Genomic DNA, 72,089 nt, shown 5'->3' on the forward strand with positions numbered 1-72,089 from the left:
TGGTAAACTAAACGTTAGATTGTAGTCCATCACGGGAGCAAGCTTGAAGCAGTGGCTACTCTACAACACACACAGGGACCATGGGGAACAAAAGTAGCCACCCTCCAGAAGGAAGGACAGTGTCAGCACACTTCAGAGATGATTTGATGGTCTACAACTGAGTGATACACAAATAAGATACAGTTTTGTTAATACAGTAGTTAAGGTACTTGAATGCATTTTTGAGATTTAGCTCCTGATTTCAGTGTCACTTAAAGAACTGTCCAATGCATTTTTAAAACCCGGACGGATAGTGGTAAACCATCTTCGAAGAAGAAATGTAGTCAGAAAAAAAATCTTGAATGATCGTGATCGGAGATCATTTAAATGTTTTGTGGAATCAAATCGTAAAAAATGAACAGTAGAATTCACTGCTATGTTTAATAGTTAAAGTAAAACCATTTCCAAACTCACAATGCAAAGAGAACCATAGGAATTGGGACTAAACAGCTGTGTAGCCTTTAAGCTGGCCATACACCTATAGTTTTTTGATTGGGATTTTTCATGCATAGACCAATGATGATTTCAATAATCATTTGTTAGCAATACTATCTCACCAAATTTTGTCGATCGAAAGAACGGATTTTCGTTTGCACATGTGCAGTGTTCTTGCTGCGATTTTTTTCGTACGAAAACGCCACTAATCTATCGATTTTCGTACGATTCGAAAAAAGCTTTCCAGCCTGAGCGATTGAGGAAATTCGGCCAGGAGTACAGTAATTAAAATAGTTGGTGTCCCATCAACTGATCGATTATTGTTCGAAAGACCATTCCGAACGAAAATCGATAGGTTTATTGGCACCTTAAGAAAGTCACTTATCAGTGAGGCTAATCAGAAGAAAAGGCTTCGATTTGCTAGGGAGCATGAAGAACAATGGAAAAAAGTCATGTCCTATGATGAGTCCAGACTTACCCTGTACCAGAGTGATGGGCGCATCGGAGTATGAAGAGAGGCGGATGAAGTGATGTAACCATCATGCCTAGTGCCTACTGTACAGGCCTGTGGGGGCAGTGCTATGATCTGGGGTTGCAATTGGTGAGGATACTCTCCGCACACCTTTCAGCAGTCCCGGCCAATAAGCAAAGATGGTGCTTGTAGTAACTCCACGGATGGCACCGTGCAAAATACACAATTGAAAGAATAGGTCACCAGCACTCCAAGTATTTAAAATGAATAAGTCCTTTTTATTGGACAATAGTGTCACAAAGATCAAAAAGAGCTGACGTTTCGGGGCCGTGCAGGGTCCCTTCCTCAAGGCAAGAGATGTGACCGGTCACAAATGATATGGGGTTGCTTAATTTGGTCAGGTCTAGCTTCAGCAACATTATGCTCCCAAAAATGAGGTCAGCTGCCTACCTGAATATACTGAATGACCAGGTTTTTCCATCAATGGAGTTTTTCTTCACATTGGGCATATTGCAGGATGACAATGCCAGGATTCATCGGGTTCATATTGTGAAAGAGTGGTACAGGGAGCACCAGACATCATTTTCACACATAGATTGGCTACCACGGAGTCCAGACCTTAACCCCATTGAGAATCTTTGGGATGTGCTGGAGAAGACTTTACGCAACGATCTGACTCTCCCATCATCACTACAAGATCTTGGTGAAAAGGATGGAAATAAATGTTGTGACATGGCATAAGCTTATCAAAATGATGCCACGGTGAATGCATGCCATAATCAATGCTAAAGGCGGTCCAACGAAATGTGACTTTTTTTGGCCAGGCAGTGTATATTGTCACTTGAATGTGTATTTTTAACAGATCTGTGCAGTGATCCAGCATGAAACTTTGCTTCTGTGCAGGAGCTTCCTGTAATAAAGATCAGTCACTGCTGCTCTCTCTTTATGTGTGTAGATAATGTATCAGCTCCCTCCTGTAGTTTTCTGCAGGCAGCCTATAGTGGGTGGGACATGCTGGGTCCCTTCCACAACTCTGCTCTATGCACAGGCTATGTTATTGCTACTTTTACAAGGTAATAACTGGGTTGTTAAAAGCATTTGTTGCACACAATGAGGAATATGAATTGTTGATGTTTTTGGGCCTGAAGTGCTTTAATATTTAAAACCAAATTTTTTAAAATAAAATACCTTCTATGACATCAGGAGTAAACCCATATTTGATCTTTTTTTCAGAAATATCACTATCTATTCAGGGGTATTATATAGTTACATAGTTGTCACGGTTAAATAAAGATACAGGTCCATTGAGTCCAACCTTTGGGTTTTGTGTGCGTGTCTGTTTGTGTTTGTTACTAAGATATCTCTATCTGTATATCTTGTGCGCTGAAAAAACTATCTAGATAGTTCTGGAATGATTCCATACTCTTAGCTGATACCACTGTCTGTGGAAGGGAGTTCCACAATTTTGCAGCTCTCACAGTAAAGAATCTCCTTTGCGATTTAACATGAAACCTTTTCTCTGCCAGTTTCAGGTGGCGGTCTCGTGTATTCTGGACTGAACGGACAGTAAACAGTTTATTACTGACTATCCCATCACCATTAAACATTTTGTACAATAATATCATGTCCCCTCTCAGTCTCCTCTTTTCAAGTGTGATCAAGTTTAACGCTTGCAGTCTTTCCTCATAGTTTAGGTCCTCTGACCACTTTATTAGCTTTGTCACCCTTCTCTGGACTCTCTCTCCGGCTCAAGGACATCCTTTCTCTGGATCGGTGACCAAAACTGAACCACATACTCAAGATGTGGCCAGACCAGTGTTTTGTATAGAGGCAGAATTATGGATTTGTCTTTACAGTACATTCCCTTTTTTATACATGATAGTACTCTGCTCGCCTTATTGGTTGTTGCCTGGCTTTGCATGCTGTTACTAAGGCGACAGTCCACTGGGACTCCAAAATCTTTTTCCGCCTCTGATTCCCCCGGTGGGATGCCCATTATTGAGTAGCTCACTTTCATATTTTTAACTCCAAAATGCAAAACCTTACACATCTCAATATTAAACATCTGCCTTGTAGATGCCCACCCCCTATTTTATCCAGGTCCTTCTGTAATATTTCTATGTCTTCTGTCAAGTTTACTACCCTAGAAATGTTGGTATTGTCAGCAAGAATTGTAATATTGCTATTAAGAGCAGTCCCAATATCATTAATAAACAGGTTGAACAGCAATGACCGAACAGAACTTTGTGGCACGCAACTGTCAACCGAGGACCACTTGGAAAATGAGCCATGCATTGATACTCTCTAGACACGTTCACTTAGCAAGATCTCTATCCAAGTGCACACCATTTCATCAATGCCCAAAGATTGAAGCTTGTCAATTATACGTTAATGAGGTACCGTGTCAAATGGTTTTGCAAAATCAAAGTACACTGCGTCCACTGAGTTTCCTCTGTCTAGGTTGCCACTCACCTCCTCATAGAAAGCTAAATGGTTGGTTTGACACGTCTTTCCTGAAGCCATGTTGGTTGTCACTTATTCAGGAATACAGTCTCTTATCATACCCTCAAATAACTTGCATACAATGGATGTTAAGCTGACCGGTCTATAAGTCTCAGGTACGCTTCTCAAACCTTTTTAAAATATTAGTACAGTTGCTTTACGCCAGTCAGCTGGTACCTCCCCCAGTCAGTATGGAGTCCCTAAAGATTGGGAACAATGGCCTCGCTATTATCATACTTAGATTTTGAAGTACCCTCGGGTGCAAATTATCTGGGGATTTATTCACATTAAGTATTTCTAGTCCGCAGCAAACCCTAGCTTTGTCAACCACAGTAGTATTTTCCTCCCAGTGCTACCCAGATTCGTGTTGTGTTCATTAAACCCGTCGCTTTCCCCAGTAAATACTGTGGAGAAGAATGCATTTAACACTTCGGCTATCCCTGACATCTGTAATGAACCTCTCATTCTCATTCTTTATGGGACCCACCTGTTTTTTTCTTACCTTTTTATTGTTTATGTATAGGAAGAATTTTTTTATTTGCTTTGGCAATTAATTTTTTGTATTCCATTTTAGCTGCCCGGATTGAACTTTTGCATTTTCTATTGCATTCCTTGTAGTTCTGGAAGGCCAGTGCTGTCCCTTCCATCTTATATTTTTGAAATGCCAGTTTCTTCTTATTGATTAGTGGTTTTACCTGCAGATTCACTCCCTCAACCAGATTCATTTTATTTTGCTGCCCAATGGTATGCATTGGCTAATGCTATTATTTAGTATATCCTTAAAACAACTTCACTGTGTATTGTGAAGCAATAGACTCTGTGACTTCCACGTGCAATCACTGCTGTGCTTAGCCTTCCATACACACCGCACTCACTGGATCGGACTGACCATATGATTATAAATGGTCTCAAGTAGCTTAATATGAAGGGTAGATGAATCATGCCACCTCCACTTCTCCGTTCTTTTTATTCTCCTGCCCTCCTTGGTTAATAGGGGGACACTTCTCTCCACCTTTATCACATTCTCTATCCGTCTACTTCCAGCCTGTACCTTCCACCGCTATCACCCTTCGGGATCAATGTCTGCTCTCATTCATTGCATCCACAAAGCTCTCCATTTTCTGCAGTTTAGATTTTCTGGACAAGCAGCTGGTAATGTCATTGCTTTTCCTCAGCTCTATAATCCTGTGGAAGATGACAGGGATGGGTTCTGTTGTAACCAACTTTATCATTTTCTAAGCTTGACACGTATGTATTATCTGGATAATCCTCAGAGACATGGACTGAATATACAACATTTTTGGTGCCACCTAGGACGGTAAAGTGAAAGTGGAGTCCGAGTTTTTGAAAAAATCCCTTTTATGTAGTGAGTGCTGCCTTCTTCCTGACCATCACTTTCATCAACTTCTTTAAGGCTGTTATCTCGTGGCATGTCTCTAGGTAGCCATTTTATAAGTAGTTTATTGAATGTTATTAAATTATTTGGGTTATTAAAGGGTCTCTATGGTCAAAAACTCAAACTAAATATGTAATTCTGTATTGAATTTCCATAAGTTCTATCCCACTCCTAATAACCATATTGATCTAGAAGTTTGTAAACTTAGTTATTGAAGATGCCCATAGGATATACTTCCTCAGTACGTGCATACATTGCACTCAGCCCTGTGAATATGCACTTCCTTGTGTCACCCCTCCAACTTTACCTGCCGTCTGAACTACAGCTCAACGTCTGAACAATGTAACATCATAATTGCTTGCTGGAAGCAATGCATGATGGGATATGTAGAGTTGAGCAATGGAGATTGCATTACATCAAGCAGCAGGGAAAGAGATGCAAAGCACACTGGGAATCCAGGAAATTGTTGAAAGTGATGGACAGGCGGAATAAAAAAACGGATTTTTTTAAAGTAAGCTTCGATTGTATTATCAAAAACAACTCCAGTATGTATTCCTATTACAATGCTGATTTTATACCAGGATAGGAAACGCTGGAACTTTACAACCCCTTTAAATGTCCATCCATGTTTCATAAAAAAGGTAAGAATGCTATCTCTTGAAATGTTAACAATAAATGTCTTTTTACCAGTCCACTCACCCAGTCAGCTTTTTATTCCACTATCTTTTCACTAAAGTTAGAAGTCAAAGTTTTGACTTATTTGCGATTGAAGTAACAAACTATTTAGGAAAGTTAAAGAGCTTATCCATGGCCATCCTTAATTTAGGTATTGATTTACCTCTCATTCCAAGATAATGAGGGCATCCTGCAATGGAAAGATTAGCAGTTTTGCAATTTCTTTTAACTGTCAATATAGTGATTTTACATCTGGTGATTTCCATGCCTGCAAACTGGAGGATGTCATGTCTTGTTTTTAAATAAAATAATCCACACATAAAAGGTTTCCAGAAGAGTAGGCCTATATAAAAGAAAACTAATTGTAAAATCAGAAAAGAATGTTCTATTGATAAATAAATGTGCACCATGCACATTTTGCAGCCCATCTGGAGCCTGCATAGGTAGCAGACTGAAATGGAGGCATAGAAGAGTGTATCTCCCAGAAGTTCAGTAGGACAGAAGGCAGTCGTGTGGCTCTCCTTTGATTCGCTTCACTGAACTGCTTCTCTGTCATGTTACAGACTTGCCTATAAAAATCATATTTACTTTCTGAAATGCGTATTCTGCTGGGACAACCAGACCGCTGATGACACTGTAATACATTTGTTCAGTGTCTTGGAAAAGTTTAGTTACCTTTTATTTAAAATTCAAGTATTATTTATATTGATTGGTGAATTAACCTATAGGCAGTGCAGGTCCACATGTACTCTGATATGCAATTAAAACATTACATAGCCTGGCCTGGATCAGTTCTATGGGCAGAAGATAATGGGTTGTTAACCCAAAATTATCCTTTCATGTTATATCAAAAATGTTTACAATGATGAGAATGTAATCAGCAAATCATGTATGAGAGATGTATGCTCTTTATGGTTTCCTCATTCATCTAATCCGTAGGACCCAAATGGACAAGTCTGAATTTTTGTCCCAGTGGGTGGTCATGACCATTTAGTATGCCTTAGCTGAGCAGGTCTTAACAAGGCATAAAAGCCGAGCTCCCATGATGCAGTAGGTGCTTCTCCATATGATACATAAGCGGTCATTCAGTATCATGATGTGGAGTGGAGTGGAGGAAAAAAAATCTTTTTTTTACACCTGCTCTGATATTCTGTTCTCTATTGCCCCTAGAGCACTCACTATACCCTTTGTAGTTTTTTTTTTAATATTAAGATGTGGAAGTGACCCTCCAAATTAATGTCTACCAAAACAGTTACTTTTAAGTTATGGCAACTGTCAAGGTTGCCAATGTGCTGATTTTAGTTCTCAACCGAACTTGCAAGCCCTCAAATGGTTGGTGTCACAGCTAATCACAAGTGCAGCACCATGGGATCACCAATCCAGGTAGAGGATAAGATGGCACCTTCCGTGGCTGTAAAGGAATGGAGGGGGTAGCTCCATTTTTAAAGCTCAGTGGGTGCAGTTAAAGCTTCAGATTCCTGGAAACTCCGGTCTTTTTTTTCCAGGATACTCAATAACATAATAGCTACCGTGTTTCCCTGAAAGTAAGACCTACCCCGATAGTAAGACCGAGCGCTATCTTCAGTGATTTCTGTAATATAAGACCTACCCCGAAAATAAGACCTAGTTCGGTGGTAGGTTTTATATTGCAAGAATATATACATCCACATATTATTGGCCATTTTGTCTAGTTCCTCTGTCTGAGAAAGGTCCGGGGATTTATTCTATATCTGAACAGATTATTAGATGCAAATGCTTTCTGTTTGGAATCATTAGAAACTATCATCTCTATTGTCAGACTTTCTCCTTTTTTATACTGTACATCTATATTTCTATGTATCTTGTTAATTCATATTAGTAGAAGTTCCAAAGATTTGCCATATTATTACACACTTTGAATACTCTTAAGGCCCGTTACAACTCCTACAACTTGTTCAAAGATTTTGAGGTTATTGGTCTCTTTGATTCATCCCTCTGGGGTCAGAATCAATCACTACCTAGATGACCCACATTCAGAATCATGACTTTCTCAGTCTCTTAAGTATTAGAAATTCTCAAGAGATTTGATCCCTTCATGAAATTCAAGCTTAGTACAACATTATCAACGACTGTTATATTCAGGAATAAAATTTGATTGGGGGTTGGTAACCATTTTAGATCACAAGTTTACCTTTCTCATCTGGAAATCCAAGTAGGTCTTCTATTTACAGGCTCCTCAATATATGAAGTTTCTGGAATCTATCCTTGTCATTACACAATATCTTAAAAAGGTATCATTAGTAGGGATGCACCAATACAATATTTTCCAGACCGAGTACCTTTTCCTCAAGGATTCGCCGATACCAATCGACACTTTTTTTAGTCTCATGTGACAGTTTTTCTAAAACAATACAGACTAATGATTTTAGGACAGTGGTGGAGAACCAGGGCCGAGTCCCAGTTGCAAACACTGTTCTCCAATAGTTCTGCCACAGACTCCAAGCTGTAGAGGAACTACAAATCTCAGCAATACATTATACAACAATGCAGAATACTACCAACTATAGAGCTCTACAAATCCCCAAAAAACATTATACAGCAATGCAGAATAATACCATCTAGAGAGGACTACAAATCCCAGTGATACATTATTCAGTACTGCTGAATGGCAACCGGCTATAGAGGACTACAAATCCCAGCAATGCATTATACATCAATGCAGAATAATATGAAGCTACATACTCTGTGCTGCTCCGGACTGCCGGCTTGATGTCTCCAGTGGAGGATCTCAGGTGACTGTGCAGGGTCTATGGTGGGCTCTCAGTTGGCTGAGTAGGGTCTATGGTGGGCTGTGCAAAATGTATGGTGGGAACAGTGTGGTCTATGGTGGGCTGCGCGGGCTCTAAAGGTGGCTCTGCGGGGGGTCTATGGTGGGCTGTGCGGTCTCACCGGTGATCCCGGTTGGTATCACGGGTGGTGTGAAGGACATTTGTGGTCAGCTCTGTAAACAGGCACAGCCTTCCTGTGAAGCATGGCGCCTGTTTACAGAGCCAGCTTCAGTTTAAAAATGTAAAGTGCTGGTATGAGTACTCATGGAAATGCCCAGTATTGGTGCATCACTCTCTAATCATTAGTTTGTGAAAGGAAAAGGAGAGCTTTCATCAAAAATATATTCCTTATCTGGTGGACACATCTACATCAATGCAGGACCCTAGAGAATGAATCACAGTCAGCAACCATTTCAGTCTTCTGGGCGTGGGAGCACTGAGGCAAGAGTCAATGGTCGCCTCTAGTTCCTTACTTCTCTTCAAATGGCCTGGAGCTGTTCTTCCGGCCTTGTGGACCTTCTATCTATCCCTCCATGAGAGAAAGGTTTGAGTCCTGTAAGTAACCTGTGATAAGAGAAATATGGGGGCTGTAATTTGCTTTTGAAAATCCTATATCTCTGGCTTCAACACTTTCCAAGTCACTAAAGCAAGTAAGTAGTAAGGTCACAAATCCTAATCCTCATACTTGCTTCAATGATGCAGAATGTACTAGTGTGTCTCTAGATTATTATTATACAGGATTTATATAGCACCAACAGTTTAAGCAGCGCTTTACAATATAAGGAAGACATTACAATCACAATACAATTCAAGACAAGATGGTAAGGAGGGCCCTGCCCGTGAGATCAGCATGATAGCCAGGGAACTAGAATTTTCAGGAGAACTCAACAATAGCAGCCTCCATACTTCATCAGTACAGGTTCCTTTGAAGAGACACTAGCAGAAGTGTCCCCGTTTACATGGCTTTTTTGTTGAACAAAGCCATTCATCACCAGCTCAATGCTGGTGATGAATGACTTTGTTAATCATGACAACATGATCACATTTATGTCATGCCAATTTTCACCTAAGCATTCCATGTGGTGACATTTTCAGTGAAGGTGAAACTGTTAATTTTTTTAAGAAATCAAGTTTGGCAAAATCGCCCCACTTATCCTTCATATAAAACACATTTTGAACCCCTCTATATGTTCGTTATGTGCTCCTATTCACACAGCATACTGAAAAAGAACTTTGAATTTATTTTTTTCACAGTGGTCTGCCCTCATAGAAATACTTGGGACTGAAATTTGAGGATTGTGTTTATCTGATAAGTTTTATTAACATACAATGGGTAAGCCACCTTAGGCCGCTCCTAACATTTCAAAGAAAGAAAAGCTAGATACCATTTTAACCCTTAAAACCCTAACCCATGTAAAAACAATTTAAAGTGCAAGAAGCATTTAAAACATTTTTTTTAGCTTATGCTATGTGAATGGGAACATGCAACAAATATAAAATAGGCGTTATCCTAGTGGAAATACACTTTAAGACACCTAGGCATACAAGGCATTAAGATTAATACATTATTTACGGTGTACTAAACTATGAATTTCATTTACATATCTACATTGATATGAAGTACAACTCTGCATCCATAAAACCACAAAAATAGTGTTAATATACTGTATTTGTGCATCATCTGTACATAAATACATACACACATAGACTGCCAGTTAGGCTGCCTGTTTGAAATTTTTATTTGAAACAATCTGAAGCATACATACAATCCCCAGAGGATTAAACAAATGTGAGGATGTTCTCATAACAGAAAATCCACGAGGAGTCTACTCTGTACATTATTCTAATATGCACATTGTTATAAAAGAGGGTAGAAATACTCGGATCTGTTTGTATCAAAAACACAAGAAGACGAGAATAAAATTCCTAAACTCGTAAAGGTGACAAGATAAATAGCAATTATTTCTGTTTTTTGTTAAATTATATAACCATTGTTTAAAGCAAGTAAAAGAGGAAAACTTGGCTCAGCATAAAAATAGGTACATATTGCAAATTCTAAATCTAATTGCCCTTGTACCCAAAGGGCGTTTTTGACACGGCATGCGGTACTTTGAGACTGTACTAAATTCACTCATGCAGACCAATGTACCCTGGCATGGTCAAAAGACCCTTGGGGATGGGGCTTTTATGCTAAAGTTAGATGCAGTACAACTTAGCAGCAAGTCTGGTTTTGTATCAAATGTAATGTCGACCTTTGGAGAACACATTCACAAAAACGTATATAAAATCTGTAACGCTTGCACGTATTTGTAACTTTCCACAGCATCCCCTGCCTTTATGTTTTAGACAAAAAGCTAGATGTAATTAGCAATCATGCTGTTCTGATTTACAAGTGTCAATATCGTTTACATATATATCTGTGACTAATGCAATTATTTCACACAATGCAGCTGGCATTATTCCAGTCATCCATTAAAGTGCACCTATCACTTTACTGGAAATATCTCTTGGTATTCAGTAAAGTGGCAGATTAACTTGGACCAAACCCATTCAGGCTGGGTTCACACCTAGGCGTACGGAATATGCGCGTTTTTACCGCGATTTGCGGTAAAAGAAACGCGCGTTTCCGAGGGCTATCCGTCTGTATCCTAATGGATACGCGCGGCAAATACGCCCCAAAGACGCTCCTGTACTTCTTTGGGCGTAGGGCGTTTTGCAGCGCGTTCCTACGCGCTGTAAAACGCCCAGGTGGGAACCATGCCCATAGGCAATCATTGCTTTTCACATGTTAAGCGTTTTACAGCGCGTAGGAACGTGCTGTAAAACACCCAGGTGTGAACCAGGCCTAAATCTCAATAATCCTAAGCCTCTAAAAGGGCAGTTTCAACTCTGTTTTCTGACTCTCTCCCATCTAACAATTGTCATCCTCCATTCTGTAAGCAAATGGCAATCACAGCACTTGACCAAGTACACCGTTATGTTAGAACACAGGACTTAGAAATCGGTGTAATTACAAAGATGCGATAAGTGATTAGTTTATTAATTAGTCACAAAAATAGCTACTTGTACCACATGTGGGAGATCAGTAAGCTTTAAAATGTGCAGGTTTTATCAGATGGAATTTTTTTTTACCACAATGGGACATCTGCGTGAACAATTTTGATTTGTTTCCTGGTCTGAACCTGTCTCACAACATCTGTATTGTATTTGTATTGTTTTCTTGGTGTTACTCAACCCTTTCAACCTTAAAAATGTACAATATAAGCATCTCTGTAAAAGTGCATTTCATTTAAGTCAGGATTTTAAATTGGAATACATACGGTGATCTTTAACTTTGTAAAAAACAGGAATTGCAGGGGTGAACACTAACAAGGTCTGAAGCGGGATTCTGGTTGCTGGGGGCCCCAGTCTTACATGAGGGCTATTGGAGTAAGTGTTACTCCTCTATAGAGGCATGTTCATTTCCCAACCCAAGAACATTTTCATGTGTATTTATGTTGTGAGTTGAGAAATTATTAAATCAAATACCATACCGAACATTTCTGCTAAAATAATGATGTATTTATTACATAAATATGGATATAAATGATACCAAGGTCACAAGTACATGTGAGATGGAAAAATAAAAGCAGTTTGTGAATGAGGAAGTATATACCTCTACCTATAAGATAGAGAATATATACACACACAAATAGATTTACTATATACACGCTCATGCATGTATGTACACACACACACACACACACACACACACACACACACACACACACACACAAAAACAAATCTATGTATAAAATATATATGACCAGTGGAACAGCGCCTTAAAAAAACCTTTTTGTGAAAGTATATTTATTTATATTTATACATAGTCAATATGACTACATTTAAATAAATACAATAAAAACAATCTTTAATAAGTCATTAGAACATTGAAATCTGGGAGAGAATGGGCTACTCTACAATGTCATCAAAATACTTCGCTAGGGGACCCTTCCTAGAGGGACAAGATGGAGTCAGCAGCGACACATTGCAAACAGTGATACAGTATATAATGGAAAGGCAAATGTTGCATATAGTTGCAAAGAAACACAAGAGGAGCAACACAAATCCTAGTTCCAGATTTTAACATTTAAATGATGCAGGAAGAATAATGGAATTCTTTTATCACAAATAGACCAGTTCTCACACTGTACATGTTCACTATCAGTCACGTACTCATGCTCTCTCCTCTGTAGATCAGACATTTGGATAGCCTCAGAAGAGGATCTCAAACTTAATGTTATAGGAGGCTTCTAAAGCAGATCAATAAGATACAGAAATAAAACAATTTTCATATTGTGTTGATATAGTGAAAATGTTACAAGAAAAAAATAAGCCTTTAACCTCAACGGCAATTTTTCCTCATAACATAAGACAATATTTGTAGCCGCTGTGATTATAAAACATCAGATATATTACATTTGCTCAATGATTTGTCAACAAAGAAATACTATCAATAAAAAGAAAATCTGGCTTGATCTTTGCACTTTGTAACCGGGTTAGCTCATACAACTGTGCAATCATCAGCAATTGAACAACTCCAGCTCTCTCATAGTGCAAACACATTTTATGGATCATGAACACAAATCTCTGGAAGCTGGACTGCACCTTCAATGCTCTGATGGATGGTGGGTCCACTTAGCAGGGCTATGTAAAGAACAGAGTTTGTAGTGTCAGCACAGGTGAACTCTGCAACATTGGTCAGTTCTATTATAGGTAAGTACAAAGAGAAACCAGTGTTGCCTCTATGGGGCCATGTGGCTCAGAGGACTTCTCTAATACACCACCGGTGGTGGTGAGTGATTGGCTCTAGGCATGGACATTATGGGGGCTCATGTATAGACGAACGAGCATGTACTTCTATTTGGTTTAAAATATTTAAGCAACAGCTATAATTTTGTAGGCACTCTAAATACCTGGCTCCTGGGTCTTGTCCTATTTTGAACTAAGCACCTCTAAACCAGGGCGCATCCTTTGTTACAACAGAGCCATTTTGACCAAATATTATGAATAATAAGAGTTTGATTATATTTGATAAGATTTATACAGTAATCCATCCAAGTCATTTTCACAGTTTAATTCAAGGCAGTTCATTACGTAAGGCCTTGTACAAATTATAATAATACATTAGCTGTTTTATATGATCAGTGAAATTAGTTCTTTTAATCCCATCAATTCAAAATAAGTTTTCGATTATTCCTTGCAAAAACAGCAGAGTTCAGGAGATAGCTGCTACAGAAATTGTTTGTAAGTAATAAAGAAATCAGCCTTGCCTTCCATTGATTTTGTGGATATTCCCTGAGAAATTGTACAAACTGGTAAATATAAAGCTCTTAATGGGACAATATGTAAAACACAAAAGGGGTCTATTTATAAATGCTTTTCTACGAGATTCACACAGTTCTCCCCTATTGTCAAATACATTGACACATTCTATGTAGAATTACAGTATCAAAGTTATACAAAAAATGAATAGCGACAAAGCAAATAGTCACTTGGGATGAAAAGGTATCTGAAAGGGTAGCAAAACATGACTTCCTAAAATGTTTTACAATACCCTTAATAGCAGGAGTTAATGGATTCAATTGGCTTGATTCATCAATTTGCTATAGTACTTCAAGGGAATGTATAGATTTCCAATGATTTTTATTTTTTTACATAAAGAGATTAGCTTGTTATGCAAACTCTTTAAAAAATGATTCTATGTTTAATTTACAATGTTGTATGAACTTATGGGCAGTCATACTTGTACAGTACATATACAAGCTCTACGTCTTCTGTTGCAGTGCTACCAAGTGGTGGAGTTTTTTTCCCTGCTGCTGCTCATAACGCAAGTCTATGAGTCAGGTGACTCCTTGAAAAACACACCTTCAGCTCGGATATCTCATCTTCAATGTTGCTAAAGCTTGTACTGAGAAAAATGCAGCTTGCATTGCTAGCTTATTTCTGAAAATGCAACTTCCCTGGTTATATTTGGCCTTTATGCTGACCCAAATCCAGAAAGCCGCTAGTAAAATCTGAAAAACAAAAAGGGCAGATCTTTTGCTCTATTTCATCTTTGAATCTGTTAGGATCAGTGGATGAAAGTATTGAAGGCTTTGGCTCAGCGTAACTAGCATTTTGAAAATTGAACGCACACCAATGGTAACCTATCTTTTAGTAAGGGTTTTAATTCAGACACGTGATACAAAGTAAGGGCTTGTGTAGATGAGCGTTTGTTTTTGGATCCTGACCTGCGTTTGTGAAGTGCCTTAGAAGGGTTTGGAATACAGCTTTTAAATGCTGAGTAGTGTTCACAGTATTAATTGCTGAATTTGCTTTGTTTCACCTTTTAGTAAATGCAGAATGTCCTAGACTGCTGCATCTGTACCACTCCCTTCTTCCCCCAATAAAGGTGAATGTAAACAAAAACTAGGCAAAAACAACTCAAAGTGATCTCATATGCAAGCCATTTCTCCCTAATAGTACTTAAAAACGTGCCGTTTGAATTGCTTCGGAGTCTTGATGCTCATATACACAAATCCCAATAGCTCCGTCCACTTGCTAATCTGCAAATCTGGTCATAGTGTTTTTGTTATGTTAACCGATGCATACTGACGATGTTAAAGTCTATGTAAAGGCAAAAGGCAAGATTTAGTTTTTTTTAGTTTTGGGTATAGTAAATCTCTAAATAAAAAACATGAAGAGCAAGTTTGTAAGGTAAACACTACAGTAGCAGCTCAATGCATGTGCTCACTAAGGAAATTCTATACTTTCCCTTTCAGACCTGCAATACTTTAGCATGGTTTACATGCATTCACAGCTTGACAAATCAGAGCCAACAGTTTTCGTTTTTAGGCGCTTAAAAACCTTTGGGTAACTAAAGGAGTGACAAGACTTTTGACGGCTATCATCCTGATTTTATGCAGACTGACAATTTTCTTGAATTTGGTTTGGCAAGTTAAAAAACAAAAACAAGTCTCACTGAGGTAGCAGAAGCCTGTGTGGCCAAATCAGGAGTAATAGGAGCTATGCAGCACCACTGCCAAGGTACCAATCTGCAGCAATCATTAAAAAACAAAAATGATGTTCCTTTGGTTGGACCACATGAATTGCTGAAAGCGAATTAGATGCATTGGCTTTGAGTTACTAAAGGAGTAGAGCATGTTTACTTTGCAAGTTGAGTTTTCATTTAGCTTAGTGAACTAGGGGAAGGGAAGTGAAAATCCTTTAAAGGAGAACTCCATGAAAACGTTTTCTTATCCCTTGTAGTATGTGTACTCCCACACTGCAAGGGTTAAGCGCTCATTTTTGTCTAGGTTCAAAAATAATAAAGTTATACTCACCCGCAGCTCCGGGCCCATCAGCCTCTTCTCTGCTGTAGCATTGGGAATCACCCTCAGTGTCCTTATGTCTATACACAGTGAGGGGAATTTATCAAAACTGGAGCAGACAGAATCTGGAGCCGCTGTACAGGGCAACCAATCAGCTTTTCTCTTCCGTTTGTTCAGTTAAGATTTGATGATGAAATATATCAGCTGATTGGTTGCCATATCCAGCTGCTCCAGATTTTGTCTGCTCCAGTTAAGGCCGCGATGATTTAGGAGACCTTAGACCGCAGCAGCGGAGTGGGAGAGAGGCCCTAGGGACCGGTCTAAGAACAAGTCGGCTCATAGCATCGGGTGAGTATAATGTTTTTCTTTTTTTAACCTAGACAAAAATGAGCAGTTAACCCTTGCAGTGTGGGAGAAGCCCTACTACGAGCATTAAGAAAAAATGTCATGGAGTTCTTCTATAAAAAGGATCAGGAGTAGGGGAAATGAAAACAATTTTTGCTTGCTCCTGATGACATATTTGAAGTCAGCACAGCTTCATCTCATTCACTAAGCCAAGTGAAAATTCACTTTCCAAAGTGTGCATGCTTCACTCTTTTACTAAAGCAACCCTAATGAGTAACTACTTCATTAGCACTTTTTGTGTCATGCTAATACATAACTAAACATCAAAGATGATCTAAAATTAAGGGGTAGCATACCTTTAGAATGATTTGCTTTAGGTTTCAGCATATTTGCAAACCTTACATACACAAACAATGCTGCCTGACCACATTTCCAGCAAGCATTAAAGCGGACCTTTACCCATATCTTTAAAAGAACAGCAAACACACCTTTAGAAATGTTTAGCAATGACAATCTACAAACACATACTTCTAGATAATTGCAGGCTTTGTATTCTTTGCATACCTTATGTCTCTTTTCTTTCACAGTCTGACAGTGGCCATGTTTACTAAGGGCAGATTACTAGCTCTCCTTAAACTTCCTGGAATTCTGACATGTGACCATGCACATCATGTCAAAGGAGGAAAATGCCTTTCCCTGAGATCTCGTGAGATTACAGATGAGATTTCCCAGCAATGCTCTGCTGATGACAAGGCAATCCCAGTGTGCATTGCTTTGCCAAACTGAGGGCATTTTGCCCTTTCAAAGCAGGAAGTGAATGCTCTGCAAGTGTAAGCATTTCAAAATAACAGCATTTTACACCCGAGATGTCTATGTTATTATTAATCATTATACATAGAGAGATGCATTGGTAGAATTTGATTTTTGAGTGTAAAGGTCTGCTTTAAGAAAATGTTTGCATACTATAGGACAGGGCTCAAAATTTCCACTCGCCAGCTCGCATTTGGCGAGTGGAAATAAAGAGAGGGCGAGTGGAAATTCAGTCAGGCACGCGGTCACGGATCGCGTACCTGACTATGAGAGCAGCCGCTTCTTGCCGTCCTGTCCTGGCTCCGTTACTTTCGATCGATCACCGGAGCTCTGACAGTTCTGAGCCCCGTTCGCAAGGATGGATTAGTAAGGTCTGCAGACCTTACTGCAGAGAACGGAGCTCAGAACTGCAGAGCTCCGGCCGAAAAGGAACGGAGCCAAAATTTTGAGCCCTGCTATAGGATATAGAACAGATTATTAAAAGTGCAGGTATTTGGTATACTATTAAGTTTAGAAATGGGGCATATGCTACACAGGCAATTCTTCAAACACTGCATATATAAAAAAAATTAAACCCATAATACAGTATAAATACAATAGGTGAATCTGCTACAGAGGTCTCGGGGACCTACAATAAATTACAAATAACTACATTTCTGCATAAGCACCAACATAGTAAGACAAACTTACTTCTGCTTATTCCCAAGTCCTTTGGCTGGTTGTAGGGGCAACGGTCAGTAATTCAGCAGTGCAACCGAAGAATGGCTTATGAAGCAGAGCCCAATCAACTACACTGAGGTGCTAACAGTTGTATACATCAGTACATAAGTACCACCGTTCAGCTAATAAGTCTTGGTATTACAGAAGAAGAGATTTGAATATCATCGCTTAGTTCACAGCTATCGGTCACTCATCTTAAGCCTTCCTAAAAATGGTCAGAACAGAATGGAAATAAACTGTCACCATTTTAGTTTACATTTTAGGGGGAACTAAAAAAGAAAAGTCAAAATGATAAACTTTTTCAAATGCTGATTAAATCACTTACAATGGATACTGCTACTTGATGCTTAAAAGTTTGTTTCCTGCAGAATCAGCCGGTCCCCTGAGCACTGACCCTGATATCCTGTTTTAGGGTGGCTCCTATATCTTGCAGCGTCCTATGGAGCCACCCTTGTGTGTGCTAGTAAGCTATGTGTGTCTCCTTCTCCAAGCTAGTAGATGGGTGGCTGTTGTAGTCTGCTTTTTCCATTGTGATCTTGTACGGGACAGAAAGTTCAGGGAAGCTGAGCTAAGAGAGCTGGAAGCAGCTGTTCAGAAACATGACTAAGCACTTGGGCAAAAAGTTCAAGAAATACTTTGCCGGGCATATTTGTTTGATCTGGATTCAATATTGAAAAAGTTTGAGAGTTTAATACCACTTTAAATGTTATTTAGTTATTGGATGCGCTGCTTTGTATTGAATATTATATAACGTTTTTGTAGAAATATAACCATTACACACAATTTTGTTTAATCTAGCATTTAATCCTGCCCCTAACCTTTCCTTGGATAGAGTAAGCTGTACTTAGCAGCTGTAAAATGCTGTACAGCATGCACTGCTGTACTCTTGCATCTGGCCTATCAGCTGCTCTTCTGAACTCTGATCTTGTTCCAGAGACCGTGCCAGCTTCTGCAGGAAAGCCGAGCACAGCAGCATTTCTTTATTACTACCTGTGGGAACTTGCATACACCCGCTGCTCTAGGTAGTTCTCCCTAGTGTTGTCTAGTGAAACCAAAGCTGCTACTGACCTGTAGAAATGTATCCTGTATTGTACTATATACCATGTTTAACTCTGTATGCCACAAGTTATAATGAATTGATACCAGTTCCTGATAGGCACAGAATCTCATTAACCACTGCATCATTTAAATGAAAAAGTCTGTCCAGAAGGAAAATAAACCAGTTGAAAGGTCCAGCTTTCAGGTCTATAAATGTCATGACAGCACACATATCTCTAATAAGGTAGAAGGAATATATGAGAGCAGTGAATATAATGATGTGGGTATACTGAATAGTGAACGCTGTAACTGGAAAAAGAAAACTTACATTTCTCACTTTCCCTTATTTTTTGTTTTTCTGCTGTCCACTCATATTGCTGGGCATTGTTGGTCCGTACAATGGACAAGTATATCCTAAATGAACGGCTAACAGTCCACATAAACAAACACAGTACCTTATATCTTATTTTCTATCTTTTTAATTTAAAATCAACATTCCTCCCAGTTTCTCAGTAAAAAAAATTTGTTTCATTATTTTACTCATTAACATCCGTTTTGCTTTTGCTTCAAAACTTTGATTTTGCTGTTGAAGTCCAGTATTTATCAGGCCACAGGGGATCCTGCCTTCTGTCTGTTATCCGTACTCTCTTTGTGAGTCCGCACATGGGCAGTGTGCGCCCTCTCCAGATCAAAGGTTAAATTGCACTGGACACACTCCCATGTTCCTCCATGCTCTGACTTTAAACTTGAAATCTGCTTCTCTGATGTTTTTGGGTGAGTACTGGGAGGTCTTGCATCCTCTTCCTTCTCCTCATCCTCCTTCACCTTGTGGACAATGAAAAGGTGTCTATTGAGTGATATCTGGGAAGTGTAACATAAACCACAATGCACACACTGGTATGATGAGCTGTCACTCTTGTGCTGAGGTATGTGCTCAAGAAAGTCTGTACTGCTGTCTGCCGTGAAGCCACACTTTGCACATTTGTACATGGACTTCATTTTCTTAGCGTCTGGGCCTTTTTTTGCTTCAGGGTCTTCGAGTTCTTTCTTAATAGCTTTCTTGGACCTCGATGACTGGAATGCAGAAGATATTGAAATAAAATGACAAACATGTTTATAAAATGTCCATATTTCCTGACACCATGAAACAGTGATTGGAGTGCTGGTTATATTTAGATTCATCACAACAGCTTAGTTGAATTAGGTGTAGAAAAGAGGACTAAAAATCAAAAAGTAAAAACATTCTCAGACATAGCAAGTTATCTCGAAGTTGAATTTCATCATTCACTATTTCCTAAGTCTGAATTAAATAGAAAGCAAAGCTCAAAGTCAGTAAATTAACACCAAACACCCCAACTGCTGAGGCCACTATTACACATAAGCATGGGTACACATAAACATAAGTACACGGTGCTGGCCCTGAGGCATGCTGAACGAGGGGCAACTGTATTTTACTTTGGACTGGTCTCTGTACCCCTACTGAAACAGGACTTTATGAATGTTTCTGATCACATTGATGCATTTTGTGAGTATAATACTGTCTTCTGTTGGGTTTCATAATAACACGTTCACATAGATCGGGCGTTTCGTGTTTTTGCACTATTACACGTGTACCAACTTCAGATCATGACGTTAGCACTTTGGTCTCCCCCTCCATCCCTATGACTCACTACTACTAGAGCACTACTAGAGCCAACAAGTAGGCATAGGAATGGGCAAACCAACGCTTCAGTTATCCTCAAAGTTGTCTGGGAACCCTAAAACCAGAGCACCCTTATGCAAGTACTGACCAGCTCATTAAGTTGAAAGAATATGCAGGCACCTATAAAGTCACTGCAGTTAACAGCAGGCGATTTACTAACTTTCAACTCCCATTAGTTTTCCTAAACTAGAAAAGATTCTTAGAATATTTTTGAGCAAAATAAACATAGTATACCTGGCCTCCACTATTTTTGCCTCCACTTTGCAATGCTGAGTCTGTTACTGGAGAAGAGGACACCTGGGTAAGTTCAGGGTTTTTGATGCCATGCATTAAAATGATGTGATTAGCAAACAAAGACGGCTTGGCAAAAGTAGGCTTCTCTGTGCAGTAACTGGAACACACAAGAAAATACAGCGAAACAAACTTTCATTAAAAAAGCAAACCATTTTAGTCTACAGAAAACTTTGTAAGCTAAAGACATAACCACACAGTCTAGGCAATCTACATTTCCATTCTTACATGTGACAACAGATTTTTCATAGAAATTTCCTAATAATAAAAGTCCTGGCTTCAAACATGTTCTGAGAAGGAGAGCCAAGCAGCATTTAGTGGTGTGTGGAACCTACTTGCATACACTTGTTCTACCAGTCTGAAGTCCAGGATCAAGGATTCATAGATCCCAAAGGGCTTGTTCACACCATAAACAGCGGTCAGTTGGTGGAATGCACTGTATCGCATCCTGGCCGCCTTCCTGCGCTCAGGGGCGTGGCGGTGCATTGAAGTCAATGGCACAGCAGCTACTTCCCCCGTCCACCATAACACGTGGCAAAACAATGCCTGCATTCCGGTCCAGTGTGATCTGAAAAATGCTGCAAGCACTATCTTTTCAGATTGCACTGGACCGGACCGCAGGCATTGTTTTGCCACGCGTTCGGGTGGGGGCGATCGCACTTGCGGGTGGGGGGCGTAGTTGCGGTGCCATTTACTTCAATGCACCGCCACTCCCCCTCCCGACCCTGAACACAGGAAGCTGGCTGGGATGCGATACAGTGCGTGTCAGCAGCTGACCGTTCTGGAACGCACTGTTTATGGTGTGAACCAGTCCTTAAACTGCATTAGCCTAAGGGACCTGAAGGTGCTTAGAAAAGTACTAAAAATTAGAGGAACATAACTGTGAAAGCACTAGAACCACACTTGCTTAAAAGGAGAACTATGAGGCGAGTGAAAATCACTCAAAGTTCGAGCCGACGTGTGACAAACTGTCATACGTCGGCTCAATAGATCAGGAAGTGAGCGAACACATACCGTCGCTCGCTCACTTCTCGATCCTGTCCCTGTCCTGTCCTGTCTTTGGGTAACGGGAGGGCGCTAGTTTGTGTCCTCCCGTGACCCTGGGGAGAACTATGGGGAAAAGCCCTGACCCCATACATAGTTCTCCTTTAAAGTTTGCCAGCAGGAAGGTTTTTTTTTAGAAGAGAAGAAAAAAAAAGTTTTATTTGTGAGGCTATACGTTTTTTTGTACATGGAAACTGGTATTTGACTATAGGTCTAACCACTATTGTGGTTACATTTTATATGAATGCTATACAAAAGGCAGCTAGTGGCTGCAAGGGATTGTAAACAGAACACTAGTACTATGTCAAGACATGCGACACCCAAAAAATATACAGTATTTCCTAGTACTGACAGTATGTCCACTGAGATATTACCAGCAGGTGTACTCTTTCTTTGTGTCATGGTCGTTTTTAACATGTCGTCGCAAGCTGGGTGTAGAGTTGAAGGAACGCTCACATTGTCGACATGGATATTTTTTCATATTCTGCAAAATATTGAGTTTTGAGATATTTGGAAAACAAAAAGTTCTGCAACATGAATTATTTATCAGCATGTATTGCTATAACTTTTAGCAGGGGGAGAAGGCAAATTAAGTTATGTTTCATAGCAAAACTCCATTTTGTATCATTGTCTGTCCTACTATTTTGGCAACTGAATGGAACCAATAACAAGGTGACATGGTACATTAGCAATTTAGGTTTTTCTTTAGTATAAGGGGAGCAACCATACCTTCCCATGACTTTTCTTCATGTGGAACACATAAGTCTCTCGATCGAGAATACACTCAGAACACTCTGGACATGTCCAGCCCGCAAGCTTCTGCTGCGACTCTGCAGACTCGCTGCCTCTCTTATTAGTGGAGGAATTACCCACAGTTTTCCCTGTGGGTTTTGACGTTGAAGTGGAGTCGTCATTCTTCTCTGATGCAGCATCTGGCTTTTTCTGGGTGGTCGATTCTTCAGGCAATTTAGGAATGCCATGGACACTCTTAACAGAAAAAACAAAATACAATATTTGGTAAAAAACTAAAATATAAAACAGGAATACTAAAGAATATATTTGTTATCTGGAAACTGATGCCTGTCTAAAATAAGAGTGCCAAACAGAATACTCAATTTGTTCTGTGATATAATGTGATAGTGGAGGTTATATTACAAGCAAATATATATATAGAAGGGCGGGGATTTGGTAGAAACAACTATGTTGTACTACTCTGTGGAGCACCTGAACACAGAACAACAAAGGACAAGAAGAAATGTAACAGAGCAAAAGCTCTGCTCCTCACACACCATTGGCTGGTTTCACTTGATTGTAAAATAGTAATGCCATGGGGCAACTCTGCTTGATACAGAGGTGACTTAAAGTGCACATATCCTGAGGAGAGCATAAGGCTACCATTGCTGGCATGTGTTTATGAAAAAGCTACCGCATGGCCTTCTCTCATTGCAATATTTTCTGACAGAAAACAAATATGTAAAATGAGTGTCAGAAAATGTTGCCATCTTTAGATTTGTTCTGGATCAGCGATTCAAAAAGTCAATGATTCAGAACAGAATGAGGATAGCAATGGCAGGCTCCGTGATTCTCTTGTGGCAGGTGTACTTTAAAGGAAACCTAAGCATGAAAGTGACAAGAAGGCTGCCATTGTTGACCTTTCTTTCTGAAAATACCTACTGCCTGTTCTTACCATATAAATCAGGGGTAGTGAATTAAAATTCAAGGAGGTCCAGTGACCAAAAAAAGTTTGAAATCACGGTCCGCACAGAACAGTCAGTCACTCAGTCCATGTCGGCACCGCGGTTCACCATTTAAGCTGCATTCACACCAGCAGCAGGGACTGCAATGCAGTGCTGCTGGTGTGTGTTCCCAGGCATGATCAGCGCATCACTTATTTTTTTATTAGAGCTTTATTGAAATGTCCCACATGACATTTCATTCAATAAAGTGACATTAACGTCTAATTCCGCCTTACATGGTCTGTCCCCATCAGATTGCCCCCTTATTTTTGTATTTAATGTACAGGGGCACTCCTATGGCAACTAATATAAGTGGACACTCCTATGGCAGCAACTAAATGTAAGGGGTCAGCTAATGTAAGGTTGCACTCTGATGACGACAACGAATAAGTAATTGTCCCCATCAGAGTGCCCCCTTCCACTGGTTTTCCTTAGAGTGCCCCTTTAAAAATGCTGCTGTCACCTAAATCCTGGAGCCTGATGAGCTGGGAGAGGGGGTCAGTGCTGAGAGGCCAGGATTGAAGGAGCAAGGAGGCGGGGATGGGAGGAGCCAGGAGGTGGGGCAGACTTTGGGCTGCAAGGAAGGACAGAAGATTATACTCTTCCGTCGTCCTTTAATACTGTGCGGGACCAAAGTGAAGTCATTTGCTGCTAGGAACACTGCGGTCCTAGCAGCCTATGAGTGAGGAGGAAAGGGGACCTGCAGTGAGTTATGGCTGGCTGTGTCAGTCCTTTAGGCCACTGCCTGCCATTTAGGGACCTCTGATATAAATAAATAATAGTTGCATGTCATCAACAACTGGATCTATACATTTTTAAAAACCATATAGAAAACGGAAGGTAAAAGCATAACGTTCCTGTTCATGCTATTCCCTTATGGCTCACCTTGAGGTGCTGCACTAGCAGCTGTTTCTGCATATATGCCAGCTGGCATTCGGTACACTTGAACACACTCACTAGAAGAGAGTTTGTATTCTGGTAGAAATGCTGGTGCAAAAGCCTCTTCTTATTGAATACAGTTTCACAAGAACACTTATAGATTATCCTGTGGTACAAGAAAAAGAACTCATTTTAGCACACACTATGAACAATAAGAAAATAGGAAATTACACTGCTGAATTGTAAAATTATAGAAATAGATATCCTGAGTCTTAAACACGTCACAGTTTCTCTGGTAATGATCTGAGCACTGGAATGTTCCATTTCCATCATACCATAGGACCCCAGCTGTGACTGTGCTAACAAAATCGATTAGAAATGGACTGACATCTGTGACTGGTTATCATTTATCCAGGCCATGGTATATATCTAAGTAGTATGGTACATATCAAAGTAGTAGTTCGTTACATTCAACTGGGCTTGTTCTGTAATGTTAAAGATGTCTTGCTGCTTCAAACAGCTTCTTGTAATGCGTGCCAGAACTTTACGTGACCTTAATCCAGCCACAATGGAATGTGTCAAAGCACATGTTGAATGTCAAAGAACATGACTGGTGGTGTGTCCTTGTTCTTGGGATGATCAACATCTGCCTTGACACATTCGATTGTGGTTGGATTGAGGTGACCAAGTTGCCCATGTGGCTATAAATGTTGGGTATGTTCATGACTAGGGCTCCAACAACTAATCGACATAATAGATTATAATCTATTGAAAAAGTTGTCAACTTTTTCAATCATCGATTAATCGGCTTCCGATTGGTTGGCCCTGTTCACGGCTCCACACACGCTGCGCGGCACACCTCCTCCCCATCTCACGTTCGCCGCTGCCAGATACGCCCGCATCCACGCCGTGGAATACCACCAGCTATAGAGGAGTACAACAAATCCCAGGAATAGTACATTATACAGCGGTGCAATGCCAAATATCACTAGCTATAATGTACTATTGCTGGGATTTGTTGTATTCCTCTATACCTGGTGGTATTCTGCATTGTGCTGTATAATGTACTATTGCTGGGTTTTGTAGTCCTCTATAGCCGGTGCCATTCATTGCTGTATAATTTTACACTTTTCATTCGCTATATTGCACACCACACTTTTGTTTTCTCTTTTACTTCCACCGCTCCAAGCTTGCTCCTGTGATGGACTACACTCTCAATACAAACTAGTAGTCCCATCACTGGAGCCATTTTTTATACGATTAACCGATCGAACTCAATATTCGGCTAACTAATCGATTTTGAAAATAATCGTTAGCTGCAGCTCTATTCATGACACTCATTAGAACCTAAGAAGTGGCTTGGATAAGCAGTGAAACATCTTCAAAATTACAGAACAGGTTCAGTTGGATGTGGCTAACTACAAGCTGAACAGACATTTCAATTTGATGGAAAAAGGTTTTCATGCAACCTGTTCTCCCAAGATCACCCTCTGCAATCTTGTGTACTGCACTCTCAAAATCTCCAGAACTGATGAGCAGCTATACATTAGTTGCTGCCCCTTGTTCCCACATAATCTCAGTCATGGCCACACAGGGGACTGTGGATACAAACCATGACACACAGCAGTGAGCTACAGTTAAAAGGAGAACTATGAGGGGAGTGCTTTTCACTCACCTCATAGTTCTAGCCGACCTGTGACAATGAGACTGTCACAGGTCGGCTCAGTAGATCGGGAGGTGAGCGAACACTTACTGGCGTTCGCTCGCCTATCAATCCTGTCACGGCTCTCTGCCGTGACAGGGGAGGGGCTGGATTTCCCCCTCCCCGCTCCAATCCTCCAGCACTGACTGGCGGAACGGACGGGGGAGGCGGTGGGTACAGCTGGCTCTGCCTCTAGATAGGCAGAGCCAGCTGTCAGTCACGCAGCTGGGCGGATCCCGGCACAATTGTCGGGATCAGCTTCAGCGTCTCAGTATACCGCGAGCAGCAGCTCGCGGTATACTGCGGCGTCTCAGTATACCGCGAGCTGCAGCTCGCGGTATACTGAGCCTAGGATGACGGGTGTCCTCCCGTTACCCTAAGGAGCACTATGGGGAAAAGCCTTAACCCCATAGTTCTCCTTTAATATTGTTTACACTTCTGTACAACTGTGTAGTTGCTTGCCTGTGTCACTACACAACATGCAGCCAATGGACAGCACAAATACCTCACATAACCTAAAAACCTAACTGCTACTAATGTAGACTGAATCATATAGTACATGCTACATCTAAGGTAAATAATGAAATGGTAAGTGGTTGATTGACAACTTTGAGCACAAATAGAGAACAAATCGTTTAAAAACATAAAACAACATACTGTGCATTTTTGTGGCTGGCAGTGGGATGTTGGGCAGTGATGTGAGCAGTCGTGCTTTCTGTGCTCTTGAAGGCCATGGGGCAGAAGGAGCACTTGTGGAAAACCTCGCAATGTTTGTCCTGGATGTGAGCCTTCAGCATTCCCAGGGACATGAATACCACCCCACAGTGGATGCACCTGTTGAAACATTTGACATCAATGAGCAACAAACAATATTCCAGTTTTCTGTAAATGCATTCCTAAGGCAAATAACACTTTTTACAATTCTCTCTAGTGGAATAACCGCAGCATTTTATGCAAACATGCAGTTTTCATGAGATGGGTCTTATCAGTGCGGGCCTCCCATAACTGCATCTTCCAAATGGCTCGATCCTGATGAACAAATACTGGCATAAATTTGCTGAAGTCATTAGTAAAATGCAGCCTAGGGAAGCAGCATACTATACAAAGTGATGGTAGACGATGATCAGCACTTCACTTTGAAACACATGTGGATACAGTTTAAATAAGTAAAAGGGTATAATAACAAAATAGGACTCTTTCAGGTTATTTTGTATTTGTTAAAAGCTGAACGTAAAAGTTATGTCAACCTTTGACAATATAATACTGTCTTTCCAACATTGGCTTTTTTTTCTTTTTGATATACAGGCGGTCCCCGGGTTACATACAAGTTAGGGACTTTAGGTTTGTACTTAAGTTGAATTTGTATGCAAATCGGGACAGGTACATTTTTTAAGTGAAACTCCAGCCAAAAACACATTATTTAGTTTTGGATAGCATAGGGAAGGGTCACGTTTGTTTTGCTGTCTGTTCCCCTTGTTCAGAAGATTATAATATAATTAAAAAAATGTTTTATTTAAAAATGACACCAAAAATGTTTTTTTCTAGTTTTCATTTCATTTTCACTTTAACTTTTTTTATTTGTTTGCATTTTTAATTATTTAACTTTTTTTTTACATGTCTTTGTCTTTTTAATTAATTTTTATAAACTTTTTTTTTCTTCATAATTTTTATGCTGGGAGCCATACCCAGCCTGCTATTGGATATTGTACAATGCAATAGACAATAGCAAGCTGGCTATTGCATCTGCCCACTGCCTGCTGTCAATCAGCAGAGGAGGGGCCTGATGGAGAAAGTTCTCCATCAGGTCCTTCCGTGCTGATTGACAGCAAGCAGTGGGCGGGTACAATAGCCAGCTTGCTATTGCATTTGACAATATCCAATAGCAGGCTGGGTATAGCTCCCAGCATGCAATGAAGAGGAGGCCGGGGGGCGGGACAGCGAAGGAGCGGCCAGACTGGGACGGCGAGCAGATGATCGTCCGGACCGGGGAAACCGACGGATTGGCGGAAGAGGAGGCCGGGACATTAGCGGAGGTAAGGGGGGCAGTGGCAGAGTGCAGCAGTCTGTGTCCCTGCTGCCTCTGCCAACACAGGCGCGGAGAGCAGCGGTGACACAGGCCGCTGCAGCCACAGTTCTCCTAAATGTACTGGCAGCTGCCGGTACATTTAGGAGAACTGTGGACCCCGTTCGTAAGTACGGATTGTCCGTAGATCGGACGTCCGTAACACGGGGACTGCCCGTATACAGAAAAATCTGTCTACCCCAAGGCATACCGAACGACAACCAAAATGTTTCCTTTACTAGAATGGTCGTTCACTGCTCTGCCACCTAATACTAGGGACACTGACTGACATCACTGGCAGAAATGCAACGGTCATCCATAGTAATGAAAAATATATGGCAGCAACTAGGATTATGGATAAAATGGCATATACCATTCCAATTCAGCATGTACCGCAACAATAAAGCAAATACAACCCTGTTTACTGTAGCATACAGAGTATCAAAGCTTACAATTTAAATTGCTTATGGACCGAAGTGCTTCTTTATGGGCTTTATGATGATGGTAACTACAGCCTTTCAAAAAAACCACAAAAAAAAAGTAATATGTGCTTTGGAAACAGTTTAGGCTGGATTCACACCATGTGTAAAATACAAATAAAAGTCAATGTGCATTTTTACAATTGTTTCCTTGCTGTAGATTTTTTTTTCTTCCATAGCAGGAGCCAAACTACTACGTCTTTAACGCTCGTTGCAGCAGACTGTAACCCATTGCACTGCGCTTAAATGCAGCAGGGTCCTATTTTTGCCTAGCAAACACCAACGCACTTTAAACTGTCACAAGCTTTCTGGGAATATCCTGGATGACAACTGAATAGTTAACCACATACATGTTGGGTTGATTTAAGTTAACCCAGCAGTCATCTTTGTAATAGTTTAGGGCCGGGTTCACATCTTGGCAGCATTGTTTTTGTATGCGCATGTTCAGTATGCGGTTATTTGCACATTTATGTGCGTTTGTATGCGCGCACAAGAAGTAGCTCGTTTTGACTGGCATCTTATGAAACATTGCAGGCAATGGATGAATGCACGTACAAACATTTATTATTATTATATTATAGAGGATTTATATAGCGTCAACAGTTTGCGCAGCGCTTTACAATATAGGGAAGACATTATAATTACCATACAAGATGGTAAGAAGGGCCTTGCCCGTGAGAGCTTACAATCTAAGAGGGAGGGGCAAGTGATACGTGAGGAAGTAGCTGTGTGGGGATGAATTGTTTGAGAAAGAGTTCAGTGGTTAGTTTGAAGTGTGATAGGCTTCCCAGAAGAGATGAGTCTTAAGGGATCGCCTAAATGCAGTCAGAGTAGGAGATAGATGGACAGGTTGGGGTAAAGAGTTCCAAAGAATGGGAGAGACTCTAGAGAAGTCTCTCTTCTCTAGAGTCTCTCCCAGGCGAGCATGGGAGGTGTTGATGAGGGACCTGGAAAGCAAGAGGTCTTGGGAAGAGTGGAGAGGACGTTTAGGGTGATACTTTGAGACAAGGATGGAGATGTAACCTGGGGCAGGGTTGTGGATGGCTTTGTAAGTGGTTGTTAATATTTAGAATGTTATCCTTTGGGCGAGTGGAAGCCAGTGGAGGGATTGGCGCGGGGGGTGGAGGAGGGAGGGACGGGTTGCAGATAGGGAGCGGTTGGTTCGGTGGATAACACGCAAACAATGAGATTTCTTGTGTTGGGCGTTTAAAAGCGCTTTTCCAACTGCTCAAAAACACCTTGGTGTGAACCAGGCCTAAGAAGTGCTCAGGAGCAGTTCTAATGTGTGCATTAGTTTGGAGGTCTTTTAGTGTTGCAAATGCTGTACAAAAATACAGCGTCGTTGAAATAGTATGCAAAATGTCACAAAACAAAAAGGAGGGGAATTTATCAAAACTGGAGCAGACACAATCTGGAGCACAACAACCAATCAGCTTCTCGCTTTCATTTTGAAAGCTTAACTGAACAAACTGAAGAGAGAAGCTGATTGGTCGCCATGGCCAACTGCTCCAGATTCTGTCTGCTCAAGTGTTGATAAATTCCCCTCAGAAATGTGCAGTGAGTCGCAAACATTAATATGTCGCAAGAACACTTAAAAAAACACGCAACAGAGATAAAACTCTATGGTTAGTTAGCATGACATTTTGGTCTTTGCGTCTAAACATTTGGTCACAAACGCATTTATAAATCCCGCCCCCCCCCAATGTGTTTTTACTTACTGTTTCAATTCTGCCCAACACACATGGTGTGAGCAAGCCTTAAAAAGAAAAGAAAAAACCAGAGTAAAGAATGTTCAACGTGTGAATATTATGACTGCTGGCTTAATTTAAATCAACCCAACATGTATGTGGTTAACTATACATAATAATAAATAATATAGGAGTAAAATGCATGCTGCCAAACGAATGGCATCACACTCACCGGAATGCCACTTTGCGTGTATAGTGTAGGCAGTTTTCCTTAACATGGGTCTGGAAATAGGCTGATCTACAAAGCACACCACATTCTGGGCAGCAATATGGAGATTTGTGAGTATGAATGCGCTGGTGAGCCCCATAGCTGCATTTATTTGGGAGCATCATCTGGCACACTTGGCAGGTCTACATAGAGGGGGAAAAAAAAACAGGAACAGTCAAGTATTTGACTCAAAATTAATAAAAAGTTCATTGTACTCCAATTAAAACAGAAAGAATAGGCTACTAATTAATTCAATAAGGAATGACATGGACTACAGTGTATCAAAACAAGCAGAAAAGAAAGCTATATAGACAAACAGGGATAAAAAAAAAAAAGATGGCAAGAAAAATGTTTTTAATCCACCAGTAAATTATATAGCAGGAGTTCAACTATGCTAATACTTAGGTTTTCCAAAACAAAATTATAGCAGTGCTGATTAAATTCCATTTGCCTATGCAACTGGAAAAAGTCTACTGGCGTCCAGGATGACCCGATCATAGGTACAACTAGGCCTAGGCATATGGGTCCTGGCCAAGCGACAATACTGTTTATGGTTTCATATTGTTTAATAATTATTGGTATGCTATGTGGCCAGTGTGTGCTGCTGAAAAGAAGGATCCAGCTTCCCCTGCATTTTCTTTGATGTGACAGGATGCTGACCATAAGTTAAAAAAAAAAAGAACATAGGGTAGACCAGGTCCTGCTTTCTGGCAGTGCGCATTAGTCACTCTTCTGACAAGTAGGTCTAGAAAGAGGAACCTTTGTAATTAAAACATAAATTCAGTCAAAATTGTATTTGTTTGTTTCGAATAGACTGGGAAAGATTAGAAACAACGGTCAGGTTCTCATCTATGTCTGTGATCCCACTGGGGAGATTTTTCCTCACTTTCTAGCATTGTGATGTCCATAAATGAAATGAGTGTGGTTATCAGTTGAACATATAAGCACTGACAGCAATGGAAGCATCATTCTCACCTCCTTTCCTTCTTCACTCTACTCTTAAAAAAAAAATCTACTTAAACGTAAAATCCTTAACTTAGACACCATTGAGGAAAACAGGAAGTCTTAAACCTGCAGATAATACTGCCACCTAGGCCAGCCCAGGGTATAACCCATCTTACTGCCAGCATTCCTCCGTTTTTTAGCAAAGCAGTATTGAGCACATGAGCATAAATACAGAGGGGTGGGACCTGTGTCCCTTAACTGACAAAAAAAATTGGGATGTTCCAAAGCAATCCAACTGAGGAGTGAGCATCAAAAAAGCTGCCTGAACCTTATGCACAAAGCTGGCATCAGATGATGAAGAAACATCCACCTGGTAAAACTTAGAGAACGTGAACAGAAGACCAGAGGGCAACATTGTAAATCTATGAAACCGAGGCCTGATGCTGAAAAGCCCAAGAGATGCTCACTGCCCTAGTGGAGTGAGCTTTAACTGGAAAGGGCGAAAACTTGACCCGAGACCATAAGCCTGAACAAGCTAGAAATGGTGGACTGATAAGCTGGGCTCCCTTCCTGGACCCATCCAGGATGACAAAAAGGGAACCTGTGTTTAACAAACAGTGGCTGAGACATACAGGGTTATTCACAAAAGGGTGAGGAGTTTGGAGAAGGCAGAAGTGAACAATCCAGGCCAAAGTAGCCGATTTGGAAAAATTCCCCAATTCAGCTCTCTTTCCAATTTAGCTATGTTGTCTTAGATTGTTCACTTCTCCTGCCTTCTCCAAACTCTTCACCCTTTTGTGAATAACCTTGATAGAATCGTGCAGCACAAACCACATCAAGACAATGGAGGGACATTCTCCGTTGATGAACCGAAGCAGGACAAAGGAACAGGAGAACAATGTCTTGGTTAATGCGGAACTCCAGGATAAGCAAATATTATTTAAAGAGGCATGTACTGCATGTTCTTACCTGAACCTTGGTGTGCTTTGTGTATTTCTTCCAGATCTGTGCAGTAATCCAGCATGACATTAAGACCAGTCACTGCTGCTCTCTCTGCTTGTACATTGTGACTATTTTTGTTTATCTGCCCTCCTGTAGTTTTCTGCAGGCAGCCCATAGCGGGTGGACATACAGTGTCCCTCCCCCAACTCTGCTCAGGTTCTGCGCAGCCCAGTAATGAGGACACTGGTATGAGGGAATAACTTGATTTGCAAAGGCATTCGGTGCACACAAAGTGGAATTATGCCCTTTGTGACTATTGAGGAATATTTTTAAATTAATGCATTTGAGCCCGGAGTTCAGATTTAAAAAAGGTAAAAGGCAGAGACTACCTTAGACAAGAAGGAAATTCTGGACCGCAACATCACCTTGCTCCTATGCAAAACAAAAAAGGTGTTCTTTGCAAGATAAGGCCCCAGTTCAGACACTTGCCTTACAGAGTAGATAATTCCAAGGAAAACAAACTTGTGGGTGAGATTAGAGTGAGGAATTTCTCGAAATGAGTTCAAACAGCGGCTTCTGAAGCAGAGAACAAGATCCAGATCCCACAAAGTCATGGGTGGATGGACTTGGGGAACCACACAGATCCTCTGCACAAAGGTTTTAATCACAGTGTGTGAAGTTAACCACCTCTGAAAAAAGAATAGAACGTGTAGAGACTAAACCCTTGATGATGTTAAGAGCCAAGTATTGGTCAAGACCCATCTACAGAAAAGGAAAGAATCCACCCCATGGGGAAGCTGCTGGACTCACACCAAATGAAGTAAGCCTTCTACATCCGATAATAGACCTTTGGGTGGAGTGGACATCATGGGAATCACAGACTCAAGAGACACCCCTGTCCCCAAGAACCTGGGCTTTAAACAGCTAAGCCGTTAAAGCCAGCAACCGAGAAGCAGAATGGCAAACTGGCCCTTGGGACAGAAGATCTGGCAGGGCCTACGGTGCATCTGCTAGAAGTCTTACCAGGTTGTTGCATCACATCCACCTGGGCCAATCTAGAACAATAAGGATCACCGGAATGTCCTCCATTTCAATCCAGTAGGACAGACGAGTAAGAAATTTAAGGGAGAAAAGGGTGTATTGATCCAGTGAATCCCTGAAACACAATACAAACCTGTCCAGTCTGCTGTTAAGCCTGGAAGCCCACATCAGGCGTCCCCCACCTGTGGCACAGTACCTGGAACTTCTCTGGGTGTAGACACTCTCTTTTGGGCCCAGATGCTGCTGACTGAGGAAATCTGCCTGCCAATTATCTATGCTTGCAATGTACACAGCTGACAAGGCTGGAATAAGAACTTCTGCACAGGACAGGATCCACTCTCTTGCTGCAGCATGACTTCTGCTTCCTCCATGATGATTGATGTACACCACCACCGCGGAGTTGTCCAACTAATTTCTAATCAGATGGCCCTCAAACCAGTTGGTCCAACGCTGAAGGGACAGCTAAATCACCTGAAATTCCAACATCTTTATATTCGAGAGACAAGATTCTTCCGACAAAGCGCCCAGGACTCACACCCAGGCTGACAAGCTCTCTCCCTCATGGGAAAAAAAACACCTTCCCCAACTCCACAGCCAGATTCTTGAGCCACCAATCAAGGCAAAGCCTGGTCCTTAGCATTAACCAGACCGTGGGACATCTCTGGTCTGCCCAGAGATGTCCCACAATGACAGAATATTGCATTGCAAATGTCTGGACTAAAATTGGAGAAAATAGGTCACCAGCACTCCATAAGTTAAAATGAATGAGTCCTTCTAATGGACAATGTCACAGAAATCCAACATGAGCCGACGTCTCGGGGCCACACAGGGTCCCTTCCCCAAGGCAAGAGATGCGTCACATCTCTTGCCTTGGGGAAGGGACCCTGTGTGGCCCCCGAGACGTCGGCTCATGTTGGATTTCTGTGACATCATTGTCCATTAGAAGGACTCATTCATTTTAACTTATGGAGTGCTGGTGACCTATTTTCTTCAATCTTGTGTTTTGCACGGTGCCATCCGTGAAGTTACTTCGAGCACCATTTATTTGATTGTTGGCCGGGACTGCTGAAAGGTGTGCGGAGGGCACCTCCATCAATTGCATCTGGACTAAAATTGGGCCTCAAAAAAGGAGGCTACCATAAGCTCCAAGACTCTCATACAGAAATGGAGAGTCGGGCGGCTTATGGATTGAAGAGTTCGAACCTTAGATCAGAGTGTGTAGAGAGGAAGGAACACTCTGGCCTGAGACGTGTCCAGGAACAAACCCAGAAACTCTAACAGGTAAGTTGGTTCCACAGAAAATTTTGGAAGGTTCACTATCCACCCAAACATCTAGACAGTCAGAGATATATTGTCCAACAGTTCCCTCAACAAGAGATCGTCCAACTATCCCATGATAAAGATACCTGAGAACACAGCAGTACCATAGTTAGAGCCAGCACCTAGGTAAAAACCAAAAGGTGCAGACGATAGGCCAAATGACAGGGCCACAAAGTGGTAGTGTAGGTATCTACATCAACTTGCAGAAAGGGTTGAGGCACATATACAGTAAGCATCTTTTATGTCCACAGAAGCCAAAAAATCTTCAAGGGAAGCAATGAGAAATCTGGTTGATTCTATCCAGAATGTATTGGCCTAAATGTAAACATTCAAGGCTTTGAGGTCCAAGATTAGGCGAAAGCCCCCTTTTGGTTTTGGAACAAAACCCCCGAGACTGTCCTGCAGAAGGGAGGGGACTATGACATATTTGTCCAGAAAGCCTGATAGGACCTGACCGAGGTCTGACAGTTTTTAGGGAGACACAAGAGGGGGCAGGAAACAATACTTGAGTTAGTAGCCCTGGGACACCATCTCTTGAACCTAGGCATCTGGAATGCAAGCTGTCCAAGTGTCTGAAAAGGTAAACAGAGATCCTGCCACTCTGGAAAGTGGGAACGCACCTTCATACAGTGGAAGATTTGTCTGAGGATTTGGAAGACCTGGAGTGCTGTCGCTAAAGTCATGGAAGTAGAGAAATAAAAAGGAATGCTTCTTAATATTCAGAGAGGGAAGGAACTTGGCAGTTTTTTTTCTTTGGTTTCTTCCGCTGGGGGAAGATGAGTGTTGTTGCCACCGGTAAGATTCATGGGTGATAGGAGGAAAGGTTATACCCTGGCCAGCTGTTTTTTGTTTGCCAGCATCCAATGCTCTAGTAGGCGGCAGTATAACCAAAGGTTTAAAACTTTGTGTTCCTCAAAAAATGTTTTTTTGTTTTGGTTCTTTCCCTACTGGAGAGATTTACCATCATGTCCTGCCCCATCCAAAATGTTAGGGAAAACCTCTCCAACACAGACACTAATATGTCTGGCAGAGACTCTAGGGTTCTCAGTTTGATATGCTTTTAAGTTTCTTCTTAATTTACAGACAGGTGCATTTGGCCTCCTTATGACCTGCATTTAAAATGATATGCTTAGAGTGGGATTTGTATTCCCATAAACTTGTATGGGAATGCTAAAATACATTTGATGCAAATAAAAGGCCCCACGCTTTTCAAATATGTTTACAGTGGTGGTGTTGAGGAAGGAAGAAATAATCATATACAGGTATTATAGCACAGCATGGAAACTCACAAACAGAAGACTTCCAACTCCTATCCAACAACATATGTATAGCGAAGTGCATTGCTATATATGCTTCATGATGAGGGGGGCACAGTCAACAGCAATAAAAAATAAATAAAATACTGAAATCACATAATTGTATCCATCATTTCCAAAATGGAAATGACTAAGGTGGGATTCATAAAGAGGATGGTAGAGTTTAGATCTGGTAAAAGTTCTGGTTTGGTACATATATTGGTGCCTCTCAGGCTACACTGCTGACATACATCTTCACCAATCCTACTAAGGATGTATCTGCATACATTCAGAACAATGGGTGAAAATTTCAGATATCATAAGCCTAAGGTTAAATGTTCTCGCCATTATTTGATAAGAAAAAAAGAATAAATGTCAACACTTACTTTATATCTTAAAAGGAGAACTATGGGGTCAGTGTTTTTCCCCATAGTTCTCCTTAGGGTAAAGGGAGGACACAAACTAGCATCCTCCCGTTACCCTAAGCTCAGTATACCGCGAGCTACAGCTCGCGGTATACTGAGAGGCCACAGCCGGAGCGGATCCCGACATCGATGTCGAGATCCAACAAGCTGCGTGAGTGACAGGCAGAGCCAGCTATCTAGAGGCAGAGCCAGCTGTACCCGCCCCCCTCCCCTGTCCGTTCCGCCAGTCAGCGCTGGCAGATAGGAGCGGGGAATCCAGCCCCTCCCCTGTCACGGCAGAGAGGCGTGACAGGATCGAGAGGTGAGCGAACGCCGGTATCTGTTCGCTCACCTCCCGATCTATTAAGCCGACCTGTCACAGTCTCATTGTCACAGGTCGGCTAGAACTATGAGGTGAGTGGAAAGCACTCATCTCATAGTTCTCCTTTAAATAAATAGAGTAGGCACTTACTACATGCAAATAAGACATAACTGGAAATCCAGTAGTAACCAAATTTAAAGCTGAACTCCTAGATAAGCAAATATTAAATAAATAAAAGAGGCTTGTTCATCCTTACTTGAAGGTTGGTGTCCTTTGTGTACTTCTTCCAGATCTGTGCAGCAATGCATTGTAAAACTTTGCCTCTGTGCAGGAGCTTCCTGTAATAAAGACCGGTCACTGCTGCTTTCACTCCTTATGCAGGGTGACTGGTCTTGTATCCATGCTCTCCACTTGTTTTCTGCAAGGTGCCTGTAGTGGGTGGACATGCTGGGCCCCTCTCACAGCTCTGCTCTCTGCAAAGGCTCAGTAATTACCTTTGTAATAGTAGTGGTGATATCTGATGCTACTACTACAAAAGGTAATACCTGGGACCGCAAAGGCATGTGGTGCTCACAAAGTGGATTTATATCCTCTGTGGCTATTAAGTGATACATTTAAAAGTTTTTGTGTCCGGAGTTCAGCTTTAAACATATCTATAATTTGATCAATCCCTTGCCAAAAGAAATAATTTAAATATATGGGATGTTTAAACCACAGACCACAGTCTTTTATCTATTAAATCAAATTCTGTGGATTGCAAATGACTGCCTAAAAAGCACGCCATGATCACATCCAACAGCATATGCAGTCAACATTCAATGGTTGAAAGCTGAATTTCTACATCAGATGTATACAGGGGTGTGGAATTCCTATCGCCCGACGCCTGGGAAATGCAGTTTCGGCCGCCGGGCGAGTAGTTTTTATGTACATTTAGCCCCGCTCCGGACAAGCAGAGCTGAATGTACATTGTGGAGCCGCAGCCGCTCGTTTACTACAAGTGGTCTGATCAGACCACTTGTATTAATTTGAGCAGCGGCGATCGTTTCTGCCCGCACCCTCCGCCGTAGTTTTTGGGGGTCGCCCGCTCTCTTGGGGGACCCCGAAAACTACGGCACAACGGCTCAGCCATAGAGCAGACGAAGAACGTCTACTCTACGGGCTCTCTGTGTGTTCTCGGAGACCGTGGCGCTGTAATCACAGCGCCACCTGTCTTGGCTGTCAGGAACTACACAGAACAGCTGTTCTGTGTTGGAGGGCAGGTTCCATAAAGAGAACCTGTCACCTCCAAACTATCACATAAAGGGATTTTAATCCCTTATGTGATAGGAAGCACATTAAGTGGAAAAAGTAAATAAATACAAATTTAAAGAAAATTAAAAAAATAAAAATATATATATAAAGATTTAAAAAATAAAAAGAAACCCTGCTGCCCCCGCCATCTGCATGCAAATAAACGCATGCGCAGGACCTTCTGCATGTGCTTTGAGATTGCAGCCGCCCTTCCATGGTGGTAGCCAGAATTTTCTTACACACCCACAATGTGCATTAAAGGGTAAGTTCATTTTCCCAGGTAATATGGAAAAATAAAAAATGACCCGTAGAAATCTGGCCCCATCTCTCCCTAACTGCCACCCCCCTGGCTATACTTACCTTTTCGGCGAACAATCCCTCCCCTCCGCCAGTATGGGTGTACCATCTGTCCCCCGTACTGCTGTCCAGCGCAGTCCTCCCCTACGCATTTTGAATTTCACTCGCAAATTGCAAGCACTCATTGGTCAACGTGGTCAGATGACTGCGCTGACCAGTGAGAAGCGCTATTTAGCACAGTCAAATATGTTTTGATTAGGGGTGCACCGATACTAGTATCAGTGCCGATACCGAGTATTTGGGCGAGTACTCGTACTCACCCAAATGGTCCGATACCTTCCCCGATATTGGAACTTACGGCCAGATGAAAATTTCCTCTGACTGGCAGTGCCGTAGGGGAACTTGGAGCCAGCTTCCCGTGCAATCAGGAAGCCGTGCGGCAAGTAATGACCCGCCTCCTGGTTTTCTGATTGGCCGGGAAGCCGGCTTCCTGGCCAATCAGCATTGAGCCAGTTTCCCGGTCAATCAGGTCATTACTCACCACCCAGCTTACTTATTGACCGAGAAGCAGGTTTCCCGGCCAATCACAACCAAGCAGGCCAAACAACATGGAGCCGGCTTCCGTGGCAATCAGGAACCTGGGCGGGATGTCATTACCCGCTGGCCGGCTTGCTGATTACCAGGGAAGCCTGCTCCATGCCAGCGAAGGACCGGTATTAGTATTCAGTGTCGGCGAGATCCGAAAGCAAAAAAACGGTATTTGTACTTGATACCGAAAAACTGGTATTGGTGCATCCTTAGTTTTGATTAAAACTATTTTTTTGTATTGGGACAAGTAGATTGTCATGAAGGACAAGTAGATTTGGCCCCCGCTTTAGCCCTTGGACAAGTAGCTTTTTTTTTAAAGTTACACACCTCTGGTATAGAATTATCTGACAAAAATCGCATTTTGTATTGTAGTTAAACAGTAAATATGAAAGAAGGAGCTCATTATTTAAAAATTACATTTTGAGCTATTATCAACTTATTGCCAGAACATTGGTTACCTTGCTTAAATGGTCCAACAATACGTAAACAATCATACTAACATAGCCTTACTATGTTTGGAGGCTTGTGTTGCCATAAGAGAATTACCAAAATACATTTACCAGACACCCTAATTTTAAGGAGCAAGTTGTTCATAAATGAGTGAAGTTTCACTCACCAGTCCATCTTTTTCCTCTGCCACTCTCTGATAATGTCCCGCAAGACTGGTGTAGTCCTCAACCTGTTTACCGCACTCAAGACACTTGAATCCATGGCGTATAAGTCCATATGGGTCTGCATAAAGTGGCATGGCTGGTGGAGCATAGGAGGAAGTCCCAGACCATACTCCAAGTGAGGCTGCTGGAGCTATGGTTCGTTGAGTGGAAGTGGAAGGTTGGGAGGCAAGTGCAGTGGAAACCAAAGCTGGCGATGCCAGCATCTGTTCTGAGGATATGGGCTTCATCATCAGCTGAGAGCACTGCATTATCAGTCCTTTACTCTTGTGTTCCCTGGCATGACCTAACAGACTACACTTGTTGTAGAACTGAACTATTTTAGAACACTGCGTACACATGACTTCAATATGGATACTCCTCCTGTTCTGGTGCTGAGCAAGGCTCTTTTCCAAGGCAAAGGAGTCTCCACACTCCAGGCAATTGTAACCAGAAGCTGGCAGAGAAATATTGCAGTCAGGTGGGGGGTTCAAATTTGGGGTGTATGTTGGGACAGGGTTAGCACTATGTAAAAGTTTATTAAAAGCATCCACTATTACAGGAGCTGCAACTTTAACTTGATGTACAAGTGGCACTGCCATTGGAGCACTGTGTGCCTGTGTCTGTCTCAAAGGTGTAGCCTTTTGCCCCACACTAACGCCAACACTATTTGGGACCAGGTTAAGGCTGGCAAGGTGGACAGCTTTGGGAAGCAGGCCGGTTGAGCTAGTTGTAGTCTTGATAGGAGCCGGTGATTGCTTTTTGTTCTGTGATGAGCTGGTGTTCTTTGATGAACTGCTACCAGGGTTCTGAAGACTGGAAGGTTGTGTGTTCTTCTTTTTATCCCCTTTAGCATTGGCTACTTGAGTACTGGCTGCATTTTGCTCTTGATTGCTAACAGAAAGCTTTCCAGGATTTCTTGTCTTTTCCTTTTCTGAATCTGCCCCATCTTCAACATTCACAAGTGGTTTAATATCTTCCCCAGGTGAATTTTCACCAAGGAAGTCCTCAGGAGATTTCAGAACATCATCCGGCTCAACTTCTGGCAAAATTCTTGTTACAGTTCTTTTGATCTCACCAGATGACATTTTTATAGTCTTGATCCTGACTTTTGGTATTGCAGGTGGTGAGCCAGCACAGACCGAAGGAGAGTCTTTGCTGCTAGTGTCACTGCAGACACTCATTGGGCTGTCTGGATTTTTAATGATCTTTTTAACCACCTCCAGTGGACTCCTTGGGCTTTTTGGTGACTTCGGCATTTTTGGGCTTCCTTTAATACTTTCCTTCAATGGGATACTCACATCTTTAGAAACATTCAAGGGCTCCTCCTTAGGGTCCACTGAAACTTTTTTGGCTTGCAATGCCACTAAAGCAGCTACACAGGAAGATAATTTTGAGTGAGCTGGCTTAATACGCTGTCGAGGTGGCACAGCTGAGGAACTCACAGCTGATGTACCAGCTAAATTGTCATAGGTGTCCTCTGCACTTGAAAACCCTTTTTCTTCAGAAATGCTGCTGTCCTGAACATCCCTGAATGCAAGGGAAGACCCAAGTAAACTGTTGCTTTTATCTATATCCCTGCTTTGCTCAACAGGTCTGTTTTTCTCTGCTTCCACAGAGTCTGATTTTTGTTCCTTTTTACAGTATTCATCAAACATGCTCAGCTCAGGCTCTGTAGATTTCCCTAATGAATCCACCATGCAATCTTCTTCAGGAACATACATAGAAGGCTGTGGAAAGTAAGGAGACTCTGCTGTTTTTTGCTTGATCAGCACTCCATCTTTTGAGTCTTCTGGCTCTGGGCTTGAAATAGGGCTGAACTGGCTAAAAGTTGGCAACGGTTCTGTTTTATGTGACTCGATTTTTTCACCATAACCTCTAGAGTTGTCCCCATTGATAAAACCAGGCTCAAATTTTCCATAGCCAGGTCCCACAGCATGGGGTTCAGGACTCACTTCTGGACCACGAAACCCATTTTGGAGAATCGTTGGACCCATGTGATTTCCTTCTTTTTCTGCTGCCTCAAATGACTCCTGCCGACTCGTGTTTTTCACAATCACACTAACTGCAGGTACATCAGGGGCTGACGCAGACTGAGACAAAGACAGATTCTCATCCAAACACATTCCTGACGTTTTGAGATGGTTCTCTTGCTCATCACTTGTAGACTGGATAGCTTCCTTTGGGTCCAAACTTGTGGCATCAGGGATATCAAAGGCAGCAAGTAGATCATCAAAGTCCGGAGTCTTCATGTCCCCCATGACTGGAAATATGACAAGATCTGAAATAGGAGTGAACAGAATGACTATGCCATACGTTGTAATTTAAAGCAATCAGTACAGATCTGAGGGCTCCACGTTTAATAAAAAGAGAGAGCACACAAGAAAATATTGCAGTGAATGCCCCGGAGATTGGTCTGGTCCTAACAAATGTAAATGATAACAGCCTATGCAGAATATAACATACGGACAATTTCATGTTAATTTATGCTATCACCTACTGGTAGTCAGATAAGAAACACCAGCTGAAAAAGGAAGTTAGTCATAAGATGCAAAAATTAAGAGGCAACACCACTTTGCTAACAGTTTAACCCCTTCGTGACTGACGACGTACAGTGTACGTCGCCAGCATCGGGGCTGTTTAAACAGACTCCCGGTGACTTTTGCCGCCGGGACTCTGTTTAAACTTGTAGAGCCGACTGTCGGCTTTACAACAGAAGCGATCCTGGCGACTTACCTGTCGCCAGATCGCTTCTGCGTAGGTTTTAAGTAATTTTCAGGCCTAAAATTTGGAATATAACATGGGTACAAAAAATGAAAAAAAGGCCTCAGTCATGAAGGGGTTAAGGTGCCAAAGCCCTGTAACAGTCCTAGTACCCAGCTAAGAGGACATAGTTAGAGAAAAACTACTTTAGCATTTAGCTGCATATCATGGATTAAAAAAATTAGGAAATACAGTAAGAATATTTGTGCAATAAACTCCCAAATTACACAAAAAGACACTTGCAACAAATCCCCCAAAAAGAAAATTTAAGAGGTCTCTTCTCCTTGAAAACAGTTTGAGGCAGACAATCGTGCTAGGTTTTGCTCTGGTGGCCTGTCCATGCCATTCTAATGATGCTGCGATAACTGCTATGAAACTGGCTAAAATATTCACAGTGTGCAAATAAGGGTCCTAGAAATGCATAAGAGTGGAGTACTGTGGACAGAGTCTGTAGCATGCACTGCCTTTTATATTAAATTATTTCCCTGTTGGGAAAAAAATATCTTCTCAGCCCAGCGGTGCTGAATCCCAGACCCCAGTGATCCAACGGTCTTTCAAAAACTAGACTATTAACTACACAGACTTTTCAAAATACTTTATTTCTGTACATGTTTACTTTTCATGCCTTGGAACACAACTCAAAGCCACACTGATTATAGTCAAATTCACTGTAGTACTGTGAGGAGAAACCTGAGAAAATAATTATAATAACGTCATTAACATATAAACCCCAAAATGAGATTACATCATGGTTAAAGAGAAAAAGAGAGAGGTACTTACCAAGTGGGTCTACTGCATGGCTCCACTTTGTGTAGATACCTCACAAAGCCTAACTATTTTACCTGCTCTGGAATGCATGCAAAAGCGCTGGAAGCCCATTTAAAAAATATTTTTTTTTTAAAACCAAAAACGGCTTGGAATGCATCAAAAACGTTGCAAAAAATGCAGTATAACATACTGCACTGCGTGTGCAGAAACTCATACAGATCTGGTCTGCATTTGGTGTGAACAAGCCCTCAAAGTAGAAGAAATAATAATAAAAATACAGTATGTCACAAATGCATACCGGCAATTCCCTGTCAACATATTTATGTTTTCCTAATACATTTGCAACCAACCTTACCAGGGCTTGCTAAGTAGTACTTTGGCAAATCAATCAAACCCATATATACACACACTTCACAAAAAATGGAACCGAGTCTACCTGTTATTAGAGAAATATGAAGGCAGTCATTGTTGACCTCTCTTGATAATGCAAGCTGCTTGTCCGACTTACAGATCCTTTGGCTTCAATGCTTTTAATTGCTAAAATGGAACAGGCATGCAGATCAGGAGTTCTGGCTTTACTTGCTACATGCTTGTTTTGAGCTTGAAAACCAAATAACTGCATTTGACAGCTAAGTAACTAGTAATTTCACAAGGTGGTAGGCTATGGCTGCCTAAATATTTCTCTCATGAGGAATTACATTTTCGGCCTGGTTCACACCTGGGCGTTTTGTAGCGCGTTCGAACGCTCTGCAAAACGCTCAAAACACCAAAATCCCATTATTTCCTATGGGTATGGTTCACACCTGGGCGTATTACAGGCCGTATGAACGCGCTACAAAACGTCCTACGCCCAAACAAGTACAGGAGCTTCTTTGGGGTATTTTTGTTGCGCGTTTCCATTGGGATACAGCCAAGTAGCCCTCGGATAGCCTCTTCATCGAATCGCGGTAAAAAACGCTTGTCACGAAACGCGCAACAAACGCGCATATTCGATACGTCTAGGTGTGAACCCAGCCTTAAGGGGGGAAAAAAATCAAGTTTTACATAACTGTAATTTAGTAGCAGCCAGTAGCATGAAGACTTCACAAATGTTAAAGTGACACTAAACTCATTAGTTAAATCTTAAAAATACATTCAAGTGCCTTTAATTATTAAAAAAATGTAATACTTATTTGTGTATCACTCAGCTGTAGATCCTCAAATCATCTCTGAGTTGGTGCTGACACTGTCCTTCCTTCTGGAGGGCGGCTACTTTTGTTCCCCATGGTCCCTGTGTGTGTTGTAAAGTAGTCACCGCTCCAAGCCCACTCCTGTGATTGACTACAATCTCAATACAAATTAGTAAACTAAACGCGAAATTGTAGTCCATCACAGGAGTGAGCTTGGAGCGGTGACTACTTTACAACACACACACAGGGACCATGGGGAAAAAATATATATAACATTTTAAATCAACAACTAAAATTAACCTACATTTTAGCAATCCTGTCTTTATGTGGCCAATAAAAAAAAGAACATTTCAAAGTAATTTTAGTTACTCTGCTGGGCTCCACCATCTTGTTTATTGTGTCAGAGTTGCCAGCGGACTCAGAGCCATCACTCATGTGACATTGGATAATACTCCTTCCCATGTGCAGTCTTGTAGCTCAGTGCTCAATCACAGCAGCTGAGGTACAAGGAAAGTTGGTCTTCTTGCTGCTGTATATACCGCTGTTGCTGCCTCTCTCATGCAGGCTCTCGATTCTAAATCTCATGAGATGTCCTTTACAATTAGAGGTGCACCGAAATAGAAAATGTAAAAACCGAAACGAAAAAAATGTCAGGCCGAAACCGAAAATGTTGTTATTTCAATTTTTAAAATATTAAATTTTTATTTATTTTTGATAAACTTTTACATTTTTTTATATTTATTTATTCATTTTTTACTTTACTTTTAGGGGGTTTGGGGAAATATTGGGGGTCTAAACAAACCCTTGATATTTCCCTTTTAAAATAGAAAAAGAGATTGAGAACACAGAGTCCACAATCTCTTTTTCTGTGTCCCCTGTTATCAATGAACAGGAATCCTCTAGGCGTGTCCCTGTTCATTGATAACTTGAGAATATAGTATGATTACTATAACCACAATTATGAATTAACAGGAGTGGATATAGATCACTTCCCATTCATAATTGAGGATATAGTAAACATACCATGTCCTCAATTATCTACAATACACTCAGCGATCACTGAGTGTTTGTAGCCTGCTCTCCTCTCTGATACGCTGTCACAGGAGACTGAGCGAGCGGTGCGAGAGGAGATCCCAGCCTCCGGTGACAGCGCTGTCTCCGCCCCCACGCCGCTCTGCGATAGGCGGCCGAGCGGTGTGGGAGGAGGAACACCGGCGGCTCACAGCGCTCGGCCAGCTGTCACTTTCTCTCCTCCACGCAGGGACACACAGCAGCGCCCAGCGGGGAGGAAAGAAATCACAGATGCGCCGATGTATCGGCAGGAAAATGGGACTTTCGGCATTTAGGCAAAAGTGCCATTTTCGGCCGATATGTTTCGGCGGCCGATACATCGGTGCATCCCTACTTACAACTATAGAAAGGGTATATTGGCATAACACCGGGAGAAAGGGGCTGTATGCGAATGGGAACAGTCACGGAAAATGTTGGATTTCTATTAGATAAATGGCACCAATAGCATTTGAATATTTTTTTACAAGATGATACAATAAAAATTCCCTTTTACATCCATGGTTAATAAGCACTATATAGCAAAATAATGAAAACAGATTATCAGCTTAAAAAATGAAGACCACAATACCATCTCTTCTTGTATTCAGGATATAATACACAAAGGGCAGAATACATTCTGCTCATTTATTTTTGTGTCCGAGAGAAGAACAGCTATGTAGTATAAGTGCCTGCGTAACGACCCATTCAAATTCTATACAGTCAAATAGAACTTCACAGACACGGCTGTTTGTAAATTCTGCTGATCTTACAGATTAACTACATACATTGCGTTAAAGCAGCCCATTCATTATAAATGGGTTGCAAACGCACCGCAACAAATGAAAAATGTATATGACCCCCCTTTCTTTGTAATAATGCAGCGCACCACAATGCATGGTATATACACTCACTGTAAGCTTTATTAGGTACACCTCTTTAACTGCTCGTTGACACAAATGTCTAATCAGCCAATCACATGGCAGTAACTCAATACATTTAGGCATGTAGACGTGGTCAAGACGATCTGCTGAGGTTCAAACCGAGCATCAGAATGGGGAAGAAAAGAGAATATATCCAGTTCTCTGGATAATACCTTGTTGATGTCAGAGGAGAATGGCCAGACTATGTCAAGCTGATAGAAAGGTAACAGTAACTCAGAAAGGTAACAGTAACTCAAATAACCACTCGTTACATCCGAAGTATGCAGAATACCATCTCTGAACGCACAACACATGGAACCTTGAAGCAGACGGGCTACAACCATAGAAAGACCACACCAAGTGCCACTTCTGTCAGCTAAGAACAGGAAACGGAGGCTACAGGAAGCAAGGGCTCACCAAAATTGTAAAATAGAAGATTAGAAAAACGTTGCCTCGTCTGATGAGTCTCGATTTCCATTGCGACATGCGGATGGTCAGGTCAGAGTTTGATGTAAACAATATGAAAGCATGGATCAATCCTGCCTTGTATCAACGGTTCAGGCTGGTGGAGCTTCGCATCATGGATGTGTAGCCGATAAATCTGCAGCAAATATGTGATGCTATCATGTCAGTATGGACCAAACTTTCTAAGGAATGTTTCCAACACCTTGTTCAATCAATGCCATGAAGAATTAAAGCAGTTCTGAAGACAAAAGGGGTCCTACCCAGTACTAGCAAGGTGTACCTAATAAAGTGGCCAGTGAGTGTATGTTGGTGTGTGCTGAGATTTACTGTAAAATATGCTGGAGTGCCATTCACAATGACAGCACAGAGCACCACATATAGAGCAGGTGTGTTGCCTTGAGTTCTGGTAACACTAATTTTAGCACCCATTACCACAACACACAGGTGGACCCCTAAAGTAAGTGCTCAGAGGCAATACAGGCAATTCCCTGACACACCTTCATACATAAAGCCGATAAGTAATCCACAGACTCTACAAGGCAGTCACACTGACAGTCCCCAGACATCTATGTCTCCTAACAAGTCCCTAAAGATGAACCATCACCTTGTGCAATAGTCTGTGTTTGTCCTATGGAGGGAGACAAAAGGATGTACTGGAGCTCCATCAGCTTTGGAATATAAGCAATTGGTCCAGACACTATTCCTTCAGTAGTGGAGCTGCAATTAATGATGATTTTTAATAATCAATTTGTTGGCTGACTGGTTGTTTTCCCCCACAAAACAAGGCTCCCCTTCCAGTTCTAATGCATGTGCCATTTGCTGTAACAGTGCACTCCCTCCCCCTGCATTACTGTGACCTCACTTGTGTCCAGAAAGTGCAGGAACAGTGAGATAAGAGCTGTCAATCAAGAGGTCATATCCTTTGGGTGGGTGCTGTCACCGCCTGGATCTCAGCTTCTGCTGCACACAGAACCATGGGATAAAAAGCAACATACACTCTGGGAGTTACGTGACTGAGCTGTAAAAAATAATATAAGGCGAGACTTCTTTAACCACCTCTGGTTCGCTGGCCGGACGGGAACCTTATAGGACCGCCACGGCTGCTCTGTGACAGGAGATCGGTACACGATCTCCCTCTGATCTCCTCTCTGGTCCCTGAATGCAGGAATTGATATATTATCACATCACTTCCGCATTCAGCTGTCATTCCCAGCTACAGAAACTGGGGAGAAGCTTCACCAGCTTGACTTCGGGTCCCTAGGTGACATTAGGGGTCTTAGAGAGCCCTGATGTCTCCATAAAGAGGACCTGTCATGTAAATTAGCTATCACATAGGGGGCTTCTTAGCCCCCTATGTGAAAACAATAAAGTTAAGTGTAAAGAAGAAAAAAAAAAAAAAAAACACTAATTTTTTTTTAAAGTCCCCAGCCTCCCACATACACACTCAAACATGCGTAGGGTGCACCTATGTGCAAAAACGACGATTTCGCGTATTGTGCCGCACGTGCTACATATTACCGCGAACGGCCATTAATCACTGATAACAATAAACTGATAACAATAAACTGATGAGCAGTAAAAGCGTTTAAAGAGTCGCCTATGGCCACATTTCGGTGTGGTCGTTTTTTGCGAGCGTGCGCAATTTTAAGGCTTGACATGTTTGGTGTCTATTTACACAACATGACCCCATCTTTTATATTTTACAAAAAAATTGGGGAATAATAAATGTTTTGTTACATTTCATAGGGAAACAGGGGTTTTTTTCAAAATTAAAAAAAACAAACTTTTTGTTGTTATATAGTAAAAAAATAAAAAAACAGCAGTGGTGATTAAATACCACCGCAAGAAAGCTCCATCTGTCCCAAAAAAAAATGGTATCAAATTAATTTCAGTACAGCGTTGCATGACGGAAGAAATGTTAGTCAAAGAGATCAAAGATGGCTTCACATTCCCTGACCCATGAAATGCCTTCTGATTACTCTCCACGTCCACTGCACCCCTTCCTCCTACAGATCTCTTGCTAAATGCAGCTACAAAGAGTGACTATACAGGGACATGAAAAGTAAAATGTTATTACATGGTGCTGTCTCCAAGGGCCCGCTGGCTTATGGAACACTAAAGGTGTTAATGTGGACCTTTACCCATATTTTTAAAATAACAACAAACACACCTTTAGAAATGTTTAGTAATGACAATCTACAAACACATACTTCTAGATAATTGCCGGCTTTGTATTCTTTGCACTCATTCTCTTTTCCTCCCCAGTCTTCTGACAGCTGCCATGTTTACTAAGGGCAGATTACTAGCTCTTTTACTTCCTGGATTACTGGCACATGTGACTAAGACATATGACCATGCACATCATCTCAGGGGAGGAAAATGCCTTGCCCTGAGATCTCATGAGATTTCCCAGCAATGCTCTGCTGATGACAAGGCAATCCCAGTGTGCATTGCTTTGGCAAACTGAAGTCATGTTGCCCTGTCAAAGCAGGAAGTGAATGTTCTGCAAGTGTAAGTATTTCATAATCACAGCATTTTACACCTGACATGTGTATGTTATTATTATTCATCATACATATAGAGGGATGCAATGGTAGAATTTGATTTTTGAGTGTAAAGGTCGCTTTAAGGAACACGTTTACATCCAGGACACAACTAGCAGTGGCCCTCTGACCACGCCACCTGCACAATTATACCATCACTCAGCAGCTATAAGTCTGGCTGCTGAGATAACTCGGGCGGACGTTGTGAACATTAGCCGGCAGTGATGTCATGGAGGCGGTCTTCTTGTGCGGGCAGATCCTAAAGTGTAGTGCAAATCAATTAATCAATGAGAACCGTTGACGATTCTTATCGTCGATTATTTTGGTAAGTGGATTCAGCCCTATTGAGAAGCTTTAGCTGACAGTATCTACTGCTGGCTGAAAAACATATCGTGGACACACATCGCCCTTCAATCTGGCTGAAATTGTATCTAAAATGTATGGGAACCATTAGTGTCCAAAATGCATACATGTGTGGCTTGTTCATATCTAGTCCTCTTAAGACTGAAAGTAAACCTTTCCTCATGGAAACATGGGATCTGCCATTAGTGACCTCATTCTGAAAATGCTAGTTACATGGCTGTTATGTGGGCACACTAGCCAGTACTTTATGTTATCGAGCCAGAACATGCATGCACATCAGGCAAGGCAGAGGGTCGACAACAGCCAGGCAACTAGTCTTAGCAGAATGAGAAGTCAGTCAATGGAAGGAAAGAGTTCCTTTAAGGCCCATTCATACCATAATGCACCATGTTGCAATGCACGTTGAGTTTTGAAGAGCGCCTGCGGTGCACAGTAGATGTGCATTGTAGTGCTATAAAACTTTGCAGCAAAACACATTTACAGTACATTACTGTGCTTTGCAGTGGCATGTGTTATAACATGGGTCATAAAGCATGTTAGAACACACATGGGGATTCAAGCAAGCCATTGAAGTTCAGTCTGTGGCTAGGCTATGGACAATCAAGTATTGACATATTCCTCACAGAAAGCTTTAAAATAAGCCATCCCTGACCTCTGTAGCCAGCAAGGTTTACAGGAGAAGCAATGAAGTTGTTGGTCAAGTCCAAGTCCACTGAGAGAATTACTTCAATAGGGCTGCAACAACTAATCTACAATAATTGATTATGAGAATAGTTGGCAACTATTCTCATCATCGATTGGTTGGTTGGGGGAGAGAGAGAGGGGGGGGAGGAGAGAGAGGGAGGGGGAGAGAGAGGGTTTTTTTTTTAAATACAACCAATCGATTAGTTGAAAAAATAAATCGGGCAACTAATCGTTATGAAAATAATTGTTAGCTGCAGCCCTAGACTTCAATCTGGCAAAAGTTGCCAGGTATGGGAAAGGCAAGGCTGGAAGAAGCCTTGTGGGCCTGCCAGCTATGAAATCATTCTACCCTTTGTCATATGCCTACTTAGCCTGTAAAACATACTGCCAATATACCACCAATCCACAGACCAATTTTACAAAAAACATACTCCTGCCAGTATATGGGCTATTCACACGCAATATTACATATTTAAAGCATTGCATTGTCTGACTGATGGATGCAGTCCCACACAACTGTGCATGAGAACATACTACATTTCTAAAAACTCCTGTGATGGACTACAATCTCAGGTTTAGTTTACCATGGGGAAACAAAAGTAGTCACCCTCCAGAAGGAAGGACAGTGTCAGTGCCAATTCAAAGATGATTTGAGGATCTACAGCCGAGTGATACACAAATAAGATACATTTTAGTTCATAGTTAGGGTACTTGAATGCATTTTTAAGATTTAATTCCTAAGTTTAGTGTCACTTTAAAGAGACACTAAGAATGACTGTCAGTTATTAACATCTGGAAAACATACCATTGAAAACCTATTGGTCACATCTGTTTAATATGTGCAAATACAACCTAGTGATCCTGCCAGAAATCCAGCAAATAAATAAACTCCTATACACTCTGCCTCTGCTGACTTATCAGTTAGTATTGTTCCTAGTTCTCTTGGTGGAATAATGAACGCCCCTCCCTAATGACAAGAGAAGCAGGGGATGTGTTTTTGTAGTCAATAAACACTTCCTGTCCTATGGAAGTCAACTATGCTGCTTCATAGATACAGTGCAGCGATTGAGCATTCCCACTCTAGGACAGGAAGTGTGTTAGTGGCAGGATCCTTAAATAACAATAAAGGAAAAAAAATAAAATGAATGCACCCACCACATGTAAGGACTGGTAAGCTGCAATATATTAAGCTATTATACTTGGGATTAGATACGCTTTAATTTACAGTGTACGTAAAGACAAAACTTATTTTTGTGTTTGTTTTGGATAGTGGAGTAGTATCCTCTTTATTTGTCCTGGCAACCACGGTCTCCAGTATAGAAAGTGATGGGAAATTCAACATGTTTGTCACAGAAATAGGAGACAAGGGGAAACTTCCAATGGGGAAACCCGCTTCAGTGACAAATGCCTGAGAAGAGATTTCCCCTTGCTTTGGAGAGTTCCCCTATTACTTCCTGCTGTTCAACAAACAACGCTGACAGGGGTCACTCTTTACCATTTCCATGCTCAATCCAATAAAATGTTTACTTTAAAATACTAGTTCACTAAAAGGTATTCCAAGCAAAAATTATAATTCATGGGGACTTTTGAGTCACCCATTACAGCTAGACTACTTGTTCCATCTTAATATTGAAGCCTGATTGGCTGCTTTGGGTCAACTGACCCTGTCAGTATATACAATCATGTATACATACAGTAAGGGCTGGTGAGAGGAACCACAGCAGCGTAGCAAGTATTTGACACACTCGGAAATGTCAGATACCAGAGATCACCTGCAGCAGGGGAGCAAGTATTCAACACATCCGGAAATGCTGGGTACCAGAGATCACCTGCAGCAGGGGAGCAAGTATTCTACACTCCCAGAAATGCTGGGTACCAGAGATCACCTACAGCAGGGGAGCAAGTATTCTACACTCCCAGAAATGCTGGGTACCAGAGATCACCTACAGCAGGGGAGCAAGTATTCTACACTCCCAGAAATGCTGGGTACCAGAGATCACCTACAGCAGGGGAGCAAGTATTCTACACTCCCAGAAATGCTGGGTACCAGAGATCACCTACAGCAGGGGAGCAAGTATTCTACACTCCCAGAAATGCTGGGTACCAGAGATCACCTACAGCAGGGGAGCAAGTATTCTACACTCCCAGAAATGCTGGGTACCAGAGATCACCTACAGCAGGGGAGCAAGTATTCTACACTCCCAGAAATGCTGGGTACCAGAGATCACCTACAGCAGGGGAGCAAGTATTCTACACTCCCAGAAATGCTGGGTACCAGAGATCACCTACAGCAGGGGAGCAAGTATTCTACACTCCCAGAAATGCTGGGTACCAGAGATCACCTACAGCAGGGGAGCAAGTATTCTACACTCCCAGAAATGCTGGGTACCAGAGATCACCTACAGCAGGGGAGCAAGTATTCTACACTCCCAGAAATGCTGGGTACCAGAGATCACCTACAGCAGGGGAGCAAGTATTCTACACTCCCAGAAATGCTGGGTACCAGAGATCACCTACAGCAGGGGAGCAAGTATTCTACACTCCCAGAAATGCTGGGTACCAGAGATCACCTACAGCAGGGGAGCAAGTATTCTACACTCCCAGAAATGCTGGGTACCAGAGATCACCTACAGCAGGGGAGCAAGTATTCTACACTCCCAGAAATGCTGGGTACCAGAGATCACCTACAGCAGGGGAGCAAGTATTCTACACTCCCAGAAATGCTGGGTACCAGAGATCACCTACAGCAGGGGAGCAAGTATTCTACACTCCCAGAAATGCTGGGTACCAGAGATCACCTACAGCAGGGGAGCAAGTATTCTACACTCCCAGAAATGCTGGGTACCAGAGATCACCTACAGCAGGGGAGCAAGTATTCTACACTCCCAGAAATGCTGGGTACCAGAGATCACCTACAGCAGGGGAGCAAGTATTCTACACTCCCAGAAATGCTGGGTACCAGAGATCACCTACAGCAGGGGAGCAAGTATTCTACACTCCCAGAAATGCTGGGTACCAGAGATCACCTACAGCAGGGGAGCAAGTATTCTACACTCCCAGAAATGCTGGGTACCAGAGATCACCTACAGCAGGGGAGCAAGTATTCTACACTCCCAGAAATGCTGGGTACCAGAGATCACCTACAGCAGGGGAGCAAGTATTCTACACTCCCAGAAATGCTGGGTACCAGAGATCACCTACAGCAGGGGAGCAAGTATTCTACACTCCCAGAAATGCTGGGTACCAGAGATCACCTACAGCAGGGGAGCAAGTATTCTACACTCCCAGAAATGCTGGGTACCAGAGATCACCTACAGCAGGGGAGCAAGTATTCTACACTCCCAGAAATGCTGGGTACCAGAGATCACCTACAGCAGGGGAGCAAGTATTCTACACTCCCAGAAATGCTGGGTACCAGAGATCACCTACAGCAGGGGAGCAAGTATTCTACACTCCCAGAAATGCTGGGTACCAGAGATCACCTACAGCAGGGGAGCAAGTATTCTACACTCCCAGAAATGCTGGGTACCAGAGATCACCTACAGCAGGGGAGCAAGTATTCTACACTCCCAGAAATGCTGGGTACCAGAGATCACCTACAGCAGGGGAGCAAGTATTCTACACTCCCAGAAATGCTGGGTACCAGAGATCACCTACAGCAGGGGAGCAAGTATTCTACACTCCCAGAAATGCTGGGTACCAGAGATCACCTACAGCAGGGGAGCAAGTATTCTACACTCCCAGAAATGCTGGGTACCAGAGATCACCTACAGCAGGGGAGCAAGTATTCTACACTCCCAGAAATGCTGGGTACCAGAGATCACCTACAGCAGGGGAGCAAGTATTCTACACTCCCAGAAATGCTGGGTACCAGAGATCACCTACAGCAGGGGAGCAAGTATTCTACACTCCCAGAAATGCTGGGTACCAGAGATCACCTACAGCAGGGGAGCAAGTATTCTACACTCCCAGAAATGCTGGGTACCAGAGATCACCTACAGCAGGGGAGCAAGTATTCTACACTCCCAGAAATGCTGGGTACCAGAGATCACCTACAGCAGGGGAGCAAGTATTCTACACTCCCAGAAATGCTGGGTACCAGAGATCACCTACAGCAGGGGAGCAAGTATTCTACACTCCCAGAAATGCTGGGTACCAGAGATCACCTACAGCAGGGGAGCAAGTATTCTACACTCCCAGAAATGCTGGGTACCAGAGATCACCTACAGCAGGGGAGCAAGTATTCTACACTCCCAGAAATGCTGGGTACCAGAGATCACCTACAGCAGGGGAGCAAGTATTCTACACTCCCAGAAATGCTGGGTACCAGAGATCACCTACAGCAGGGGAGCAAGTATTCTACACTCCCAGAAATGCTGGGTACCAGAGATCACCTACAGCAGGGGAGCAAGTATTCTACACTCCCAGAAATGCTGGGTACCAGAGATCACCTACAGCAGGGGAGCAAGTATTCTACACTCCCAGAAATGCTGGGTACCAGAGATCACCTACAGCAGGGGAGCAAGTATTCTACACTCCCAGAAATGCTGGGTACCAGAGATCACCTACAGCAGGGGAGCAAGTATTCTACACTCCCAGAAATGCTGGGTACCAGAGATCACCTACAGCAGGGGAGCAAGTATTCTACACTCCCAGAAATGCTGGGTACCAGAGATCACCTACAGCAGGGGAGCAAGTATTCTACACTCCCAGAAATGCTGGGTACCAGAGATCACCTACAGCAGGGGAGCAAGTATTCTACACTCCCAGAAATGCTGGGTACCAGAGATCACCTACAGCAGGGGAGCAAGTATTCTACACTCCCAGAAATGCTGGGTACCAGAGATCACCTACAGCAGGGGAGCAAGTATTCTACACTCCCAGAAATGCTGGGTACCAGAGATCACCTACAGCAGGGGAGCAAGTATTCTACACTCCCAGAAATGCTGGGTACCAGAGATCACCTACAGCAGGGGAGCAAGTATTCTACACTCCCAGAAATGCTGGGTACCAGAGATCACCTACAGCAGGGGAGCAAGTATTCTACACTCCCAGAAATGCTGGGTACCAGAGATCACCTACAGCAGGGGAGCAAGTATTCTACACTCCCAGAAATGCTGGGTACCAGAGATCACCTACAGCAGGGGAGCAAGTATTCTACACTCCCAGAAATGCTGGGTACCAGAGATCACCTACAGCAGGGGAGCAAGTATTCTACACTCCCAGAAATGCTGGGTACCAGAGATCACCTACAGCAGGGGAGCAAGTATTCTACACTCCCAGAAATGCTGGGTACCAGAGATCACCTACAGCAGGGGAGCAAGTATTCTACACTCCCAGAAATGCTGGGTACCAGAGATCACCTACAGCAGGGGAGCAAGTATTCTACACTCCCAGAAATGCTGGGTACCAGAGATCACCTACAGCAGGGGAGCAAGTATTCTACACTCCCAGAAATGCTGGGTACCAGAGATCACCTACAGCAGGGGAGCAAGTATTCTACACTCCCAGAAATGCTGGGTACCAGAGATCACCTACAGCAGGGGAGCAAGTATTCTACACTCCCAGAAATGCTGGGTACCAGAGATCACCTACAGCAGGGGAGCAAGTATTCTACACTCCCAGAAATGCTGGGTACCAGAGATCACCTACAGCAGGGGAGCAAGTATTCTACACTCCCAGAAATGCTGGGTACCAGAGATCACCTACAGCAGGGGAGCAAGTATTCTACACTCCCAGAAATGCTGGGTACCAGAGATCACCTACAGCAGGGGAGCAAGTATTCTACACTCCCAGAAATGCTGGGTACCAGAGATCACCTACAGCAGGGGAGCAAGTATTCTACACTCCCAGAAATGCTGGGTACCAGAGATCACCTACAGCAGGGGAGCAAGTATTCTACACTCCCAGAAATGCTGGGTACCAGAGATCACCTACAGCAGGGGAGCAAGTATTCTACACTCCCAGAAATGCTGGGTACCAGAGATCACCTACAGCAGGGGAGCAAGTATTCTACACTCCCAGAAATGCTGGGTACCAGAGATCACCTACAGCAGGGGAGCAAGTATTCTACACTCCCAGAAATGCTGGGTACCAGAGATCACCTACAGCAGGGAAGCAGGTATTCAACACATCTAGAAATGCTGGGTACCAGAGATCACCTACAGCAGGGGAGCAGGTATTCAACACATCCGGAAATGCTGGGTACCAGAGATCACCTACAGCAGGGAAGCAGATATTCAACACTCCCGGAAATGTCAGATGCCAGAAATCATCATACAGCAGGAGTTAAAAGACACCGGCTTCCGGAATAGAAAGTACACATCATGTTCTTTTTACAGGCTGCTTTTCTTTTACTATGTTTGTAAGTACTAAAAAGGGTCACCAACGTTTCAGGCATTGTTCCAGTTACATAAATAAGTACCACTAAAAATGTGACTGAGGGAAAGCAGTATAACTTTATTTTACATTACACAGAGGTTTTTGAATGCATGAAAAGATATATGCCATGATAAAGGGATGAAGGCCATTGTAACTGATGCCTTGCTACAGTAAAAACAGAAAAGATTGACTACATTAAAGATGAACTTCAGGCAACATTTTTCTTAACCCTTGCAGTGGGGCTATCCCTGCACAGCAAGGGTTAAAGGAGAACTATGAGGTGAGTGCTTTTCACTCACCTCATAGTTCTAGCCGACCTGTGACAATGAGACTGTCACAGGTCGGCTCAGTAATTCGGGAGGTGAGCGAACACATACCGGCGTTCGCTCACCTCTCGATCCTGTCACTGCTCTCTGCCATGACAGGGGAGGGGCTGGATTCCCCCCTCCCCGCCAGCGCTGACTGGCGGAACGGACGGGGGAGGGTACAGCTGGCTCTGCCTCTAGATAGGCAGAGCCAGCTGCCCGTCACGCAGCTGGGCGGATCCCGGCACAATTGTCGGGATCCGCTTCAGCTGCGGCGTCGCACTATACCGCAAGCAGCAGCTGGCGGTATACTGAACCTAGGGTGACGGGAGGACGCTAGTTTGTGTCCTCCCGTTACACTCAGGAGAACTATGGGGAAAAGCCTTAACCCCATAGTTCTCCTTTAAGTGCTCGTTTTCATCTAGGTGCAAAAATAAAGTTCAACTCACCCAAACCTTGCAGCCAGCTGGCTGTTAGCGCGCTCCCTCCATCCAGCCTGCCTCCTCCTCCGCTACAGCAGCAGTATGTCCATCAGCATCCTCAGTCCTATACGTGTATAGGACATTATGACTTACAGGACCTTAGAACGCTGGAGCGGAGAGAGGCTGGAAGTACTGGTCTAAGAGCCAGCTGGCTCTGAGGATCGGATGAGTATAACTTTGTTATTTTTGCACCTAAACCAAAATAAGCACTTAACCCTTGCCGTGCGAGGGTAGCCCCACTGCAAGGGTTAAGAATTTTGCCTGGAGTTCTTCTTTAAAGCCCAGCTCCAGAAATTACACAAAAACGACCCTTGAAGTGGGGCCTCTCTGTATTGAATGGGTTAAATGCTCATGAAATCCAGGAATAGGCTTTATTACTTACCTTACTCCTTAGGCTTGGTTCACACTGAGCGTTTTGTAGCGCTTTTTCTGCCCTATAAAAAGTTTTTTAAAAATTGCTCCCCCCCCAAATCCCTTTCATTGCTATGGCCCTGTTCACATCCGAGCGTTTTGTTGCAATAAGCAAAACACCTGTCACTGGGAAAAGTACAGAGCTTTTTTTTTATGGCATATTACAGTTCATGTTGACCCCATAGACTCAATAGGAAATGCTTGAAAACGCAGAATTGCTGTGTTTTTGTGCGTGTTTTACACACGTTTATCCATTCACATCAATGAGCTACAATCTGCTCACAAAAATGCACGCCGTGATTTATGAACATAAACTGCTCGTAAAAACTTGCAAAAACGCTGTCACAAAGCCTTGGCAAGCTTTGGCGCTCTACCTTTATGCCTTGTAGTATATGGATGTGCCTCCTGCACTCCTTACAGCGATTGGACCTGAACAACCATGGTGCTCACAGTGATAGCCACGGATGGCGTCGTGTGCATCAAACTTGTAGAAAATGAAGATCACCAGCACTCCAGTAGAAGCATTACTGCTCCAGCGGCATCGCTGACATCATCACGTATAATGCGGGACCTATGCATTATATACGAGGATGCTGAAGAACAGTCCACAAAGTAGAGGGTAGGTGACAAGAGGTGAGCGCCAACTGCCAGGGAAGCAGGGATCAGGTAAGTCCTTTATCTAGGTCCCTATACATAAACCAGCAGCCCCTCTGCAAGGGGAGGGGTTTTTCTTATTTCCCTGAAGACAGGCTTTAGGGCCCATTCACACAATATACGGTGAGTGGTGTTTTTCAGCAACGGAACAATGCCAGTCACCACTAGGGCACATTGAAAACAATTGTTCTCTATGTGCCCTGTGCACACAACGCTGGGGTGCAAAAAACACATTTTGGCGGTGCACTGGACCAAACCGCGCTGCTGTGAAGGGACCTGAATGGAGTGTCCAGGTTGTACACTACAAATGAAGTTTAAAAAAAAAGTAAACAGTTGTAACAACACAAGGCACTGTGGCTCACGCTGCCTTTGAGTGGACACTAGCCACACAGTAAAACGCAGCGTGGTACCTAGCAGCCAGTGTGAAAGAGCCCTAAATCATATGTGCCAGTATTACAAGGCCACATGCATACGTTGTGTATCAGGAATACTGACAAGGGTGACCAGTATAACATGGGGTGCATATTCTTAGAGAAAAAGATGAGCCACTTGATGACAGAACTTTCCTCCTTATGACAGGAGGCCAGGCAGTGACAGGGGTGTGTGCGTGTATCAGTGAATGGAGGGGCTATAGAATGCCTCTTGGTGATAGCATTAGTCACAGGCATGCTACATACACATGTGAGAGCCAAGCCAGACATGACTGTTAGGAAATGGCAGTGCTCTGACCAGATGATACAGTGACATATTGCACCCAGATAAAAGAACATGGGCCCCCCCCATTCATTCCTTCTTATGAGCCGTCCATTCACATTGTATATGCATGCACCATGAGAGGGGCAGCACACATGTCTCCTGCATCCAGCTGTACATCCTGTGCTGGGAATGCTGTGCAGGAAGCTCTTCCCCAGCCGGAGTGTACAATGCTGAGCCCTGCGCTCTACCACTGTACAGCTCCATTTCTATGCAGGGGAGCAGACACCGTGCTGCCCATTCCCTCAATGTACACTGTGCTCAGGATGTGTCCAGCCTCTACTCACCCCGCCCTGGCCCGACTCCACCGGTCACACGTCCGGACACCGAGCCCAAACACTGCACACAACACCGGGAATCGGCCTGATTAGTAGGCCGGGACCGGGACACACTAACATGGCGGACACAGACTGGGCCTGTGGAAGAGGAGGGGTCGGCTTCACTGGAGGAGGAGGAGAGACGAGGCCTGCCACAGGCGGAGCCTAGCCCTGGCACGGCACGGATGCTGCTCCAAGCACGGCGGGAATCGGGAGGGACTAAGTCTGCGCCTTGGAAAAGGACGCGGGGGATATGAGGAGGGATCCGGCCAGGAGAGGCCGCGGAGGGGACACGGCGATCCGGTATGGGGAGGGAGAGGGAAGGCTGGAGAGATACAATGGAGGAGAGCTGGACAGAGCGGAATGATTCCATTCTACGACTGTGTGTGTGTGCGCACTCGCTACAAAAGGCATGCTTACTCAAGTGTGATAGTTATCTTAGGCCACATGTACTACAGAGAGAAGTCCGCTCAATTACTTAGCTTACATGACATGTCGAGGAGCTTTTATGTCCCACTATCACTTCACTTTTACAGACATCCCAACCTGCAAAACCTTATTTCAGGGAGGTTCCCGTCTCATTTCAGGGAGGTGCCCTTTCTGTTTTTAGGGTTGTTTTTTTACAGCGGCCGTCGTCAGAATATAAAAGACACACACACACCAATAATATTATATATTTATTTATATGTACATCAGATTTGTGAATTGATATTCAAGTATCTGTCAGTGTAAAGGTCACAATTTATTAGACACCCGAGACCTTTTTAAAAAAACACAGAGGAGTAAAGTCCCTGATACACAGCTGACTAGTTGCCATGGGCAGCAAATGAAAGAAATGTTCTCTATAACTAGACAACCAGGACATATAATTAATTCTATATTATCCACAAAGGGTTAACAGCACTCTCTCAACCCTGCAGCAGTGCCTGTACCTGCTCTCAATAGTAGTCTATGTCCGCCCTCTCTGTGCAGCAAGTAGCTTCTTCCTTCTGAGAACCAATCCTCGTTCTGAGGCTACTCTAGAGATCACATGACCTTCCTCCAGGAGGCAAGCCTCACTCTGAAACTTTACCCCCTGATATCTTACCGGAAAGGTCACTCAGAGTAAACCTTTCAGGGAGAAAATGCCTCTCTCGCGGACATCAGGGAGCTGCTGTCCAAAAGAGGGAGACTCCCTGAACATCAGGGAGACTTGAGATCCCTGCTTTTAGGAAAACCAGAACCACCATCACCTCATGTTTTATTAAACCAGAACCACCATCACTTCACACTTTTTAGTGCAACAGGCCACCATCACTTCACACTTTAGTACAACAGGACCACCATCACTGTACACTTTAGTAAACCAGGACCACCATCACTTCACACTTTAGTACAACAGGACCACCATCACCTCATGTTTTATTAAACGAGGACCAACATCTCCTCACGTTTTATTAAATCAGAACCACCATCACCTCACGTTTTATTAAACCAGAACCACCATCACCTCACGTTTTATTAAACCAGAACCACCATCACCTCACGTTTTATTAAACCAGAACCACCATCACCTCACGTTTTATTAAACCAGAACCACCATCACCTCACGTTTTATTAAACCAGAACCACCATCACCTCACGTTTTATTAAACCAGAACCACCATCACCTCACGTTTTATTAAACCAGAACCACCATCACCTCACATTTTATTAAACCAGAACCACCATCACCTCACGTTTTATTAAACCAGAACCACCATCACCTCACATTTTATTAAACCAGAACCAGCATCACCTCATGTTTTATTAAACCAGAACCACCATCACTTCACACTTTTTAGTACAACAGGACCACCATCACTTCACACTTTAGTACAACAGGACCACCATCACTGTACACTTTAGTAAACCAGGACCACCATCACTTCACACTTTAGTACAACAGGACCACCATCACCTCACGTTTTATTAAACGAGGACCACCATCACCTCACGTTTTATTAAACCAGGACCACCATCACCTCACGTTTTATTAAACCAGAACCCCCATCACCTCACGTTTTATTAAACCAGAACCACCATCACCTCACGTTTTATTAAACCAGAACCAGCATCACCTCATGTTTTAGTAAACCAGGACCACCATCAATCCACCTTTAGTAAACCAGGACCACCATCATTTCACCTTTAGTAAACCAGGATCGCCTCACATTTTATTAAACCAGGACCACCATTAGTAGAACAGAACCCCCATTACTTCACACTTTATTAAAACAGGACCACCATCACCCCACGTTTTATTAAACCAGGACCACCATCAATCCACTTTTAGTAAACCAGGACCGTTATTATTTCAGGCTTTATTAAACCAAGACCCCTGTCACTTCAGGCTTTAGTAAACCAGAACCACCATCACTTCACATTTTGTTAAACCAGGACCATCATTAGTAAACCAGGACCGTTATTACTTCAGGCTTTAGTAAACCAGGACCACCTTCACTTCACATTTTATTAAATGACACTAAACGCAGGAGTTAAATCTTACAAATGTGGCCATCATTAAACCTGGAAGACCGAGCACACCAAGTGACAGAAAAGAGGCACCTGATTCTCCTTTCACTGTCCAGTCACAGGCTGGGGGCGGGTCCATGACAGCCTGGGCTCTGAGGAAGTGGGTTGAATAATGCTGGCCATCATTTAACCTGGAAGACTGAGGACACCAAGTGACAGAAAAGGGGTACTGCAGGAGACAATGATGCTGACCATCATTTAACCTGGAAGACTGGGGACACCAAGGTGTGTTCTCATTCAATTGTGAATGACTGACACATAGCAAGTGCGCCGATCAGGCGTTGTGACATTGCGTGCTGCGTCCTTGTTCTACACCAGTGACTGGGGAAATACTGAAGCCAACGTTGCATTTTCAGTCGGCAATAGTAGTCCATGCAGTTTTCTCAGTATAGGCCTCCTTCAAGGGTTAGTCCGTTCAGGACTAATATTTTGGTTTTGGGTAGATACTGATGGACTGTGCATTACATGCTCAATTGTTTTTCTCCAGGGCTCAGATCAAAACATTTCTGCATGTGAGTTCCCAACTCTGCCCAGCCTTTGGGGCCATTTTGAGGGAGTCTCATTTTCCCTGATTTGGAGACGTATGGAGAATTAAATAATAGAATTTAGACTCCTTTCCTTTGTACAGCAGAAGGAGGGAGACTAATGAAGGAAGTCAGTCTTGAGCCTTTGAGAGATGTCAGTCAGCTCATCAGATTCTAAAATGTGGGATGTCATTTTATATATTGTTTGGGGGGGTGGGAACGACCCATTCAAATCACAGTCCCGATGCACCCCTTTATAAGGAACATTGGTAGCTGATGCATGTATATATTTCTGGGTTGGCAGAATACTGAAACCACTAATGGAGAATCCTGTGATCATTTAGACCAGGTTTGGGTTACCAGCAACTCTCCAGCTTGCAGGGAACAGTCCCTAACGCATTCTCGCAGGGAGTGCAGCTGAATGTGAACCCTCTGGCTGCCTGGGCCCAAAGCTAGACAGCGCCCTCTGTGGGACACGCTGTGCACATGTGTTTAAAGTATAATATAATTCTATATAGAAATACCAATAAACTTTGAGCCTGTGGTTTATATAAAGACTGTTTGTATGGTTCTTTGGAGATTTTACCTATTGTAGAAATACATTTTATGTTAATCATTTGACTTACAATAAAAAAATCTTACAAATGCATTCATGTACCTTACCTAGTAACATAAATGTATCTTATTTGTGTATCACTCAGCTGTAGATCCTCAAATCATCTCTGAATTGGTGACACTGTCCTTCCTCCTGGAGGGTGGCTACTTTTATTCCCCATGGTCCCTGTGTGTGTTGTAATGTAGCCATCGCTCCAGGCTCACTCCCATGATGGACTACAATCTCGCGTTTAGTTTACTAATTTGTATTGAGATTGTAGTCCATCACAGGAGTGAGCTTGGAGCTCACACTTAAATTATGCATTACAGCCAACGTTTTACTTCACCCTTTAGTAAAGCAGGAACACCATCTCTTCACATCACTCTTTAGTAAATCTAGATTACCATCACTTTTCTTCACTCTTTGGTATACCAGGCCACCATCATTTCACCCTTTCGTAACCTACTGTACATTCATGATCTCTTGACTTAACCCTTTCTAGTAAACCCCATCCATGATCAGTTATTGTTACCCATTAGTAAACCAGGATCACGATCAGTTAATCCTTCAATAAACCAGGACCACCATTGCTTCGCATTAAAGTACATTGGCCACATTTTGTTATATTTTTGTAAGCAGAGCTTCTTTCAGTGTGCAGCACCGCGACGCAGTCGTGTGACCCAAGCAGATTAAAAATAAGGCATTTTGCCCTATCTGTGTGTTGGAAAAGGATTCCATGTCACATGTAGTATGAACCAGCCCTAAAACTTCCCACCCCCAAGATTCCTTACCAGCTTGTCTTGAATTGTATTGTGATTGTAATGTCTTCCTTATATTGTAAAGCGCTGCACAAACTGTTGGCGCTATATAAATCCTGTATAATAATAAACAATCTATTGCTTTTTGTTTCTAGTAGAATATCTAGTACAGAGAAATTCTTATTAACTAGTATTTAAGGTCCCACGCAGTGCACTGCAACACCTGTTTTCATGCAATAAGACACATTGGGGGTGATTTACTAACCTAAACACACGCACGCACCAGGTGTGTGTGATTTTCACGCAGCAAAACGTATTTATCAACCAAAAAGTCTCTAAAAGCATATTTCCACTAATGCCATATATGGAAAAATCATGCACATGATGCATATATAATGCTGCTTCACAGTTTAGACAAAAATGGTTAGCTCATGCATTTACATTCCTGCATTTATCAACGCAAGCAACACAACGTAGAGCTAATTTACACAACATCACCTTGCAATTCATGCAGGGCTTTGCACAACACACCTGCTGGGTGTGTACACACTACAAAGGTGTTTAGATTCCACCCATAGATCATGCTGGGAGGGAACACACAACAGAGGTGTATACATGTTCGTGTCTATAAGGTTAGTAAATCAACCCCATTGCGTCTGTAGCCTATTCAAAATGAATGGGCCCTAACTTGTGGACCCGCTTTGCTGGTGGGTGGGTCTTCTTATCCCTAGGTGTGGAATGTAAGTGGGTACTTCTATCACTGGTCCTGCACTGGTTCTGATGACACTGGTGAGAGGGGTGGTGACAAGACCAGTCTGAGAACGGCAAGAAGAGTGTCTTTGGGGAATGCTAATCACAACTGGGACCAGCAGGAAAAAAGACCATTAGACCAGAGATGAATATATCACTCTGTCATTCCATCCACATAGGAAAACCAAGTAGTACATTATTTATTAGTTGTGAAGTGTGCAATTTAAATTATTTTGTAATTGATGTATAATGGCTGGATGTGCAGACACAATCCAACTGCTAGAAGATGATTTACACAATAGACCTATCCATAAAAACGCATACTCCTATTGGTTAAAGAGGCATGTTTTTGTCTAGGGAGGAGGAGCGGGCAACAGACACCAATGCTTTGGAACTGGCCTGTCTTGGGGGTACAGTAGTGATCACCTGGGAAAAACCCAACTGGGTCAATTGTTCCACTTAGAAAAAGTTGGTTAGGAAGTGTTTGCAGAGTTTGGGGAGTGGATACAGGCATGTGATCTTTACCCAAAATGCTGCCATGATCCAAAGGACTGCCTGGTTAGGACTGAAATCAGTCATTATAGCTTGACACTTCAGTCAGGAAAGTAGAATAACAGTGTCTCATACAGCATGTTTTACCTGCAGATATACATACAGTAAACAGAGATGAGTGTTACACAACCCCTAGAAAGCACATTGAACATAATGGTTGGTCAGGCATATGCTGTGATTTTGGGTGTAAATTAAAATGTATAAATTGAGAACCTCCTACAGAAGAATTCTAACATAGATATGCATGACTACAGTGTTTCTAACACACTCGATGGTGGCAGCCATGTACTCATGTGTTAAAGAATAGGTTGGTTGTGTTTGTTTGTTAAGTAGTGCATTGCACCAACAACTTCTTGAGCTGGTTGCTAGAAGAGTTTATGGCAAAGATAACACAATAGGCTAAATTCACAAAGTTTTAACCCAAGGATAAATATCTTTATTTTACCATGTGATGGTAATTTTTAAATCTCATTCCACTTAGATGAAAATATTTGTATATGTATTTCTTTATTACAGGTGTTCATATAGCACTGACAATTTATGCAGCGCTATAGTGCACATTCACATCAGTGCCTGCCCTCAAGGAGCTTACAATCTAAGGTCCCTATCTCACATGCATACATACAGGACCAATTTAGACAGGAGCCAATTAACCTTCCAGCACACTCTTTGGAGTGTGGGAGGGAACCGGAGGAAACCCACGCGAGCACAGAGAGAACGTGCAAATTTGTCACCTTTTTGAAAAATAGTACAGGTGAAACTCGAATAATTAGAATATCGTGCAAAGTTCATTTATTTCACTAATGCAACTTAAAAGGTGAAACTAATATATGAGATAGACTCATTACATGCAAAGCAAGATAATTCAAGCCGTGATTTGTCATAATTGTGATGATTATGGCTTACAGCTCATGAAAACCCCAAGAACCCCAAATCCACAACCTCAAAAAAGTAGATTATTACATGCAATCAATAAAAGAAGGATTGTACATAGAAGAATATCGGACCTCTGAAAAGTACAAGCATGCATATGTACTCAGTACTTGGTTTGGGCCCCTTTTGCAGCACTTACTGCAATTACTTTTGCACAATATTCTAATTATTCGAGTTTCACCTGTATCTTCATTCTGGTTAGCTTTGTGAATTGAGCCTAATGGGTTAACTAACCACACAGGGAGTGAGGAGAAACCTTCCTAAAGGTGCCCATACACTGCACGATTATCGTACGATAATCGTATGCGATCGGTTTTTCGTACGATAATCCAGCAGTGTGAACGGAGACGTGCGACCGTTTCTACTGTACGGTCGCACGTCTTCTGTCGAACCAGCATGTTCGAAAACCAGCCGGGAATCGTACGATTCTCGGCTGGTTAGAACGGTGCTCGGAAGATAAATGCTGAACGGGCCGGTGTGCGCACGCGCACACTGCCCGTTCAGCATTGCGGTCATCGGAAGCACGCCCCTCAGGGGGGCGGGCTTGCGATGATCGAGAGTGCGATCTGCCTGTCCAAGATAGGCAGATCGTACGTTTTTTTAATCCCTGTACAACCATCGCAAGACTAAAGTCTTGCGATGGTTGTAGAGTGTATGGCCACCTTCAGAGGGTACACAAAAATTGGAAACCTGAAAGAGGTTCTAACCACCCCTCCTTTTCTGTTCCCATTGTGTGGAGGAGCACTTGGCCAAACACTGGGTCCAAGGTTTGTAAATAAGAATCCATAATAGTTTGGCCTTTTGATATAGCTGACATCTAGGCTGGGTTCACACCTAGGCGTATGGAATATGCGCGTTTGTCACGCGTTTCCGAGGGCTACTTGGCTGTACCCCAATGGAAACGTGCGACAAAAACGCCCCAAAGAAGCTCCTGTACTTCTTTGGGCGTAGGGCGTTTTGTAGCACGTTCATACGGACTGTAATACGCCCAGGTGTGAACCATACCCATAGGAAATAATGGGATTTCGGTGTTTGAGCGTTTTGCAGAGCGTTCAAACGCGCTACAAAATGCCCAGGTGTGAACCGGGCCTTAAGGTACAGTGCTGCAATTTAGAGTTTGCAGAGAGAAATGCTTTCCGCATAGAAAATGATGTAGGAAGGCTGTAGAATTATTACCAAGTGGGAATGGCTACCACACTTTCCAGCTGAGGAGGATTCTACCATGGGTGAACATGAAAGTGTCACTATTATAATATAAATTAGGGCTTCTCTGGCATTCAAGTCAAATTGAAACAGACCTGTCTTCTGTAGTATTTTCTATTGCTGAGATGCTGTGTTAACTGTACAGCAAAAATAAGGCTGCAGAGCTTTCGGGTGAAGGCGATGCCTCTAGTTAAAGAATTAGCAAAGTATTCTCCCTTGAATAGAATGCAAGGTGATCAAACTTAGATTATTTTGCAGACTTTAGCCTTAAGCACATTGATTTAGGTACAGCTGAGAAGAAGGTAGTGTCCTTAATTGGCTGAACCTTCTTTCATGCTCTATATCAGGGGTGGCAAACTCAAATTCATCGGGGGCCGCATCAGCAGTATGGTTACCCTCAAAGGGCCGGTTGTATGGGGGCGCATACGTGCATAAAATACGATTGCGCCCATTACGCCGCACATGTTACATATCGCCGCGAACGTCGCAGTGAGAGCAATAAGTCTAGGGCCATCAATCACCGATAACACTAAACTGATGAGCGGTAAAAGCTTTTAAAGTGTCGCCTATGGCCAATTTTGGGTATGGTAGTTTTCTGCGATTTCGCGGGTGCGCGCAATTTTAAAGCTTGCCATGCTTGGTGTCTATTTACCCGACGTGACCCGATTATAGTAAAAAATAAAACCCCCAGTGGTGATTAAATACCATCAAAAGAAAGCTCTATACTGCTCTATATACTAAAACACAAAGAAGGCATAGGCAGAAATTAAGGCATTTAAAGGTCAACTAGCAGTTGCTTCAGAGTACATACCATCAACTGCTTGTTGGGCCAATGATTTGCAAGAGTGGTGTGCAGCCCTCATGACCAAATCAATACACGCCTTAAGGAAAAAGAAGGGCTATAAATCTGATAATAAAGCCAGGTTTGTGTCATGTCACAGCTCAGAATTGGGATTGTGAGGATGTGCTCTCATCAGGGGATAGTGAATTTGATATTACTAATAATGATGATGATCACCAAGTATGGGAAAAGAAAGTGTGCCAGACCTCTTATTACTAAGCACAGGAGAAACCAACATGAGAAAGAGGACATGGCAGATGGGAAGAATGAAGGGAGTTTGCACAACCTAAACTCCGCAAGCTGGCAAAGCATTTGTGGGATGAAGGGGCAGACAGTGTTCTGTTCCACAATTGTGTCAGCCCATACGCAAGGCCAGGAGTTTACTGTGAGAAATTGGATGGTCCGAGGATACATTAATAATAGTGACTTAGAAAATACCTCTTTATTGAGAATGATAGGATAAGGTATTGCCAGGTTATGTGAGAAGGCTTGTATAATTACTTTAACTCAGATCCCAGAATGGATACAATTGGATATGGAACCATTTATGTTGATGTAGTCTGGACACTGGAGCTGAAGTTACGCTTTCACACGGAAATCCCTACCAACACAAAGGAGAAGTAATCCATGTAGAAGGTTTGGGTAGGTAACCACATTGGCAGCCCAGGAGGATCTGGGACCACAAATGTGGGCAAATGTTTTGTATCAAAGTTATCCAAACATATACTTGGAATAGATGTTCTTCAAGTTTGGTCGATGGGTCACATTCATGTTAGGGTATTGTCACAAGGCATATCTGGTAAGGGCAGTGAAGGTTAGAGATCATGCGAAATGGATCCCGCCTACATTCCTCCACCAGAGAAGCCAGTCTGTCCTAAGCATTGCAGAGTGCCAGGAGGACACAAAGAAATTGGGGAGACTATTGAAGAGCTGGACAATACATTCCTCCATCAGAGAAGCCAGTCTGCACTAACTGCCTGGAAGTCATGAAGAAATTGGGCAAACTATTCAAGAACTGTTGAGAACAGGGATCCTCAGACCTTCTGTAAGCCCTTTCTTGGCCTCATTGTTCCCAGTGAAGAAACATGATAGGACACATAGAATGACTGTCAATTACAGAGGCCTAAATTTAAGGATTCAAAGCCATTGTCAAGGATCATGGAAGGGGGGCACGGAGGGTGTACAGGGATGCAAGAGGCAGGGCAATGCTCTCAATCAGACTGGTGCACAGACTTCATACACATACTGCCCTCACTAGTCATAACAGGATAGTTAAACCAAGCAATATTACTTCTACAGGGTTATTCACAAAAGGGTGAAGAGTTTGGAGAAGGCAGGAGAAGTGAACAATCTAGGACAACATAGCTGATTTGGAAAAATACTCCAATTCATCTCACTTTGCAGTTGAGCTATGCTGTCCTAGATTGTTCACTTCTCCTGCCTTCTCCAAACTCTTTACCCTTTTGTGAATAACCATGTAAATATCTTCTCTGTGGTGGAAATTTAGCAAAGGGTTATTATCCTTTGTGAATGCAACATTTTTGCCTACTTATTTGCAATTATAGATTAAACAGGGAATGCCCCACATTTTGGGAAGGTATGGCCTCCAAATTATAGGCGAGTCATAATGGTGCACTATGGAGTGTGGAGGGATCCACAAGGTGTTGTGTTGTGTGACCCATTTTGGATTTACTTCGGATAAGAATTCTGGATGTGGACAATATAATTCATTATTCATTTTTGCCCAAAATATGATTCATATTTGATGTTAGTTTTCATCAGTATCAGTGTTTCAATTGTGGACATTGATATAACAAGAAAATATTTTTTATGATCACAGTGTGATCTTTTTTGTATATATTGTATTATTAGTTTTTCGTGATTATTGAAGTGGCTTTCTAACATATAGTCAAGTGTAGGTATGTATGCATAAGGTAAAGGTAGTTGCGTGGTGACTGACTATGCTACCATTTGAGCTTTCCACCATCACAATAGATGAATCCTTAACCCATTTATCACTACTCATTACCTTATTTGTTACCTTTCTCACATGTCATAAAACTCCAGTGCTGCAGTTTGGCAAAGTTTTAGTGCACTTTATAATACAGGAGAACAGGTTTGTATTTTTTTAACTATGTGTAAGCTATGATGCCTAAACTATGCACCTACAGGCAGACATTTTGGTTTTTCCTGTACAGATTGTGTTTTTTTGAGGATTATCTCTTGGTATACTAGAAAAAAACCAGTGGGTAGTAAAAATATTATGTAGCTGAATTATAATGTATTTTACGGTAGGCACTTCCAGGAAGAAACACTTTGGAAGAACAGTTTGAGATGTTCCTGAAGCATTATATGTATTGTATCTAATGTCTACTGGCTGCATAACATCCAGCTCAACTTTATGCTCTGATGTACAGAAAGGCCTTCATTTGTTACAGTGTATTAGATATAACTGCAGTAACCTGAACTGTGCCATTATCTATGTTTGTATGTGTTGTGCAGATGTGCTCAAATACAGTGGCGGACCTAATAACCAAAGGGCCCTGTTACAAGATTTTATCTTGGGCCTCCTTTCCAACAAGGCGTGGGGTAGGGGGGCTTTGCGCGGGAAGACCCTGCAGAGCACACCTGAGACTCTCTATGGTGGGCTCTGCAGGGTCTCAGTGGGCTGGTCGTCGGGATCCATTTCCCTGTACCTCCTCCCAACTCTTCTTGCCTGCTGCTGCTGGGGCCTGGCCTCCTCCACCCTCTCTCGTTACATCTGCCTCTGCCGCCCCTGGTAAGCTAATACTCATGTAAGGGGCCCCCCAGGCTGCCCAGACCCCTCACATGGGTACCGGCCATAACCCCCTGGTGGCGGTGTTCTATCAAAGTTTGTGACTACGTTAGAATGTTTGACCGATCACGTGTTCACGCGTTTTAACGTAATCCCGCCCAGTTTTTTGCCGGTGGAAGGTGTGACCGCCAATAGGTGAAGAATTCCAACGCTTTGTCAGCTGTTCCAGGGCAGATCGGCATCGCAGATCGGATGTGCAGGAGAACCGATCTGCCCTGAAACAACCGATCGGTCCTGAAATGTCACTTCTATCCGACTCTGTGATTGCAATCTCACATTCCACCCCACTCACAAAGTCGGATAGAAGTGACATTTCAGGACCGACCAGCTGTACCAGGGCAGATCGGGTCTCCTCGCCCTACCATCTGCGATGCTGATCTGCCCTGGAACAGCTGAGAAAGCATTGGAATGCTTGACCTATTGACAGTCACACATTCCACCGCCGAAAAACTGGGCGGGATTACGTTAAAATGTGTGCCCACGTGACCGGTCACACATTCTAACGTAGTCACAAAGTATGATAGAACAGAGGCCTGTCTGTAAACATTTAATCTGAGAAATAGATTATAATAGGGAGCATTACAGTGTAATGTTCCCCATTAAAATCCACTTTTCTAATTAAATGAAATAACAGCAGGCCGGGAGAGGAGGATCCGCCCCCTGACTGAGTCGCCAGTCAGCAGTGCGGGTCCCGGTTCTAACACCGGGACCCTGCACTGCCCCATATTCCACTGGGGGTGCCTAGGACCGGACCTCACTGGGCCCGTCCACAGTCTCAGGCCCCAGTGCGGCCGCACCGGCGGTATTTCCGCCCCTGCTCAAATATACTGCAGCGCTGTAATGTAAACAAGACTTGAGTGGACATAAGGATGCATCTCCATGCAATATTTTTGCATAAAAATGTGTTGAGTGCAGAGCTGAATTGTGTATGTGTGACAACTTCTATTCGCCTACAACTGGCCAAACATTACAGTCTGTAC

General features: G+C 42.7%; 1 protein-coding gene across 1 annotated transcript; it reads right to left on the reverse strand.

The window, feature by feature from the left end:
• Positions 1–18,813: 18,813 nt before the first annotated feature.
• Positions 18,814–59,674, reverse strand: ZNF592 (zinc finger protein 592). The gene is made up of 10 exons (XM_018567649.1): positions 59,535–59,674; positions 43,080–43,128; positions 39,503–41,817; positions 30,407–30,585; positions 26,603–26,779; positions 24,250–24,409; positions 22,358–22,615; positions 22,003–22,112; positions 20,528–20,684; positions 18,814–19,665 (listed from the first exon to the last, which is right to left on the reverse strand). Exons 3-10 carry the CDS (start codon positions 41,795–41,797, stop codon positions 19,195–19,197), a joined length of 3,807 nt encoding a protein of 1,268 aa, XP_018423151.1. The 5' UTR covers positions 41,798–41,817; positions 43,080–43,128; positions 59,535–59,674; the 3' UTR covers positions 18,814–19,194.
• Positions 59,675–72,089: the final 12,415 nt, after the last annotated feature.

Source organism: Nanorana parkeri, unplaced genomic scaffold, assembly GCF_000935625.1.
Source record: "Nanorana parkeri isolate BGI_ZX_2015 unplaced genomic scaffold, ASM93562v1 scaffold1078, whole genome shotgun sequence".
Classification (NCBI taxonomy): domain Eukaryota; kingdom Metazoa; phylum Chordata; class Amphibia; order Anura; family Dicroglossidae; genus Nanorana; species Nanorana parkeri.

Excerpts from the sequence above, each read along its gene's own strand:
- ZNF592 (XM_018567649.1), bottom strand. The coding sequence starts at position 41,797 with ATGGGGGACATGAAGACTCCGGACTTTGATGATCTACTTGCTGCCTTT. Across the intron at positions 24,410-26,602 it reads GCCAGCCACAAAAATGCACA|GATAATCTATAAGTGTTCTT; the intron begins GTATGTTGTTTT and ends CTTGTACCACAG. Across the intron at positions 22,616-24,249 it reads TGCTAGTGCAGCACCTCAAG|AGTGTCCATGGCATTCCTAA; the intron begins GTGAGCCATAAG and ends TTTTCTGTTAAG.